Source organism: Cupressus sempervirens, chromosome 4 (assembly GCF_028749045.1).
Source record: "Cupressus sempervirens isolate cs-2001-9-10 chromosome 4, ASM2874904v1, whole genome shotgun sequence".
NCBI classification, from domain to species: Eukaryota; Viridiplantae; Streptophyta; class Pinopsida; order Cupressales; family Cupressaceae; genus Cupressus; species Cupressus sempervirens.
In genome coordinates, this window is record NC_143121.1 from 260,760,055 (window position 1) to 260,832,143 (window position 72,089).

Here is a 72,089-nt window from a genome sequence, read left to right on the forward strand (position 1 = left end):
GTCCCCCCCAAACCCTCTCTCCTTTTTAAATATAGACTATATATTAGGTAGTAGCATTCACAATATTTGTAACACATTGATTAAATTAATTTGATTAAGATTAAAATTTAGTGTTACAATTTATATCATGGTTAGGTTTAGTATTAGGGTTATGTAATTGACCTAGATTTGTTATGATAATACAAGATAAGGATTAGTGTTAAAGTTGGGTTAATAGTCACATTTATGAGTGGAATTAGGGTTAGGTTGTTTGTTTCAATTTTAGAATATGATCATACAATTGTAGTTAGGATATTGGAATTACTATTACGATTAGGATTTGAATTATACTAAGGTTAAAGGTTAAGATTCAAATTTGGTCAAGGTTATTGTTTGGATTAGGGTAAGGGTTAAGGTTAGGATTAAGGTTAATATTAGTATTAAGTTTAGTTTTATGGTTGAGTAAAGGGCTATGATTAACACTAGGGTTATTGTTTATTAGAAGATAGGGTTAGCATTTCACAAGTACAATGTTAGGTAGGGTTCAGGTTTAATGTTAGGGTTAGGGTTATAGTTAGATTTAGGATTCAATTTTAAGGTTTAATGTTAGGGTTATATTTATGGTTAAGGTTACAATTTCTTCTTTTGGTTATTGCTTATGTTTAAGGTTTACATCAAAGTTAAGGTTACAGGTAGTGGAAACATTAGAATTGCAATTATTATTATGATTATGATACAATAATAGTTATCCAATAGGTTAAAAGTTTAAGATTAGGATTAGTGTTAATGCTAGAGTTAAAATAATGAAACCCCCCCCTACCCCAACCCTCTCTCTCACTCACTCCCTCCTCACTCCCTCTACCCTCTCCTAATCCCCCATCTCTCTTTTTTAATAGTTCTATGTAACCCAATCAAGTTAAATTGTAAAAGATCCTATGGACGTTGTAGTCAGGAATCATTAACCCAATCAAGTTATTAAAAAGTGTAAATAAAACATGTCAAAATTTATTATGTTGTTTCATTATGGCCCATGAGATTATACTACTATTTCACATTTATTTCTCCACCAGGTATGCAAGTATCTATTTATTTTTGCTTAGGAATGTTGAATTTGATCTATTTTCTTGTGCCAACATCTTATTTTATGTTTGTATCTTGTGATTGGACATAAAATAATGATGCAAATTTTTTTTAAAATTTTTTTGTTCATGTTATTTTTTATAGGAATTTTTCTTGGAAATGATGAATTTGATCTATTTTCTTGTGTCTGCATGTTATTTTAGGTTCGTATCTTGTGATTGAGTATAAAAGGATGATGCAAATTTGTTTAATATTTTATTTTATTTTGTATTTTGTTCATGTTATTTTTTGTAGGGAAATTTTTATCTACAATCATGGGAAAGAACAAAAGAGGAACAATTGAAAAATGAGAGGCAACAAAGGCACAAGCACGAGAGTGTATGAGGAGATTACATGAAGAGATATGATCAAATGCCTTACTATAAGTGATAAAAATCTACCTATTGATATTGATGTCACAAAAGCACCTAATTTGACAAACAAAAATGTTTAACATACCCCAATTGAAATGATTATGACAAATACACATACATCACCTAATACCCCTAATGCGATATCTCAAGTTGAAATGATGAATGCACATATTTCTAGTAATGAAAATATAGAGCATGCACCTACATCAACATCTCCTAGAATAATTAATAGAAAACCAAAGTTTTAAATTGACACTGATGAAAACATTTTGAAGCCAATGCATGGTAAAATGTCAGAAATAAATTGTAGAAGAATTGTTAAAATGATTCAGAATAACAATTTTGAAAAATTAAATCAAAGTGTAAGATGCCAACTTGTTGTTGAAATTCTTGAAATCTGAAATTTAGAGAGACAATGAGAATTTTGGGATTAAGAACATTTGAAAATAGTAGTGAAAGAAGCATTTTTATAAATCTCTTGATGCATACCAATCCATTGGTTCAAAAGCATGTATTAAATATGCTAATGCAAGTTGACTTGTACTCAAATCAACCATAATGGGAAAGAAAATAGAAAAATATTGTATGATAAGAAGAATATGTAAATCATTACGAATAACTAGAACAATGTTGGTTAAAGTCTTAGAGAGGCGAGAGAAAATTGAGAGTTCTAATGATAATTATTTTTGGTCATTCCAAGGTAGACTCCAACGTAAGGATAAAGTTATTATTGATGCACTAACAACATTAATTGAAAATTTTTGGCATGACAACACAAGGGCTTCACTAAACAAAAAAGATGTCAAAAGACGATTAAGAAAAACAAATCATGAGCCACATGCAATTTTTTTTGGATATGACTCAAACACAATTTTATGAAATATTTCTTCAAATATTTCCTCAAATTAAAATCAGCCAAAGATTTTTTGAGATGACCAAACAATTCTATGTTAAGCTAAATCATGCACACACTACATGTTGTTGTAGGGTTCATGTTGAGTATTCTATGCATTATGATGTTTATTATTCTATATATTTTACTTTGCATACTAATAATATATTGCAGGAATGTAGTCTACAAGTACCTCCTAGGTCACCGAGAGAATTTATTGCAAGTGTACTATGCAAATAAGATCATGAGTGCATTTATTATAAGACTATGTGTTTGAAAGGTTTTTTCCCTCAATGTTGTGGTCTACAAAAGTTGAAGAGATGCCTAAAACTAGATAGAACATATGAAATTGGTAAGACACTACTTTCTCTTGGGTAGTACAAGTCAATTACATATGGTTTTAAAAATGGAAAATAATTAAAGAGGTGTGAATTAGTAAAAAATGATGTATGTGTAGCTAATTTTATGAAATTATTTCAAGAGAAAATAGTTTATGAGTACATATGTCAATACACATAGAGATAGATGGTTAGATGAACAATTCAAGTTGTGTAAGGACACTTTTCTCTTGGTACGTTTGCGTCAGTTGTTGACTTCTTTGAAAATTATACACTAAAACCTAAAAATAAAGTACAACCAATGTATTACAACTGTATACAAGTGTCAACTTTTGTACATATAGCATTTATTCATGCACATGATAACACAGAGGACATAAAGGTTTTAAGAGAGTATCACTTTTATATTAGCGATCATCAAACTCATTCATTAGAGTTTGTACAAGGATTTTTTAGATTTTTCTATGACAGTTTGAGGGAAAGAGATGTAAGATACAATCAACACATTATATGGTCAAATAATTGCACCACATCATTCAAGAATGCAAGGATGTTATATTGGTTGAGTAGGATGCATGTGACAAGTGGAGTGGAACATTTTTGGAATTTCACTAAGGCAAGACATGGAACGGGAGAGCATGTGTGAAAAGAGCCCTTAGTAGAGAGGAATTAAAGTATAAAGGTGACACAATATTAGAAAATATTGAAAAAATTGTACAATGGTGTAATTCTACTTTGGAACCAGGTAATATAGGCATGTCTATTTTTTTCTAGATATTTTTGGTTGATACATGAACCTAACATTGAAAATTTGCAAGATTATTGGACACTTACAGGATCAAGTGAGATGCATTCATGTTGAAGTTCAAATGTAGTGTCACTAGCTATTCATACTAGAAAGCTTACATTCTTTTTCTCTTCTTGTATGCATTATTTATGGGATGAATGCGAGTCAAAAGAGTGGGTTGACCAATGGTCTTATAGACCTTTGCATCCAATTGATTCATATCAACTACCTAAAACAATACAACTCAAATAGGTTGAAACGCTAATAGATTTTGAGCATGTATTTGACCTAGTTGAACCAAGTACTAAGTTATCAAATTAATACTTGGTTAAAATATATTACTTTTGATTTTGGCATTAACTTATCATTCTATATAATGTAGGTCGTGTATATGTAGTTATTGCATATGAGAATAATGATGAAGGAACTGATTACTTTTTATATTGGTGTATTGAGGCTAAAAATAATGTTATAGCTACAATCATTAATGGCTAGGGTATTGAGTACCCAATAGGATCTGTCGTTTTGACAAACACATGGCTTAGAAGGTAGTATATATCTATCCAATGGCATGAAGATCTCTATAAGTCAATTTGTCATGTATAATGCATCAATTTGAATTTAAATTTCCTCTATAATTAAATGAAGGTACCCTATCAAGAACTATATCACATGGTTATTTGAGGATTTTGAGACACACAAACATATTCTTTATTATTCTAACCTTATTTTTGTAATAAATATTCAATTTATACCATATCGTGGTAGACCTATTAACAAAAAGTTGTGGAAAGTACACGAATTTGATCATGAGGCAATAATTGATCTAATAAGGGTTGGATTTGATCCATAAGGTTCCTTTTAATTGATTGTGTTCTATATAGTTGAATCATCCTACATATGGTAGAATAATTTTGTATATATGTTGTGTGAAATGTTGCAACTTTGCAGTGATGTGCATAAGTAGATGCCAAATTGTGTACATATAAAAATGAAAGAAATGTAACAAGTGCATATTTAGATGTCATATTTTGTATAAAAATGTGATAAGAGATATAACATGTGCAATTTGTATATAAAACCAATAAGAGATATAAATTTTGTATATTGTTATATATTGTTATGGTTATAAATTTGGTTCTTGAACTCTATTTCATGAGTTTTACGATAATCTCTCCTTCAAAGAATATTTAAATATCTTCAACTTATATGAGTTTACAAGGGAAATACAAAATTAACCTAATAGGCCTAATGACACCTAGATGAATTTTCTCTTGCATTTTTCTCCCAAATTTCCCAAAACATAAGGAAAATAAATTATAGATTTGGACACCCATTTGTATTCTCTACAATATATGAAAATATTGGATTGGTTTGTTTTGGACCGTGTCCATGTTGTCACACTATGAAACCCCTTTTTAGGCTTATAATAGGCCACTTTTACAAAGAAACTACTCTTTAGCCTTAACACCCGATTCCCCAACTTTGTATAGTACCTCTTGGTCTTGTTTACATTCCCAACCATCAAATCCTCACCACTTGCTTCCAAAAACTAGGGCATTCTATAAATCCACACTCCAATCACTTTAAAAACTAATTCTTTCTATGTACACCTTTAATTCAACATATATAATCAACATCAACTCAAAATCTAACCCCTTGCTAAGGTAGATCTCTTGTTGGTACACCCTTTCATCAACTTTGTACCCTCCAACAATGCTTCCACATAGTGCACACCCCTCAATCCTTCTTTCCTATACCTTATTTAATTATTTTTGTATAAGATATTTTATATTGGGCCTTTACTCATTCATACTACACCACTCAAATGTCCCTTGGACACTATCGACCACACTAAATGGGAGCATCCCTAAGGGCCTCTAAGAACTATTAAGAAACAATCTTTGAACACGCATATGTTTGAGCTCATGTGAGGTATTGAATTACTATCAAGTGATACAAGCTCATGTGTCAAAGCCTACAATAACCTATCTTAGTTTTAAGAGATTTGATTTTGTTTGGATTTGGCATCCCTTTCTCACCTAATGCCAAAAGTTGTAGTGTTGCTCAATTCAAATGAGCAAGGTTGGTTATATTTCAAACCATTCATCCTAGGATAAAATTATCTACTTTGATAGCTCTGATTCACCAAGTTTAGGCTAGAGCCAACCTTGTTTCAGCCACAAAGTCCCTCAAATGCTATCAACTACACCAAACGGAAGCATCCTTAACGATCTTTAAGCACTATTGGACAAAAATCACTTAGCATGCATATCTCTAAGCTCATGTGAGGTATTGACTTACTATCAAGTGCTACAAGATCACATTGTCAAGGCCTACAATAACTTATCTCAGTTTTAAGATTTTTGACTTTGTTTGGATTTGGCATCCCTTTCTCACCTAATAACAAAGGTTGCAGTATTGCTTAGTTCAAATGAGAAAGGTTGTGAATATTTGAAACTGTTCATCCTAGGATCAAATTGTCTACTTTGCTAGCCTTGGTTGGTCATGTTTAGGCTAGGGCCAACCTCATTTTAGACATAGAGTCCATTGGATGCTATTGACCACACTGAGGAGAAACATCCCTGAGGGTCTCTAAGCACTATTGGGCAATGATATTTGAGTGGGCATACCTCTAAGCTCATTCAAGGTATTTATTTATTGTTAGGTGCTATAGGATCATGCTGTCAAGATGTATAATAACATATCCTAGTTTTAAGAGATACACCTTTTTTTGGTATTTGGCATCCCTTTCTCACCTAATGGCCAAAGTTGTAGTGTTGCCTAGTTGAAATGAGAAAGGTTGTTTATATTTCAAACCATTTGTCCTATGACCTAACCATCTACTCCATTATCTCTAGTTGGCTAGGTTTAGGATAGGTCCAGCCTCAATTCAGCCATAGAGTTCCTTGGATAGTATTGACCACACTGAATGGAAGCATCCCTAAGGGTCTTTGAGCACTATTGGGCAATGATATTTGAGTAGGCATATCTCTGAGCTTGTGCAAGGTATTGACTTACTTTTAGGTGTTACATGATTTCCTTATTGATGCTTACAATAACCTATCTCAATTTTAAGATATTTGACTTTTTTGGATTTGGCATCATTTTCTTGCCTAATGCCAAAAGTTGCAGTGTTGCTTAGTTCAAATAAGAAAGGTTGTGTATATTTCAAACTGTTCATCCTAGGATCAATTTTTTTGCTCCATTAGCTTTGGTTGGATGAGTTTAGACTAGGGCCAAACTCATTTCATCCATAGAGTCCATTAGATGCTATCAACCACATTGAAAAAAAGTGTCCCTAAGGGTCTGTAAGCACTATTGGGTATTAATCTTTGAGTAGACATATCTTTGAGCTCGTGCAAGGTATTGAAAAATTATTAGGTGCTATAGGATCACATTTTCAAGGCCTACAATAGTCTATATTAGTTTTAAGAGATTCATTTTTTTGGAGTTTCCATCCCTTTCTCATTGAATGCCAAATGTTGCAGTGTTGCTCAGTTTAAATAAGCAAGGTTGTGTATATTTCAAACCATTTGTCCTAAGATTGAATCATCTACTTTTTTATCTCCAGTTGACCAAGTTTAGGCTAGTGCCAACCTTATTTTAGCCATAGAGTCCCTTAGATTCCACCAACCACACTGAATGGATGCATCCCTAAGGATCTCTAACCACTATTGGGAACCAATAAGGGCTTCCAAATAAATTTCAAAATAAGTGCACAATTTAACAATTTGACACAAATACAAATTATCATGACATATTTTTACTGTTCATGTATTATTATATCAAAATAAGTCACATATGAGTTTGATTACATGTTACAATTAATTCAATAAGCATGTTACATTTTTTGTATAAAGTAATGAGCATTAATGTGTTTGATTAATTGCAAGAAAGTAAGATGAAATACAAATTTGTGTGCACACACTAAACACGTTGGATAGAAATTCAAGTCTAATGTATATCAAAATGAATAGTATAGTGTCATATCAATTATATAGTTACAAAATGATGCTATGTCTCATAAGTACAATACAAAAGTTGAATGTATACAAATGTCGAATGTGTACAAGAGAAATGTTGAACGTGCACAATACAAATCTCAAATATGTACAATACAAAAGTCAAATATATGTCAATGTCATGTAATGACCACAACTACATATGTATATCTCTATTAATATCTATGGCTGTGTTGGATAATCAAAACTAAGCCTCTTTGATGTAATTTGTGGCTCACTAGGTGTATGCACAAGAAAAATTAAAATGTTATATATCTTATCTATAAATAATATGAAAATAACTAAAAATTGGGTTCTAAATTATTGATAGTTGAGTTGTTGATTACTTTATCACTTTGTCCCACACTTGGAATGAATGATAATGGTAATGTGATCCTTCGTGGATGAGCAAGATTCCTAACAAAATGATGAGGTAGAGTGACAATGTGAGACACAACTATTGATGAATTAGTGCTCGTGGGAGAAACAAATTGTGATGAAATGGTGCTAGTATGAGGCATAACCTATACAATAAGTGATAACGTACTAGATTTACAGAAATAGGTGTTAGGAATTTCTAAATAGAGTAAAAAAAAATACTAAAGCCTGAATTGGATCTCCCGTGCTAGTAGGAGGCACAACCATTGGTGAATTAATGTTGGTATGAGACACAACCTATATAGTAAGTGATGAAAGGTTAGAATTGAAGAGTAGACATTAGGGATTTTAAATAGAGTATAAAAAAATACGTAATGCAGCTTGAGTTAGATTTCCTATTCTAGCAGGAGGAACAACCACTAATGAATCAATATTGGTATGAGGTACAACTTGTATGGTAAGCAATAAAATGTTAGAATTGTAGAGTAGGCATTAGGTATTTCTATCATACACACAAGAAATCCAAATTGAGATCACAAGAGGGCTTCAACTAAGAATCTACATGCATACCTCTAACCTCTATCGTGCTTGACCCCATCTTTGATGCCCAGGACTCCTAAATAAATGAAATGAGAAAGGATTTGATGAAGTCTTGAAGGGGGTTGTAATATGTAAAAGATAAATAACACATGTTAATAACCCAAAATTGTTGATAATTACTATAAAACTGAAGAAAAAACGTGTACTCATTTGTAATGCAAGTGTTTAATATGTATATAGAACAAATACATACCATAACCTCAAATGCATGTCTTGTACTCATAGAAAGAAACACCGCTGACGAGGCATCTTCAAAAATTTCTTGGATGAAAAAATATAACACATTATGACATGGTAATAAATTTAATAGAAGGAAAATATGAAATTTTACCTCATCTCGTTCCTAAACATCAACAGTGTTAGGTGCACTCATTGACTCTACAAAACTCAATTGTTTCTAAATATATTCAACAAACAAGTCAGCACATATTCATCAATATTGAGTACATATATATGCATTAATTCATAATAAATTTTAGAATATAAACTTGACTTTTATTTAATACCTTTTTGCATTTGGGTGTTCTTCTTGATTTCTTTCTCAATTCTCTTGAGCTTGAGCTACATGGAGTGCCCTAAAGCAGAAACAAACATAACATAACATGAATCAATAAGATATATCATTAGTTCAACTCAAATTGTGAACTTGGTAGGTGTGCAAGCTATGAAACCACATAGCTATCAAGGCAAAAGTTAATTGCAGAAAGCATGACATCATCAAGTCAAGACATTTTAGCCCCTAACAAGCCCTATAAAATAGTAAAGAGTATTGTTATAAATATGAGATAATTTTGTAAATGGAAAGAAGGGACAAGAACAACAATAATATCATAGGAGGGAAAGAAGACACAAGAAGGAGATGAAGGCCGAGATTGGAAGGATAGTTGAAAGATAGGAAAAATTGGGGATCAAAAAGGCTACAAGGCCTAAATTCAAAACAAAGAGATCAAGAAGGAAAAGAGAGATACATATGAGCTTTTGGCACCTTGTCATGAAATACAAGTGTAGATTCATGATCTCTACACTCTTGCAAGACACCCTAGGTGATATGGAGGTTGATAGGTTCTTCAATGGGGATGGGTATATGGAAGATGAACTCATGAGATTCATTAGATGGGGTTTGGGTAATGCTAGGAGTAGGAGATGTGGATGGGAATTGTATGGATTTGATTAATGAGAGGGTTTCAATGATGGTAGGAGATGGAAGGGGATTTATAAAAGGGGTTTCAATAATGGTAGGAAATGGAGGAGGATCTATAAGTGGGGTGGATGAAAGAGGGATGATAGTTATGGGAGATGGAAGAGGAATGATGGGTGTGGGAGATGTAAAGGTTTTAGAACTAGAAAATTCACATGATGCAATTAGATAATATGACTTGCCAACTTAACTTGGACATTGATATTCTATTGAATTCCTTGTCTAACTCCTTAGAGACTGGATGTTCCTTGTGAAACAATTAAGAAACAACATTTAGGTAATTTTGTTTTATTGGTGTCACATTAATTAAGAAGCAATATTTTAAAGTTGATGTATTATTGTACTTGTAAAAATATTTTAAAAACTTTATCTTGGGTGTTCTTTCTCCTAGCCTCACACCTCAAGTAGAACGAGTACTTTTTGGTGTCCATATACCACTTGTTGCACCCCATGTTGCATATTGTTCACAAATCAATCTAGAGTGTTCTATAGAAAAAAATAAAATTTATACTTTTACAATATTTAGGTAAAAAAATAATAATACATGAAAACTCAAACAAACAAACCTATGTCTCCTCTCCATTGAAGACCATCATCATCAAATAATTTGTGAGTATGGAATTTCCACCTCCATATGTATAACACATCTTCCCAAAATTACACATGGATGAGATGAAACTTAATCCTGAGTCACCTCACTATCCACCCCATCACATATGTGTTGACAACTAAAACAAAAATGTTGATCGAGCCTCAAAGACTTTAATGATAAATGTGATGATGATGTAGGTGGTACAAGAAGCGATGAAATTGGTGGTACAAATGATGATGATAGAGATTCCATACGTTGTGATGACCCTAAAGGCACATCTGATGATGACTAAGGTATCATAGGTGAATTAATACCAGTTAACTATGAGGCAAGTTCAATGATGACATCTGCCAATGATAAAGCTGCATGAAGAGTTTGAAAATCAATAGATTCATTTATGATTTTTGGGAGCACAACATGAGGCATGGTTTTTTGTGATGCATGTCTCCTCTCATGTGTGGTACCACCCTACGAGCCCCAAGTCTATCCTATGTAGAGTGTCTCCCTCTACCTTGGAACTCATAGATGTCAAAGAAATTTGGCTTCTCACCAAGGATGAACTCACAGTATTAATTTATGAAAAAAAAATAGAGGTGACTCATAATTATTACATAGTGGTAGGTAAAATATCATATAATACGTATACCAAAAACATGATCTCATCCTAGCGTGAGTGTACCAATAAATAGGAAAAGTTTTGGTTGTGTCTAATAGGGAGTTGCAAAAAATAGGATCAATGAAAAGAGCACATATACTACCTTTATTTATGTCATTATCTTTCACTTGATGATATGATAATCCATCTACATAAAATGCATGGCACCTATCCCTCCATGAACCCCATTTCATAACCTCCCTAGACACCTCATTCACATTTTGGGTCATTTGATCAAGTGTATTCACTAGGGTTGAGTGGTGAGAAAGAGTAGATGGCCTCAACCTATTGACCGTTTGGGTAATGTGAGCACTACTTTGTGTAAGGTGGTTTATGAGGTCCGCTTGTGCAGTATTTAAATGATGTAATTTTACGCACAAAGGGTTTATAGGTGGTGGTAGTTGTTGAACGGTAACATTGAGTGGAGGGTTTTGTGCCTATGTTGCAATAGGTGGAGGGTTTGTGTTTGTGTCATAATGGGTGAAGTGTTTTGTAGTTGTGTCACTGCAGGTGGAGGGTTTGATTGTGTTGAATGTGTTGGAGGTGGTCTTTTGGAATCACCTTGTTTTCTTGTATTTGTTGATGCCTCTCATATTAATTTTTTTTTAAAAAAATTACATATCTTACAAATTATGAAAATAAATTACAAATTATAAAAAAAAATTGCAAATTATGATGAAAAAAATGCATAAATGAAAAATAAAATGAATGCATACCTTGTTTGTGAGATGCCATGGAGAAAAAAGAAAAGAAAAACATCATTTTCATTATAAACCTAATCGGGTTCCTAGCTTTCATAGTTGCCCACTGCCTGCTACCATGGTTTGGGGGTATAAAAATGTCATCAAACGTGGGTAACAACAACTTTTTATAATTCTTAAAAATTCAATTGGGTTTTATAAAACTGGATTTGGTTTATAAGAATTATAAATTTAAATAGCCCAATCAATTTTTATAAAACCTGATTGGGTAATGGCTAGCCTTGGATACCAAGCCTAGCTGACATTTGACTTTTTGAATAACCTGATCAGGTTATTAGAAGCCCGATTGAGTTATTGAATGATTTTTTTTCATGGGGTGTCTACTAATTTGTACACCAACTTGGTGCACACACCCTTTAAGTACACAAAAATGTGTTGATAATATCTATTATGTATGAAACTAACAACAAAAATGTATTAACAATATTGTATTAGATAACTTCTAAGAATCTCAATTTTCTCTATCTTATTTTCTTCTAGCAACATGGTTTCTCATCTTCATTTTTTTTCATATCTGGCATATGTGATGGGTGACATAATTCTTAATCCTTATAAAAAAATAATGTGTAATACTTCCATGAATTTTATTTTTGTATATGCAACTAATGAGAATTTCAAAGTGTATTAGATGGATATCAATTCATCTTTCTTGAATGTAGAATTAGAGGAAGAGGTATACATTGAGAATCCATATGGATTTTCATTGATAGAACACGATGGCATGATATGAAAACTAAAGAAATCCCTTAATGGATTGAAACAAGCACCAAGATATTGGTGTGTGAGGTTAGATAAAAAAAATTTAATATTATAGTTAGGTTTCAAAAAGGGGAGTGCCGATAGTAATTTGTAACAAAGAGTTAATTCAAATGGAAGAATGATTATTGAATTATTTTTGGATGAGATCAGTTTTAGAGAAAATGATGAGGTGGGTAATGTTTAGCGGTCATTTGGCACATGCTAATGACAAAAAATATCATGAATCTCTCTCTCTTCAAAAGCTAATCAATGACCAACTCCAAGGTTCTAGATGGCTATTTTTCAACCTGCTAGGTACCTCAATCGAAGATAAATGTGAATGTTCACAAGGAGGGCTATGCTAGTATCTACCAATTCTACACAACTTTGATGAAATGTAACTACAAAACCAATGTACTTTTGTATTTTTTTTAATGATGAATGCAAAATATTATCAAACTAACTATGCAAATTTATATTTTAATCATGTATTTTAAAAGAAAATAATGAAGATAGAGTAATGAGAGATTAGAGAGAATTATTGAATAGGGAAATTTCTAACAGACATAAGTCAAAGCAACAACGTGTCTATGAATTAAATTATCAAAAGGACCTAGTTGTTAACTAATAAAATTAGGAGCAATGCTTCCTCAACTCCATTGATGCAATCATCAATGGGAACTTTAATAAAAAATGAACTATGTTTCATAATTCATAAAATTGTGAAACCATGGAAAGTGCACACACACAAGATAAAATACTATGCAATAACAATAGTGATCCTTTCTCCAATTCATCACAACAAAAAAATTTGTTAACATAAGAAAAATACCATAACTAAAAGATCACACAATTATCACAACACGATAAAACTATTAGCTCCATTACTATTCATGAACATGATTTCACAAAAAATAACACACTCTAACAATATTTACTACACATAAAATGAGAGCACAATATCATTTATTATTGCATATAAATATCAGCCTAGAGTACATATTACATCCATGTATTTATAAGAAACCCTCTCCTTATTTTTTGTTAGGAGTGAGAACTAGTAAAATAAAGCTAATTATATACAAACTAACTCTCTAAATGGTGCTAAGTAGGTATCCAACCTTGTTTATATCAATTAATGAGTGCATAAGCATTTACATGACTTTAAAACAATAAGAGAAGAAGAAGATAAGAAGAGAGGATCCCTGAGATGGTCTGGAAGTCACTAGGACTTCTAAAAATGCAATCTCAACCTTCCCTAGGAATGTTTGTGAGTTGAACTACCATCAAAACATATTTTTGGTGCATGGAATGCTAAAAAAATAAAAGTTGTCACTACCACTGTTACTAATAAAAATTATCAATGCACCTTGTGTTTGGAATACCTAGATAAAATGTGCACCTTTGAATTTTGTGTACCTTATGAAAAGTGCAACTTTGGATGACAAGACCAAAATTGGCAAAATTTTCTAAGTGTCAAAATCTTAATTTTCAACATCTAGGTTTCATGATCCTTGTACCAAAATGATGTCTAGATGCACTACTTTAAATTTTTGGATAATGATAGTTATCTCTTGAGTCTCTGATAAATCCAAGGACTTATATTTAACTCACACTACCTACTTGTAATTACCATTCTTTGCAAAATTGTTTATTTTGGAGTCCAACTAGTCAATGCCTCTTATGTTTTGAATATTCTTCTAACATCACCTTAAAAGGACACTATCTTGAACAATACTCTAAGTTGTTGTACCACTATTTCAATTGAGCATAACTTTTTCCTTGAGTTGTCCTCAAAAATTTGCCTCTTGAAATTGTTCTTGAGCCTTATTCTTCATATCTTGGATCTATTCATATGATCCCATCATAAATTTCTTTCCTTTTGACACCTTCTCAATCCACTAATAAATTTTATCTATCTCATCTATCATACATACACCTACAAGGATCTGATAACTTTGACCCTTGATGGTTTTTAGTGCTTCCAGGTTATTGGTCCAAGTACTCACTTCATCCATCAATGTAAAATATTGGTCTACCATTGTGACTATATGTGAGAATTTTTTCATAGGGCTCTTAACTAGTCATCAATTGCCTATATTTGGGTACAAGGTAATCCATTAGATTTCTTCCCAAAGCTAATATGTTTCCTCTTGATCCTTCCTCAAAGAATTTATTTGTGTGAAGTAGGCTAGCGATTATGTTGTGCTAACTCCATTTGATTACATCTCTTTTCTTTTATACCAATATTTTGAACCTTTTGTGTGACACCATTTTGATTTTCTTTTCTTTTTTCTTTCCCTTTACCATGATTAGATTGTGTAGCCAAGGTACTGGTGTTCTCTTTTGAATCTATTCTTGTCTGACAACTCCTACATTCCTCTTTTAATGAACTTTTGGAAACTCACATGCCAAACAGTAATTTTGACAGGTCCTTGGAGAAATATTTTGTTTGAACTGGTAAGTTTTGAATTGTATTTGCTACTATCCACTTGAATTGAAGGAAATATAGATGGTCAATTATTTAAATTTGTAAAGTGATGAGAGAGATCAATCTAGAATCTAATTTTAAGGCTAAAAGTCCCATTTTTACTACAAATAACATTCTTATTTAGTTCATACAAGAGACAAAGTTATCCAAATGTTTTGATGAAGAAATACCTCTTCCAAAAATCGAGACCAACTGTGATAATTCACCTACCAAGAGTAATCCTAATTACACACTAACCCTCAACTCAAAATAAAATAACTAAAACACACAACTCAAAGAAAATGATTGAATAATTTATTTTTTTTTGAATAGCATTTTCTCTTTGAGGCTTAAAAATAATGTTTCATAAACTGGCCATTGATTGGTAACAAAACCAATTCTCTTTGTAAAGTACTTAGCTTGAAAATATTTTCTCCCAAAACCTCCACAATCTGATAAGGACCAATCGACTAGCATTGAAACTTGGTATGACTACCTAGTTTTTCTTTTTCCTTTTCCCAAATGAGAACAAGGTCTAAGATTCTAAAAGATTTTATTGTGGCTCTATTGTCAAACCAATGTTTGATGATAAATTAATGTTTTGAAATGTTTTGTAATGTCTTTGTACTTTTTTTGTCCAATTCCAAAAGGTTCATCAATTTGATCTTGACTTTATCTATATCTTTAGTATATCCCCTCATGAATTTCAACACTAGAATCTTGATGTTGAGGGGAAATACGGGTTCTTGGCCATAGACTAGAAAATAAGTGGATATTCCCAAAGCATTCTTTATTCTAAACCTATTAGTCCATAAGGCATATTTTAATTGTGTGTGCCAATCCCTTGGATTATCTATGAGCAAGCGCTTTGTGACTGTTATTAGGTTCTTGTTGGTAGACTTAGCCATACCATTCCCTTACAAATAATAGCTAGATGAGAATTTTATTATGACCTAATTCTCTAATGCCCACTAGGTAAGGAAAAATAATGCAAAACATGACCCATTATCACAAACAAAAAATAATGGCATCCCAAAACTAGTCACTATATGTTCTTCTAGGAAATTAGTGACCACTTTTGCAGTACAATTCCTAAAAGTTTCAGCTTCAATCCATCATGTACAATAGTCTATAGCCATAAAAAAAAAAATCTTGTAGATGATGGTGGGTTTAGAGGCTCGATGAAATCTAGCCCCCACTTGGTGAAAGGAAGGACCTCAAAAATTGGTTGCAATGGCATAGTCAGGTTCCTTTCTTTATTGGCACTTGTTTGTCAAATGTGGTAAGAACACACGTGTTTGTATTTTTCATAAAAAATAGTAGGCAAGAAGCATCATGATCTTATAATTTTATGGGTCATGGCCTCTATTGATCCATGCCCAATACCGTACTTGTCATGATATTTCTCTAGTATTTTTCTTGCTTCTTCATGAAGCAAACATTTCAGGCAAATCCCTTCATATGTTTTCTTGTAGAGCTTTCTATCTTGAAGCATATAGGACTCACATTTCATCTTCAAACTTATACGTTGGGAACTTTTCATCCATTGAGGGTACTAATTTTGCACGAAGTAAAATATAAATCTTGATACTAGACATTTGTTATTATCCCTTCATTAGTGTCTACCTGAGACACCATGCTTCGTTCTTCATTGTCCACTATCATCTTAGTTAACCCTTTCCCTCTTACTAGCTTCATTGGTTGAATTTATAAGTAAAATTCCTACAAGATGGCCATCCATTTTCCTCTTCTCTCCCCTATCTCATTATGTATTAGTAATGATTTGACTACAGGGTTAGGTACAATGGCATATACCTTACTCCATAGTATGTATTGGAAAAAATTCTTGATTTCTTTTACTAGGGTGAATGAGTGTTTATCCAGAGTCAGATAATTTAACTCAGCATTATTTAGGGGGGAATTCATAAATGTGATGGGTCTTTTTATCCTCTTTAACTTTATTTTGCGTGAGGATACTTGCACATGATTGTTCTAAAGTGAAAGAATAGACTTTGAATGGTTGTTGATAATCAAGACTCATAAGTACTGGTGTAATATAAATAGCCACTTTGTTATCGTCAAAATATTTCTTAACTTTAGGAACCCATACAATATTTTCTTCTTTCTTTAGTAAATCATTGAGAGTGTGAACTATCTCAATAAACCCACTAATGATTTTTTGTATAAATTTTATCTTACTAAAGAAATACTTAAGCTCTTTGCAACTATGGGGGAGGCAATAATTTCATAATTGATTCTATTCTTGCTAAATCAATTAAAATACTAACTTTAGAGATGATGTGTCCCAGGAGTTTCCCTTTTGTAACTCCAAATGAACATTTCTTCAGGTTAAGAGATATGTCATATTTTCTACACCAGTTGAAAACTTGCTTCAGGTCAGCAATATGAGTTCTTCTCTCTTTTAAAAAAATTGTGAGGTTATCCATGTAATTGACTATTCATTTGTATATTAATCCCTTAAATGCTTCATCCTTTTCTCTTTGAAATGTATCTCTTGCATTAATTAAGCTAAAGGGCATCCTTTTGTATGCAAATATTGCCCACTTAATGGTGAATATTGTCTTCAATCTGTCCTCTTTGTCTACCATCACTTGGTTGTATCTTTAGTATTCATCTAAGAAAGACATCATCTTAGATCCATTTACAATTTTTAATGCTTCGTCAAGAAAATGCAATGGGTAATTATCTTTTTGAGATGTTTGGTTTGAATTTTGGAAGTCCATGAAAAGGTGAATCTCTTTGGTCTTTTTCCATATAGGTACTAATTTGGCGACCTAGGTAGAGTGTCAAATCAGAAAAATGATCTTGGCGTCGAGAAACTTTTGGACTTCTCTCATTATTAAGGGTTAAATAATAGGGTTTATCAGCCTCTATCTCTAGTGAAATGGCTTGGAGTCAAGATTTAGGGAAATATCTTGGGTAATAATGTTGGGATCATATTCCTTGATCTCCTCATAAATCCAAGAGATGAAATCTTTGTATTCTACAAGTAGCTGCAACATGTCTGCTCTTTCCTGAGACTTATAGGCTTTTCTAATTTTTAACATCTTAGGGTCATCTTTAGTGCCCAAGTTGTAAGAGTCACATTTGTCAATTCCCTTCTCTTGAAAGGTTATCCTATGGTGTGCTGATTTATCTTGATTAAATATGTGTTCCAACTCCACCATCCCTTCAGGAATAGTATTAGTTTTTAGATTTATGATCCCATCTTCATCTTCTAGTTCATCCCCTTCAAGTACATCACTAGTTGTGTTGTCAATTTATTGTCCTTCAAACAAACTATTACACATGATGAGCTATAGGATGCATTGGTCATCTTAAAAAACATGGAAGTTATTAATATTATCTAGAATGGATGGGGTAGCCATGAGTTATACTAAGAAACTCTTCAATTTTTCCTTTACACGAGCTATAGTGCACTAGCAGAGATTCTGAGTGCATCTACTACTTCATTCCTTATTCTCTAAATATATTGATATTTATTGCTTCAAAATTCTCTATCAAGTCCCAAACTCTTTTATGAAAAGCCATCAACCTTTTTTTATTGAAGGAATAAATTGATTTGACTTGTTGAATCACAAGTTGGGAGTCTTCTTCAACTATGAGAACTTTAACATTCTTTTCTAGAGTGAAAAGGAGTCCCTGTATCAAGGCTTAGTATTCTGCCACATTTTTAGTACATATGAATTATAAATAATATATAGTGTAAAAAGACTTACCTTTGGGATTAACTAGCTCAATTCCAACTCTGGCTCCTAGTTTGCATTTGGAACCATCAAAGTGTCTAGATTGGTTCTTCTTTTAGTTTCCTTGACTTGTGTTTATTTGTTCAAACCTCTTCCTTCATTTCTTCTTTGAAAGACTATTTCTTGGGGACCCATTTCATCTTTCCCCAGACTAGGATTGATGGACCACTAGTAGTTGCAATTGAGATGAGGATTTCTTATTCTTTTTGGTTATCCTTGATCTCTTCAATCAACTTTATTATTTTAAAAGTTTGAGTTTTAGGATGGATGACAACTGAGGTCCAACCTTGACCTCTCACAAAGAGTCTCCTTCTGTGAACTTTGATCATTCCTATGGGAAGGGATGATAAAGCTCCCCCATGTGAGGATGTATCACTATACAAAGCATTTAAACCTTCTTAAATTTCCTCCTTGAAGAGATCATTCATGACGTTGGACTCACCTAGGTGAACTAAATTGTCTTTGGTTATGTCACTCACAACTTTTCTAGTTGTAGAGTGTGTTATTTGAGTCAAACATTTGGAAATTGTGTCTTGACAATTTAAGCATTCAAACTCTGAGTGAATTGTACTGTGAAACCTAAAAAATGTTGGAAGGAGTAATAATTTTGGATCTATGTCTTCTCCTAAATATTGCAAGTTTGTAACCATGTCATCTATGAATTGAGTAATGATTTCTTCCCATGGGGAGGGCTCTTGTGATCTTGTAATAGCCTTGTTATTGGATGTTTCAATCTAGGATATATCAATTTCCATCACTCTATAGGAGCCCATGTCTGATTGAAGGAGCATTGTATTCCATGACTATTGTCTTTAATTTTGGCTCAACATCTATTTTTATCTGGCTATTCAATTCCTTCCAAGGTAGCCATATTTGAGTGAAACTCGTTGAGAACCATCCTCTCAAAATCCTATTCTATTCTCTTCTTAGAAGAAGGTTGTATGTTTTAGGGATGTCCACCACATGAATTTTGATGATATCCTAGATACTGGGATTTGTAGTCAACTGTATGCAAACATCCTTTAACACTCCTATGACATTTACTTTTGTTTTCTCCAGTTCGATTATAATATGATTTGTAGGTGACCCTTAACCTTTGAGATATCAAAACTAGCATGACATTACATGAAGCACCTAAATTGATGAGGAATCACTTGTGCTCCTACAGGGTATGGTAGTACCATTATACTAGCATTAGTTGGAATCATCATGCCTCCTCCATTAGGGTTAGCCTATTTGATAAAGGTGATTTCTTCTTCAAAAACCTTTTCTAGAGTATCAACATGTGTAGTAGGTAGTCTCCTTAGGAAGATAGTGGTAAGGTGATCCATAGAGTTCAAATAGATTTTAATTGCATCCCCCACTTGTATAGTGTAAGGAGTTTCCAACTTGCGGTATGCCATGTGAAAATGATGATTGAAGTGGGAGATAATCTCTGTTGGATCTCTTTTGATAGATATCAACTGTTGATGTAAAACAATTGGATTGATGAATATTTTTAATTGATCTAAGAACAACTTCTCAAAATGTATCTAGTTTTGAATAGATCTTGGTGACAAGTTTGTGTACCATTTGAATCCATCCTCTCCCAAGGTGTATGGGGAATAGACAAAGGACCACATTTTCTTCTTGAATTTATTTCTGATCATATATTTCTTTCAAAACCTTGATGTGATCTTCTACTATCTGTGTCTCTCTATAAATGAACCTTGGGAAAATTTTATCAGGGTTGTTGGGAAGATCATTAAGTGAACTGTGTAGGTTGATTGGGGAATTTATTGCATTTGCAGGGGAATTTATTGCATTTGCAAAAAAATTCATGGGTGGAAGATTCAATGGAATGATAGGTGGGGGTAAAGTAGAATGTGGAATAGATGAAGATTATCCCTTTGTTGCTACAATGCTTATGAAAATGAGTAAGTTCTATGTCTTCCAAGTGAAGACCTTAATGCTTGTTAAAAGGGAGACAGTGGGTCAAGGTCTTTCAGTTTGCGCACCTTGACCAAAAGGGTTCCTTCTAAAAAGTGCACCTTCGTAAAAGGTGCAATTTGTGAAAAGCACACCTTGTAAAAAGTGCACCTTTTGAAATGTGTACGTTGTGATTATGGAGAAACTTAGGAAAAATAGAATTGCAAAATTTATAGAGCTATCAAACAACAACTTAGTCTTTTGGGTAGAACAGTCTTCAAGCCCTCCTTATTTAAGAAGTCATTTGGCATGATGCTATGACAGAAATTATCATGAATCTCTCTTGAAAAGTTAATTAGTAACAAAATTCAAGGTTTTAGATGGTTTTTTTTCAACTTGTTGTGTGGCTCAATCAAAGATAAATGTGAATGTTCACAAGGAGGCCTTTTCTAGTATCTACTAATTTTGCACAACTTTGATGAATCATAACCAAAAAACCAATGTATTTTTGTATTTTTTTCTAATGATGAATACACTTTCTTATCAATGAAACTCTATGAATTTCTATTTCAACCACATCTTTGAATAAAAAATAGAAAAGATAAAGTAATGAGAGATTAAAGAAAATCACTAAAAAGGGAAATTCCAAACAGACATAAGCCAAAGCAACAACACATCTACAAATTAAATTATCAAAAGGACCTGGTAGGAAAATAATGAAATTTGGAGAAGTGCTTCCTCCTCCATTAATGCAATCATCAATGGGAACATTAATGAAAATCAAAAGATATTTCATGATTTATCAATTCGTGTAGCCACAAAAAGTGCACACCTATGAGACAAAACATTATGCAAGAATAATAGTAATCCTTTCTCAAATTCATCACAATAGTTTAATTTGTTAACATAAGGCAAACACCAGAACTAAAATATCACATAGTTATCAAAACCCAATAAAACCATTAGCTCTATTACTATTCATGAATTCGAATTCATAAAAAATACACACTCTGGCAAGATTTACTAGACTCATAATAATAACACCAATAACATTTATTATTGTATTAAAATATCATCCTGGAGTACATATTACATCCATGTATTTATATGAAACCTTCTCATTTTTTTGTTTTAGGAGTGAGAGATCTTCTAATGAAAACACAATGCTATAACTAATAAAATAAAGATAATTATATACAAACTGACTCTTTAAATTGTGCTAAGCAGGTCTCCACCCTTGTTTTTTTTTCAATTCATGGGTACATAAGCCTTTACATGACTCTAAACCAATAAGAGAAGAAGAACATAAGAAGAGAGAAAATATGAGATGATCTAAGAGTCAATAGGACTTCTAAAAATGCAAGCTCGACCTTCTCTAGGCATTTCTAGGAGTTGAATTGCCATCAAAATGTGTTTCTAGTGCACAAAATGCAACTAGTAGTTAACTATTGGCGCCACCATTATTGATCAAAATTGTTGGTGCAACTTGTGTTTTGTGCACCTTGATGAAATGCCCCACCTTTTTGTTTTGTGCCCTTTTTGTTTTGTGCACCTTATGAAAAGTGCACCTTAGTGTTATGCGCACCTTTGCACTAGCGCACCTTTGGATGATAGGACCAAAATTGGAAGAATTTTTAAGTGTCTAAAACTTAATTTCTAGCATCTCAATTTTATGACCCTTCTACCAAAATGATGTATGGATGTGCCGCTTAGAATTTTTGGATAATGGTAGTTATCTCTTGAGTATTTGGTAAATCCAAGGACTCATATTTAGTGCACACTACCTATTGGTAATTAATGATCTCTATTCTTGTCTCCATAAAATATTCTATCTTGGAGTCCCACTCAGTCAACACATATTCCATTTTGAATATGCTTCTAACATCATCTTTAGAGTATGCTATATCGAATAATGCTTTTAATTTTTGGTAATTTCTTATGGATTAAATTGTGTTGAAATTTTTACCATCAACATTTTGAATCACACTACATGATTCATCATCAGGATGAGAGAGCAATACTTTTTTTTGCAACTCTTGCCCTCTCATCCTGATCATGAGTCACATAGTGTGATTCAAAATTTTGATGGTAAAAATTTCAACACAATCTAATCTAGAAGAAATTTTTGACAATTTTAATTGATTGTGGAAATCTAATCTCTCTGAATGCTTTGAATTGTTGTACTACTATTTCAATTGAGCATAAATGTATCCTTGAGTTTTCTTCAAAACTCTCCAAGCCATCTACCTCTTGAAAATGTTCTTGAGGCTTATTCTTCATATCCTAGATCTCCTCATATAATGTCATCATAACTTTATTTCTTTTCAATGCCTTTTTTATCCAATCATCAATTTTATATAGCTCATATGTTGTATATACACATGTAATGATCCTATACCTTTGACCCTTGATGGTTTTTAGTCTTTTTAGGTTATTGGTCCAAGAAATCACTTCATCCATCAACCCAAAATCTTGGTCTACCTTTGTGATCAACCTGTCTACATTCTTGTGGATTCTATGCAAAAGGTTTAAATTATCTTCAATTATTTGTACAACTATATCCTCAAAACTATGATGCCACCTTTGAGATGCATCCAAAAATAAACTTGTGGGTACCAAGGCTAGAGCTCATTTATAAAAGGCACTCAACAAGGTAACCTTAGGATAGTCAAGTTCTAATGGACTAACTACCTCCTTTACATATTCCCAAAGAGGATCATTCTTATTTCTCAACTTCAAAATATTGGCCTCATCTTCATCTATGTGTTGAAATACCTATTTAAGGCACATCATTATCAAAAATTTGGTTGTGTCATGAGTGGCCTTCTTGAGAACTATCTCTTACATTTGGTAGTCCTTAGGGAAGATGTCTTCAATGTGCACATGTGGAGGAGGAATAACTATATATCCTATTAGATCATTTATTTGATTCCTCATGACAAAGGCAAGCTATTTTGGATAATCTAGAATAGGTTCTAGTGTCTGTATTGCCTTTATCAATACCTAAAAACCCATAGCCTCTATATATTCTACATATCTTCTCTAGTGAGTTAACACTTCTCTCTTCATATATGTCAAAGTAGTGCTCATAAGAGGTATATACTAGCCTAAAGATGAGGTCATCTCAAAAGCTTGCCTCTTAGCCCCATTACACCTTTCTAGAGTCTTTTGTGTCCTAAACAATTCAACTAATGGTTTCATCATTATAGTCCTTGGAGGAGAGGATTTACATCCATCTACCAGTGGTATCTTTTCTTTAACAATATTTCCTTACTCTGAAACCTCATCGATATGCAACTATTGAAAGTCATCCTCGCGAGACCCTTGACTATCTAATTGAGTGAATGGTGGGGACATAGAGATAACTTCTTTCTCTGGTAGAGGAGGAGGAGGTTAAGTTGGCTTCCTTGGTTGAAGAGGTGGTAATTGCACTAGTCCTTGTGGAAGTGGAGGAAATTGATTCCAGTCCACACCTAGGGATTCTTGTTGAGGTGTGTCCCTTATTACTCTAGCTTTGAAATGTGTCCCAATGGGCATAAAGTCAAACTCTGAGAGGTCAAAGTCATCAAAGCTGCCTCCTTCTATGGACTTTGTCCATCCCTTTTGGTCTATAGACTCCTCAAGTTGGATTGGTTTTTTTGGAATGGAAGGAGGCATCTAAGTTTCTCTCCCCCATATTTCCTCTTCTTCCTCCCTAGCTAATCAGATCCTCTTGTTGAGTGGGAGATGTTCAATCTTGTCTCCTTACTCTTCATATTATACTATTAGTATAATTTCTAGAATTAGAGGAGATGAGGCACTCTTCATCTTCTTTGGCTTCCTCCTTTTCTCCCTCACTATCATTATCTTGGTCCTATCCCTCTTATGCACTGATAGAGAGGCTTCTATGTGGGTTGAGGTTTCCATTAGTGGATCTTAAGATTACTCTCCTTGAATCAATTCTTCCTCATTGGGAGCCTCTTCCTACTATGCTTCTTCTTGTAGTGTTTTCTTCTTTATTTTCTTCCCCTTACCCTTGTCACTATGGAAGTAGACCACTTCCACTCATGTTTCTAGACTATCTCTAGTTATACTACAAAATTTTCTTGGTATGTTAGGGTAGTGACATTGGTCTCTTTACATTTCTTGGGCTTGACCTCTTCCTATAGCATCAATGCATTTGGAATACGCTTTAAGTGAAAAGGATTCCTTACCTAATCTCAGGTTAAGTGAATGGCATGCTTGGCCCTATTTTATATGTCATCATTCTTCTCTTGACTAATCTTGACATTCATTATTGGCTTGTCAAATATTTTATCCATATTATATAATGGGTCCAACACATCTTCAGTATCCTTGTTCCATATCTTTAGAGGGATGTTCAAATTGAGGGCTTTTTCCACTAGCTATAGACTCATTCTACAATAGTTCCTAATCCAGACATCATATTCATCTACACAATTCATCCAATGATCTGTGATTGAGGCAACAGGTATGAATTACTTCTCCAGAAGGTGTTGCACCATCTTGATGTTGTCAAAGTATGGGTAGGCTATTAGGTAGTCATCCAAGGGATATTGATCCCACTCTAGCTCATATTTCCTAATTTCCTTCTTTTTTTAAACCTTGAAAGCTTCGATAGTAATGGGTCATAAATCATGTCTTCTTATGATGCTTTCTGACCCTATCATAGGTTAAGGCCAATCACCTAGCTATTTCAAGTAGTATCAACATGTTGTACAGATAGTGGGGAAGCTTCTTTGAGCATGGGAGGTCTCCAGCCAGCTAGATGTATGTGAACATATTGAACTGAGTATAGTAAGCACCCACTTGTGCTACTCAAGTGGAAGCTTATAAAAACAATCTCATTGCATAATCACCTTTAGTGAACCAGATTATGGTGAAGATGAAACCATAATTCACCAACCTATATTCTAGACTCTTGAAGGGGAGCTTCTTTCATACCAACTATGGTTACACTATGTATAGCCATACATTAGCATCTTTCATGGTCCCTCTCTTTTCCAACCATGGGTAATTTTTGGCCTAGCTACTTCGAGATACATGACATAGGAGGTCATGTAGAAATGAGCGTCATTCTTCATCAAAATGAGTTTCTCATCTAAATTATAGATGATGATGGTCACCTAATTGATTGGAAACCCCCTCCTCTTGATGGTTTCAATAAAATGAACCATCAATTGGAAACTCCCTTTTGGATCTTTTGTTAGTAGGGGGTTGGGTAATATGATCTTTCTCCCACACTATGTCTTTTGCCTCTTGTTCATGCTTCTTGTACCATATGTCTTCTATGTCATATGTGATCTATATAAACTAGTTCATGAGTGGTAGGTGGAAATTTTTTTTTTTATGTTATCAAGGTATATGTCTAGAACCATCTCCCCTATAACACTACTTACAACCTTCTCCTCTAGCACTTAATGGTGGATCACTGCTATGCTCAATTTAGAGGATTGGATGGATATAGGATGTGAGGTTTCATTCACCAACCCACTCAAAATTAGTGATGAGATAATCTTCAATCTCTCCCTTGACTTGTTACATAGAACCATGAATGTGTTCTAGTCGATGTGACCCATCTCTGTGTCTTAGACCTACAAGTGCTTGTCCACAAACCATGATTTCTTTGGCATGCCTTGGAACTTGAAAATAACTATTTTGGATGATATCTTTTCCACCATTAATGATGAGCATGATTCCATTTTAAGTTGTACAAAAGACACATGTCAATACATTGATGTCAAATCTTGAAGGACACTAATTAGTACAACCTAGCTAGTGAAAACTGACACAAAACTAGTGATAGAACTACAAAAGCCAACAAATTTGGTCAATAAGGCCTAAAAATCCCACATGTACACCTTGAACACTAGGCACACCTATGCATGTGTAAAAGGTGTTCATGGTGTAGACCTTTTCCTTATTCTAGGCTTATCATGGGTATGTGAATGTTGCTCATATAGCATACATGCGCTTGTGTGCAATGTGCACTAGTTACACCTTGTGCTAGGGGTTTTATAACACTCATTCACATGAAATTCATAACATACACAATTCACACCCTTATGGAGTGAAAACTTGTGCTTTAGGCTCTACCCTTGAATCTAGAAGCTGAGTGTTAGCTAATAACTATGAAGGATTGATGGTGCGTAGATGTAGCTCCAGGATCTTTGAAAAATGTAAGTGAGAAGAAGTTAGAGGGAACCCTAATATTTATGAGTGGGGGGAGGGGGAATTAGGGCACAAAAAACACACCTATGAGTGTACACACATGCATAGGTGTGCATGTATGCCATTTTGGAGTAAGGTGTTGCATGTGCATATTGCGTACCCCTAATGGGTGCACATGTACACACATTTTTTTTCCTTCAAAATTTTTGAGCTCCCAACCTGTCAACTTTGTTTTGGACCAAACAAATGGACATCTAAGATTGAATTAAACCTAGAGGGAGAAAAAAATCACCAAGGCACCTAAATAGGTGCCCTATTATGAAGAATTTGATCTCTCTCCCTAAAAGCAAAGAGGGGGTCCCCATTTTTAATTCCAAAATGGGGCGTGTGTTGTCAAGCGATAACAAGTAATAATTTTTCTAGTGAAATGAAAGGATAATTTGAGATGTACAAGATATGTGAGATGAAGTACTATTTTGTATTCCAAATTATTCAAACTAAACATGGTATATTTATATTACAAACTAAATACCTTAAAGAGTTGTTAGTAAGATTTAGAATGGAAAATTGTAAACTAGTTGGAACAACTATGGTTATAGATGTTTAGGGGGGAAAGGGAGACACTTTAAATAGGGTTGTAGACCTCCCAAATCTTAACTCCACTAAGCCATTCAAATATGTATGAAAGGGAAAGATGGGAATTTCCAAATATGATTCCACTTATGATCCAAATTATACTAGCTAGAACCCAAAGGAAGAAGGGCACCAATACTAAATCTACATTGTAAAGAGGAATGCAATACAAGGAAATGTGCACTTTAGCCCTTGATACAATAGTACAAATGTGAAATTTATCTAATTTCTTAATTAATGTAAATCTAGATGGTATGTGTAAATAGCTCAATCAAGATATAGATCTAGGGTAAAGATATAAAAGGAAATAAAATATGAAAGACTCACCTTGAAATGGGTAGAGGAATACATATTTTGGCTCCAAAACTCATAGATCTGAATTATTTCTAAACTTTTGATTGTCAATCTCAAAATAAAATGATGAAAGGTATAAAACCTAAAAATCTCCCTGAAAATGGAGACTAGAGCACTAGGTTGTTTTGAGCTGTCATTTTACACGATGCTAAATGGTGAGAATTCTTGTGAACTCCTCTCTTGAAAACCAGATTTTGTGAATTGACTCCAAGGTTCCAAGGGATCTTGCAACCTACCAGAATTTTCTCAGTTGAAGATAAATGTGAATGTTGATGAGGAGGCCTTTGCTGGTTCATTTTGATCTTGGATGAGATTGAAGAATCTGCACACTATTTCAAAAATAACACAAAAAAGAACTATGTTTTGTATTTTTTATGTTTTTTATGAAAGCAATCTAACAATGCAACTAATATGAATTCCTATTCTAACAAGAGGTTTAATAAAGAAAATAACAAGAACTTTAAAACAAATAACATGAAATTCAAAGTAAATAACGTGAAATTGAAATCTTAATGGACATAAGCTACTGAAAACAACACGCCTGCGAGTTAAGCTTTCAAAGAAATTGGTAGGTAACCAATGAAAGTAGGAGCAACGCTTCTTCAATTCCACTGATACAATCGTCGGTGAGATTTTTTAATGATCGTATGATATTTTCACTCTTCATCAAATTGTAGGGCCACAAAAAGTGCACTCATGCGAGATGAAAAGTTATGTAGGTACAATTTGATGATTTCTTCTCAAGCTTGTTACGTCAGTGGAATTTGTTAAACCATAGAAAAAACCAAAACTAAAAGATCACACAACCAAAAACAAAGCAATAAACCTTTAACTCAATCAAAATTCCATGAACAAAATTCACAAAAATATGACACATTTAGGCAAGAATTACTATGCTCCAAATGTGAGCACCAAAAGTATTATTTTATTGCAAAATAATGGCAGCCCTGATTACATATTACAATGGGGTATTTATAAGAAACCATCTCCTCAATTTGTGTTGAGAGTGAGAGATATCTTCATGTAACAAAATTCTTGTAAACAATAAAACAAACTAATTCTATACAAACTAACAAATCTAATTGATGCTTAATAGGATTCCATCCATTTTATATTCATTAATTGGATGCATGAGCCTTTACATGTCAAAAACAAAGAAATTAGGAGAGACGAAAGAATGAGAAAGCTTCGAGTCGAAGTGGAAGTGTCTAGAAGTTCCAAAAATGGAAGTTAATCCTTCATAGGGAATTTGTGGGAGTTAAACCACTATCAAAATGCATTTCTGATGCATGGAAAACTCTATTGTAGTTAACTGTCAGCAATATTTTTCAAAAAAAGAACACCTACGGAGCTACGTACATGCGCACAATCAGAGCTGCATACCTCAAACTAGTTCAAAATCTCAAAATTTTACTGAGTGTCAAAATTGAAATTCTAGCATCTAAGTTTTGTTCGTCTTCATTCCAAAGCTATGTTTGAATGCTTGCCCTTAAATTTCTCTATAACCTCAGTAATTTTAGCCGCACCTGGTAAATCTAAAGCCTCATATTTTTCCTTGACCTTTTGTCTATAATTGTCTACCTCAATTTAGGTGTTAGAAAAATCCCTAAGTTTGGTATCCAATTCTAACAAAGCTTCTTAAGTCCTGAAGGCTTGTCGGATGTCTTCATCATCAACAACTTCCATAAAAATCTTCCTAAAATTCTCTACCACTATCTCTATAGGTAACAACTTTTCTCATTCCTCATCTTCAAAAATATCCAAGCAAGCATCATTGTAGTGTCTCTCGACTTCCAAAATTTTCTCTTGGGCTTGGTCCTTGAGCCGATGAATCTCCTCATGTAATGTTTCCATTACTTTATTGCTATCTGCTATTTTCTCTATCCAATCATCAATTGTATCTAACTCTTCTCCTATATATACATCAATCAAAATCTAGTACCTTTTCCCCTTTATGGCTTGCAAAGTTTGTAAATCCTTACTCCAGGCCCTTACTTCATCCATAATACTAAAGTCTTGCGTCAAAATCTCTATGATTTTATTTATGTTCCCTTGCATAGCATGTAGTAACTTCAAATTTCCAATGATAATTAGAATACCTTTCTCCTCAAAACTTTCCTACCAGTGCTAACAAGGTTTGAAAAATGGATTCATATGCATAGCCCCCTCCTCTAAGAATGATATTCAATGTGTCCTTGGGGTTCTCAGGATCAAGAGGACTAACCACTTCAGCCAAATATCCCTTTAGGATCTCAATCTACCTTCGAAGTGTTTGGTGTTCAACCTCATCCTGTTCCATGCTCTTTAAGACTTCTTTGATTCCCATGGTCACCATCAATCGAGTTGTATCCCATGTGGGTCTTCCCAACATAACCTCTTTCAATTGATAATCTTTGGGACCAAGGCTTTCTACATCCATGTCTTCAGGAGGAATGACCACTTGTGCAAATAATTCCTGGTCTTGTGTATTGGTGACAAATGCCAACAGTCTTGCCTTGCGTGATGAGGACTCAGGTTTATTCAAAGTCTCAACAATCTCATAAATGTCTTCCTCAATAGCATGAAATTGAGGTTTGATACTTCTCATTATTTCTTTTTGAATCCATCTTGGTATGTGCTTAGCTAAGGACCTTCTTCTCGAGGATGAAAGGGTGTGTTCTACTAATGCCTTCCCCTTGTCACTCCTCCTCAGAGTTGTTTCCCTCTATGAGTGCTCTTCTTTTTTGGCCACTATCTTAGTGGATCCTATAGCTTGCACCTCAGTATCTTGGGAAGGTGATTGAGAAAACTCTACTATTTGTCCATCCTTTGATACTTCATTAGTCGCCATTTATTCTAGTTCTTCCCCTTGTGATGGTTCCTTCTAAACCTCTTCTTCTTCTGAATTTTGGGATGGAGGAGTAAATGAACACTTATCTACCACCGTGACTTGTAGTGGAGATGGGGTAGTAAGATTAGGACCCTGCAAATTTGGCGGCATCTACTTCTAGTCTTCTTGTTGAGGTTTACCTGTACGGGTATCCCTGATCTTATCCCCAACTAGTTCTGTACCAATGGGCACAAAATCAAAATTGACATTTTGAAAACATCATCACCTTCTTCACTTTGCTCATCCACCCATGGTTGTACTTCATCTTTTGAAGAAGAGACTTCCAAGGGTCCTACTGGGGTGGATGGCAATATGCACACGGTACCTCTTCTCCTTTCTTTCTCAATTGCTTTGGCTAGCCGGGTTCTTTTCTGCAAGGGGAGCTACTTTTCTTCATCTATCTCCTCTTCTCCTTCTAGAATGGTCTTGGGAATAGATGAAAAAGGCTCCATTCTCCTAGTGACCCTTTTCCTTTTTTTCATTCAAATCTTGATCCTCTTTTGTTTTATGGAGGCAGAAGGTGATGTTGGCTCTTCTTGCAAAGGAAGAATAGAAAATTATTGACCCTCTCCCTCTTCTAATTAGCTTGGCACAAAGGGAGGCAATGGAGGGTCATCTTGGACTTGGGAAGCTCCAGTATCCTCAAACCCTTATACACTCTCTTTCTATTGTTGGGGAGGTACTTTTGCTTCACCTTGTTCCATTTGAATCCTCTAATGGGAGGTCCTCTTCCTTTTGTTCTTTCACTTCCTCTCTAGAGGATGATAGTATCCAACTAGGCGATCAAGTTGGTATACTATTTCTAGCCTAATGGGAGACTAGGCCACAAAGGTAGGAATTATGACTTTCCTCCCTCTACCTTTCTCAGGGCGAGCTTGAGCATGAAAGATAATCATGTTAGGTATTGGATCAAGTTGAAAAGGCTTCTTGATCCAATCCTTTTTCATTTTGACTACATGCCTTGCTCGATGATTAATATCATCACCCTCTTCCCTGTCAACCTTGGCATTCATGATGGGTCTCTCTCCTATTTTGTTTGAGTTGAGCAGGGGGTGCAATAGCTCCCATGAATCCTATTACCTTATTTCCTCTGGGATGTCAAGCTTGAGAGCCTTCTCTACTAGATACAAAGTCATCCTATAATAGTCCCTTATGTAGACATCATAGTCATTTGTGACATTCATCCAATGATCTTCAATAGCATCTTCATGGTGGAACTCCTTGTCGGCCAAATTCTTCGCTTTCCTGATATTATCAAACTAGAGCCTAGGGGAATTATATTCTTTGAGGGGATAATTCTCCCATTCCCATTCAAAGGATAGAATATCTTGCTTCTGTTTCACTTGATATGGTCCTATGACCAAGGACCATGCCTAGCAAGGTCTTCATTATCTGTTCACCCTCTCATATGCAGATTTAATCTGCCGAAAAATCTCCAATAACACCAATTTGTCACTTGGATATCTGGGGAGCTTCTTAGGGCTGATAGTGGTACAAGCTACCCATAGATATATGAATGTCTTGAATTGGATGAAGTAGGCCTGAGAGCTATTATCTATGCTTTTGCCTCATTAGATAACCTCTTTGCATAATCTCCCTCTATAAATCAGATGACTATGAAAATGAATGTGTCATTCATGATTATGTATTCTTTTCTTTGCGCCAAGAGCTTCTTCCTCACCAGCTAAGGGTAAACAATATAGGGCTAAGCATTAGGATCCTACATACTGCCTCTCTTGTACAAACCTGGGTAGTTTTTCACTCTTATTGCAAGAAGATAAAACATGTAAGGAGTCATATAGAACTTCTTCTTGTCCTTAACTACCCCTACTTGCTCACACAAGTTCTCACTTAATGTAGTGGCCTATTCTAGTGGCATCCATGCTATCCTAATTGTCTCGATGATGTTGACCATGAAAGCACTGAGATGGCCAGCTTCTGGTAAACCCATGACTCTGCTCAAAAGGATGATGGAATAACCAATATCTTCCTTCATGTATCCCCTAGTCATCTCCACCTTTCATATGATCCTACCCCAAGGAGGTGTCTAAATGAGGTAAGATGATTGGATAATTTTGGTCACCTCTATGTGGTGCTCCCTATACCACCTGTTTGTTGCTTCATAGGAGAATCTTATAAACTGATCACCCTCGAGAGATGGAAGACCCTCTCAATGTTGTCAAGTCAAAGGTCAAGGACCACTTCTCTTGCCATGATCTTAACCACTCTCTCCTCTGGGACAAAGTGATGTGCCAGTTTCATAATCAATTACATTGATTGCAATGATATGGGGTGTGAAGCTACGCTCAACAAATTGGAACAGATCAAGGTGGATATCAGTGCTAATCTCTCAGTGAGTTTATTGTAGATTCTAAGGAACTCTCCCAGGTCTGTATGCCCCAAATAAGTATCTTTGGTTTTGGCATGATCATCATGAAATTTTGATTTTGATGGTACACCTTGGAACTTGAATACAATGGGCTTGGGTGCCATTTTCTCTCCAAATGAGGATGCCATAATATTTGCACAACACAAGAATTTTTTTTTATTAGTTCAAAATAATAAAAATCCAAAAGCATTAAATTTTTTCTCCAATTAATTGTTAATGAAAAATAAAAAAATTGAAACTAAGTTGTGACTTTTTATTTATTTTATATTTTATATTTTATATTTTTTATATTTTATATTTATTTTTTATTTTATATTTAAAAAAAAAATTATTGTTTTTTACTAAGAGGTAGACATGTGGCACACATGGTGCAATGCGAAGTGCATGCATGGTGCAGGCATGAGTAGAGCGATGGAATGGGTACGCACTTAGGCATGTGGCTAGGGTTTCAAATTGGGCACACACATGGGTGCAGCAAAGAGGTGGGCACATGTGTAGGTGTAGTGTGCTTGGGCACAGAACGAAAGTGTGAATGGTGATGCGATGGAGAGAGGCACATAGTCATAGACGTAGAAGAGCACATGTGTGGGTGTGTGTGTTTGTGAATGACATAATGGAGTTTGGGCATGTAGGAGTGGCACTCAGGTGCTACACATGCATGGGTGCATAGGCGTGTGTGACGTACAATCATGTGGGAGCATCACGTGTGCATGGACGCTAGCACTGTGAACAAAAAATGTGTGGAGAACTTTTTACCCTGGGGCGAAGGTTGTGCGAAAAATGATAATGGAATATGATATGAGTTTGAGGCAGTGGGGGGGGGGGGGGGGGGGGGGGGTGGGGTTTTATAACTCCACCCACCTGTGGGGTGCGGGATGTGCCCCTATGCAAGTGTGCATTATTATTATTATTATATTTTTTTATTTTTATAATTTTTAATATTTTTTCAAATTATATATATATATATGTATATTTTATGACTTCGATTTTTACATTTTTATTTTTTAAATTATTTTTTGACTTTTATATTTATTTTTTTCGACCTTGTAACATTTCTTTGGATCCCCATTCCTAGTTCGAGAATGGGGTGTGTGTTGTGGGACCACAACAAATAGCCAAAAAAAAAGGAAGAAATGACAAAGGCATTACTTCATCAGCAAATATCCTTGGAACATGTGTCAAACACCAACTAAACTTTGAACACTTTGAGTGTATCTCAGATGAATTTGCAATCAAAATTTGTAGAGTTCAAAAAACCTTCAAGCTTAGTGTGTGATTTGTGTATTCATTCCCTTCAACATCTGGAGATGCAATCTGTCAAAGTTTTTGGACAACTTGGAAAATATCTTTGACTCCTCTTGGCTCATCTATTTAGGATCTTCATGAAGGTTGTTTATCAATCACTGCTTGACTAGATGAGAGAATCAGTTCAAGGGCTCTTAGCCAGATGTCACCTTCTTTTGCACTTTTAGGAAAATTTTGAATAATTCTTCCATATAGTTCACAATGTTGCTCTTTGATGAAGCAATATTTTGGATATAAGATACTTTGTTTTGAAAACATATCTTTTACCATTTTAGATCTTTAGAATCCTTTAGTCTTAACATCGTCCTTTTCTTTTCTTTTTTGTATCTTGACTATGCTTAGATTGTGTAGCCAAGACATCAGTGTCATTTCTTAGATTCAATCTTTTGTGAACATCCCCTAGGTTCCTCTTTTAGAACTTTTAGAAACTCTCACACCAAACAATGATCTTAGAAACCCTTTGAGAAGACCCCTCCTATTAGGACCAATTGGAGTTTGAATCATCCCTTGCTAACAAAATGATGAGAGCTTGTTGGTTTAGAACCTTACACTTAGGACTGAAAGTCCTCCTATTTTTGTAAGCAACATCCATTGTTCAGTTGATATAAAAAATATAGTTGTCCAGATATTTTGACAAAGAAATACCTCTCCCTAAAATCAAAACCAAAGAGTGGTTAATGAAATATCTCAAGATAAAATCTCAAGTGCACCTAACCCCCTGGGACTGGCACAAATCTAAAAGAAAACACGTGATAGGAAGCAAACACACAACTGAAAATAAACACACTTGCAAAAAATAAAGCCTAACTAAGTTCGGAAATAAAACCTAACTAATTACAAAAATAAAACCTAATTAATTTTTTTGTTCCTTCTAAGCTTCAAAATAATGTTTTAGGAATTGCCCATTTACAAGCAAGGGAAGAAATTCCCCATATAAGGAACTGAGCCAAAAAGTGTTTTCTTTGAGGATTTCTGCAATCTGATAGGGAACCATCCACAAGGATTGCAACTTGGTATAATTGCTTGGCTTTTCTTTTGCCTTGTCCCATAGTAGAACAAGGTCATAAATCCTGAATGATTTTATCATGGCTCTCTTGTTAAACTATCTCTTCATGATAGCTTGATGTTTAGCCATGTGCTCCAATGTAGCTGTGCATTTTTCATCCATCTCTAAAAGATTCATCAATGTGATTTTTACTTTGTCAACATCTTTGGCGTACCTACTCATGAATTTTAAAATAGGAATCCTGAGGTTAAGTGGGAACATTGGTTCTTGTCTCTAAACATGCAAGTATGGAGAAGCCCCCAAAGCATTTTTGACTCTCACTCGATTTTTCCATAGGGCATATTTGAGTTATGTATGCCAATCCCTAGGATTCTCCTTCAATAATTATCTTATTACTATGACCAGGTTCTTGTTTGTGGATTCTACTACCCCATTTCCTTGCAGGTAGTAATTTCAAGAGAACTTGATAATGACTTGATTTTTGAATGCCTATTGGGTCAAGAATGCTGATGCAAAAGTAGAATCGTTATCACACACAAGGGTGAATGGCATCCCAAACCTAGTAACAATGTGTTCTTCCAAGAAGTATGTTACCACCTTAGTAGTGCAATTTCTGAATGTTTCTGCTTCTGTCCACTATGTACGGTAGTTCATAGCTATGAGGATAAATGTGTGTCCAGTTGATAATGGTGGATTGACTAGACCAATGAAATCCAATCCCCACTTTGTGAGGGGGCACACCTCATACATTGGGTGTAATGGCATCATTGGATTCCTTTCTCTATTGGCACTGGTTTGACAAATATGGAAAGAGCGTACATGCTCAAAAGTGTCTTTGAATATTGAGGGCCAAAAATAACCCAATCTTAGAATCATGTGAGCCATTGCTTCTGCTAAATCATGTCCTATACCATACTTATCATGGAAATTTTCTAAGACTTCCTTTTATTCTTCATGTCCTAAGAATTTAAGATAAATCCCTTCATAGTTCCTTTTATATAACTTGTTTTCATGTAGCATGTAGGATTCACACTTCATTTTGAGTCCCCTACATTGTGAACTATTCATCCAACTGGGACATTGATCTTGTAGAAGATAATAAACAATGTCTTGATACCAAATGTCTGTCACCACACCTTGGCCAATATCAACTTGAGATACAACCATTTTATTCGGATCATTCTCATTTTTTTCACTATCAAACTTGAATTCCTTTTCATTCCTATCCTGTTTATTAGCTATCATTCTTGACAACCCTTGACCTTTGACTAATCTCATAGGTTCAATTTCTAGATCAAATTCTTGAAGTATGGCCATCCATTTACCTCTCCTTTCATTGAGTTCATTCTACATCAAAAGCATCTTTACTACTAGATCAGGTACAATTGCATACACCTTACTTCTTAATATGTAATGATGGAACTTCTTCCTAGACTTGATTAATGCAAAAGACTGCTTATCAAGGTTTGAGTAATTTTATTCGGCATTCTTCAGAGGGTAACTCATAAAAGCAATTGGTCTTTCATCTTTGTTTTCCTTCTTTTGCATCGAGATCCTGGCACACAAGTGTTCTGAAGCAAAGGAATATATCTTAAAAGGTAACTCAAAATCAGGACTTACTAAGACCAGAGCCATAGGAATGGCCACTTTAATGTCTTTGAATGATTTCTTGATCTCTGGAACCCATTCTATCTTGGTTCCCTTTTTGAGTAAATCATTAAGGGGATGAACTATTTCTACATATCTGCTTATGAATTTCCACACAAAATTTGTCTTCCCAAAGAAAGACTTGAGTTCTTTTTGACTATGAGGAGACAACTTTAGAATAGCTTTGATTCTATCAGGATCGATAGACATCCTAGCTTCAATTGTCTACCTCAATTTAGGTGTCAGAAAAATCCTCGAGTTTGGTATCCAATTCTAAAAAGGCTTCTTCAGTCATGAAGGCTTGTTGGATGTCTTCATCATCAACAACTTCCACAAAAATATTCCATAAATTCTCTACCATTTTCTCTATAGGTAACAACTTTTCTTGTTCCTCATCTTCAAAAATATCTAGGCAAGCATCGTTGTAGTGACTCTCATCTTCTAAAATTCACTCTTGGGGTTGGTCCTTGAGCCGATGAATCTCCTCATATAATTTTCCCATTACTTTATTGCTATTTTCTATTTTCTCTATCTAATCATCAATCATATCTAACTCTTCTCCTGTATATACATCAATCAAAATCTAGTACCTTTGCCCCTTTATGGCTTGCAGATTTTGTAAATCCTTACTCCAGGCCCTTACTTCATCCATAATATTGAATTCCTACTTCAAAATCACTACGATTTTATTTACATTCTCCTATGTAGCATGTAGTAACTCCAAATTTATCATGATAATTAGAATACCTTTCTCCTCAAAACTTTCCTGCCACTACTGACAAGCTATCAAAAATAGATCCATATGCATAGCTCCATCTTCTCTAAGAATGGTATTCAATGTGTCCTCGGGGTACTCACAATCAATAGGACCAACTACTTCAACCAAATATCCCTTTAGGATCTCGATCTACCTTCGAAGTGTTTGGAGTTTGACCTCATCCTGCTCCATGCTCTTTTAGACTTCTTTGATTCCCATGGTCACCATCAATAGGGTTGTATCTTGTGTGGGTCTTCCCAAAATAACTACTTTCAATTGATAATCTTTGTGATCAAGGCTTTCTACATCCATGTCTTTAGGAGGAATGACTACTTGTGTAAACAATTCCTAGTCCTGTGTAGTGGTGACAAATGCCAACAGTCTTGTCTCACATGATGGGGACTCAGGTTTATTCAAAATCTCAGCAACCTCATAAATGTCTTCCTCAGTAGCACAGAATTGAGGTTTAGTACTTCTCATTATTTCTTTTTGAAGCCATCTTGGGATGTGCTGAGCTGAAGACCTTCTTCTTGAGGATGAAGGGTTGTGTTCTACTACCTCTTTCATTTATTACTACTCTTTAGAGTTGTTTCCCTATGTGAGGGCTCTTCTTCCGCAACCTCTATCTTAGTGGACCCTACAGCTTGCACCTTAGTATCTTGGGAAGGTGATTGAGAAAACTCTACTATTTTTCCCTCCTTTAATACTTCATCGATCGCCATTTGTTCTAGTTCCTCCCCTTGTGACGGTTCCTTCTAAACCTATTCTTCTTCTGTACTTTGGGGCGGAGGAGTAACTAAGCACTTATCTATCACTATGACTTGTGGTGGAGATGGGGGGGTAAAGTTAGGACCTTATGAATCTAGTAGCATCTATGTCCAGCCTTCTTGTTGAAGTTCACCTATAGGGGTATCCTTGATCTTATCCCCAACTAGTTTTGTACCAACAGGCATAAAATCAAAATCAACATTTTGAAAATGTCATCACCTTCTTCACTTTTCTCATCCACCCACTATTTTACTTCATCTTTCAAAGAAGAGACTTCCAAGGGTCCTACTAGGGTGGATAGCAATACACCCATGGTACCTCTTCTCCTTTCTTGATCAGTGGCTCTAGCTAGCCAAGTTCTTTTCTACAAGGGTAGTTTCTCTTCTTCATCTATCTCCACTTCTTCCTCCTCTTCTCCTTTTAGAATGGTCTCAAGAATAGACAAAATAGGCACCATTCTCTTAGTGACCCTTTGCCTTTTCTTCATTTAGATCTTGATCCTCTTTTTTTTATGGAGGCAGAAGGGGATGCTAGTTCTTCTTGCAAAGGAGGAATGGAAACTTGTTGACCCTCTCCCTCTTCCATCTAGTTGGGCACAAAGGGAGGAAATTGAGGGTCATCTTGGACTGGGGAAGCTCCAGTATCCTTGGACCCTTGTACGCTCTCTTCCTATTTTTGGAGAGGTACTTGTGCTTCAACTTGTTCTATTTGAATCCTCTGAGGGGAGGTCCTCTTACTTTTTTTCTTTCCCTTCCTCTCTAGTGGATGATAGTATCCAAAAGAGAAATCAAGTTGGTATACTGTCTCTGGCCTGATGTGAGACTGGGCTACAAAGGTAAGAGTTGTGACTTTCCTCCCTCTACCTTTCTCAAGGCGAGCTTGAGTGTGAAAGATAACCATGTTAGGTATTGGATCAAGTTGAAAAGGCTTCTTGATCCAATCCTTTGTCATTTTGACTACATGCCTTGCCCAATGATTAATATCTTCACCCTCTTCCCTGTCAACCTCAGCATTCATGATGGGTCTCTCTCCTATTTTTTTAAAGTTGAACAAGGGGTTCATTAGCTCCCATGAATCATTTTGATTTATTTCCTTCAGGATGTCCAACTTGAGAGCCTTCTCTGCTAGATACAAAGTCATCCTACAATAATCCCTTATACAAACATCATAGTTATTTGTGGTGTTCATCTAATGATCTTCAATAGCATCTTCATGGTGGAACTCCTTGTTGGCCAAAATTTCAACTCTCCTGATATTATCAAAATACAGCCTAGGGGAATTGTATTCTTTGAGGGGATAATTCTTACATTCCCATTCAAAGGATGGAATATCTTGCTTCTATTTCACTTAATATGGTCCTATGACCAAGGGCCATGCCCAAAAAGGTCTCCATTATCTCTTCACCCTCTCATATGCATATTCAATCTACTGAGAAATCTCCAATAACACTAGTTTTTCACTTGGATGTCTGGCAAGCTTCTTGGGGTTGATAGTAGCATTAGCTAGTCGTAGATATGTGAATGTCTTAAATTGGATGAAGTAGGCCCCGAGAGCTGTTATCTGTGCTATTTCCTCATCAGATAACCTCTTTGAATAATCTCCTTCTATCAATTGGATGACCACAAAAATGATATGTCATTAATGATTCTATATTCTTTGCTTTGCACCAAGATTTTCTTCCTCACCAGCTGAGGGTAAATGATATAGGGCTAGGCATTAGGATCCTACATGCTGCCTCTCTTGTAGAAACCAGAGTAGTCTATCATCCTTGCTGCAAGAAGATAAACCATGTAAGAAGTCATATATAACTTCTTCTTTTCCTTCACTGCCCCTATTGCTCGCACATGTTCTCACTTAGTTTAGTGACCTAGTTTAGCGACATCCTTGCTATCCTGACTGTCTTGATAAAGTTGACCATGAAAGCGTTGAGGTGCCTAGCTACTGGTAAACCCATGACTCTACTCAAAAGGATGATGGAATAACCAATATCTTTCTTCTTGTATCCCCTAGTCATCTCCACCTTTCTTGTAATCATGCCTCGAGGAGGCATCTCAATGAGGTAAGATGATTAGATGATTTTAGTTACCTCTTTCTGGTGATCCTTGTACCACCTCTTTGTTGCTTCATAGGAGAGTCTTATAAACTAATTGCCCTCGAGAGATGGAAGATGCTCTCGATGTTGTTGGGTGAGAGGTCAAGGACCACTTCTCCTATCATGCTTTTAACCACTCTCTCCTTTAGGACAAAGTGTTGTACTAGTGTCATAATTTATTTTTCTGATTACATTGATATGAGATGCGAAGTTGTGCTCACCAAACTAGAATGAATCATGGTGCATATCAGAGCTTATCTCTCAGTGGGTTTATTGTAGATTTTAAGGAACTCTCCCATGTCTGTATTCCCCAAATCAACATCTTTGATTTCTATATGATCATCATGGAATTTCAATTTTGATGGTATTCCTTGGAACTTGAATACAATGAGCTTGGGTGCCATTTTGTCTCCAGATGTGGATGCCATAATATTTGCACAACATGTAAAAAAAAATTAATTAGTTTGAAATAATAAAAACACAAAAGCATTAATTTTTTTCTCCAATTAATTGTTAATGAAAATTTTAAAAAATTGAAACTAAGTTGTGCCTTTCTATTTATTTATTATTTATTATTATTTTAAAAAATTTATTTTATATTTTTATATTTCTTATTTACTTTATATTTTTCTATTTAAAAAAAATTTAGAGTTTTTTACTAAGAAGTAGACACATGGCGTGTGCGGTGTGGGTGTGAGCGGAGTGATGGAGTGGGCATGTGTGCCATGCGAGCACCAGTGGAGCAATGGAATGGGTGTGCAGTTAAGGTTTCAAAATGGGCACGCCTATAGGCATAGTGTGCTTGGGCACAGGGTGAAAGCGCATGCGGCGAGGCAATGGGGAGAGGCATGTGGGCGCGAAAGTAGAAAAGTGCACGTGCAAGCACACACATGCAAGCACAATATGATGCTAAGTGTGCATGTGCAAATGGCATAATGGAGTTTGGGTGCACTAGTGTGTGGGCATGTGTGGTGCATGAGCATGTGCATGCAGATACTGGTGCTATGAACAAAAAATGCATGGAGGGCTTTTTACCTTGGTATAGAGGCTACATAAAAAATGATAATGGAAAATTATATGAGTTTGAGGAGGCAGGGGAGGGGGGGTTGCATGAGTGTGCATTATTATTATTATTTTAGGCAAAAGTGGCAAGCCACTATATTATTTAATTATTTAATAAATTCTGATTCAACGAGGTCAACTGGGAAATAATCAAAGAAGAAAACCCAACATCGTCCCTAATATATACAAAAGTATAGATAGTTTAAACAAATAAATACAAGAGGTGTTTCAACTACCACCCATCGCAAAACAGAAATTGTCATGGCATTTTGGCAGTCTCCAATCACTATCTACATGACAATGACCAAGCAAAAAATATAAATCTTACAAATCTATCCAATCAGATCCAAAACCACCTTCAAGTGACCCTAGCTCACCAGGAAGAGGGCCCAAGCTAGTACAAAACTCTGAGGAGGTTTGCTTCCAATCCAAATCCAAGTAAACCTGATCAATTAATTCCCAAAAATTATGTTCAATCGGCAGCTCTGAAGCTACATTCATTCCCCTGGAAACTGAAATAGTAGAATCCATCTATAAGTCAAACAAAGCCTGACCTACTAACTTAATACACTCCACCAATTGAACATCCATTAAATTTGGTGTAGAGGACAAAGCATATTTAAAATAATTAAAGCTATAAGTGTCTACAGCTTTCTTAATTGCTTAAAAAATATCAAAAAACTCATGTTTATGCAGAAGTTGATAATGTGAGAACAAACCACCAACTAGTGTCACTCCATTCCATAAGTTGTACTTTTGCATAGCCAAAATTAGTTTATTATCCACTAGATAATGTGGATGGATTACCTTATGGGCCAATGTTTGAAGCAAATCAGGAGACTGTATTAAATCCATTACATTAGAAAGGAAAATTGAAATAAAATGAGATGGATATAGAAACATTAGTGTCGAAGAGTAGAAGAACTCTTCACCAATAATATGTTGAATAGCTCTTCGAATTGTGGTTGAGTAAATTAAAAACATTTGATCCATCACTTCATCTGTAATAATGTTTAGTAACACCTTTTCCTCCAAAGATGAAGATAGGCAAATACAAAAATTCTTTGGCATGGTGGCATGGTGCTATTTGTGACACATATCACAAGCCTGAGTGATATCCCACCCATAATTCATCTTGTAACTAGATGAAAAAATTGAATTCTTGCAAAAAATTAACTAAAGGCTGAGGTAAATAAATATTTCAATCCTCATATAATAAATTATACAGTGCAACATGCTAAAAGCCATCTATATTCATAGAAGAAAACATCCTTACAAGAGCTGAAAAAAGTACTAGCACCAATGTATTTTAATGACTCGAATTTAGCCACATGAGAAAATCAAATCCCATTATCAAAAAATTCAATGTCATCAGGGAATAATCAGAATTGAAGCACTTGAAATATACTGTGCAAGTCATATCCTCTTAAATTTTTCTGAGTAAATCATGCGACATTTATTAATGTGTACTCTGTTACTAGGGAAACTCAACACTTATTCAGCAACTAAAAGCCTTAAACTTAGCACTAAAACTTAGCATGTAAAAATTTTCACTCGAAAAAAAACATACATCTCTATATCACTCGACACCTAATAAAATTTTGAACAACTCGACACCTAATACCAATTTGGACAACTCAACACCGAATACAAATATTGTCAAACAAGAACTTCACCAAGAAACTAACATACAACTCTGCATCACTCGGCACCCCTAACTAACCAGCTCAACATCTGATACAATTTTGAACAACTCAAACTAGCACTACACCAAATAATTGACTAGTATGGCACCTAAAGAAAATCTGAACAACTTGACTCTTGATACAATCCTGGACAACTCAGCACTTGATATTACTCTAGACAACTCGGCACCTAATGCAAATCGAGATTACTCAGCATCCAAAAATAATTTTGGATAGCTTAGCACTTGATAAAACTCTAGACAATTTTGCACTTAATGAAAATTTGAGTTACTTAGCACCTAAACAACATACTCAACACCTGATAAAGCTTGGTCTGCTCGACACTAAGGGACATCCGATTTTAGTTCACAAAACTCGGAAGCCATGGCATCTACTTGGCACCTAAAATATGAACTTTAGATGTTGAGTGGGTAGATGTAGATGCATCCAAGTCTTCTTGAATAAGATTTTGAAGGACCTTGTATTTCTCAATAAAAGGAAAAGGGTGAAGAGTAGAAGTAGTAATCTGCACACAACCCAAATTTGATAAAAAATCTGCAACTTTATTCCCTTCTCGATAAATATGCAAAATGCTAATATCAAAACATTCATCAAGAAGTCTCCAAATCTGATTAAAAAAAAAATTTAGTTTCCAAGAAATGATGCACCTATGGATACAAGCATCAATAATAACTGATGAATCCCCTTCTATATGTAGCCTATGGAAACAACCTTGTTTAGCTAGAATAAGTCCATCCAATAGTGCATGAGCCTGTGCAATATTATTAGTGTCAATAGGCAAAGGAGAAACTATAATAGCCACAACCTGGCCAGAGGGATTTCTAATACATGCTCCAAAACCTGATGGGCCAAGATTTCCTTTTGAAGCTCCATCAAAGTTCAACTTCCAAAAATCATAAGTTGGAGGTCTCCAAAAATTCTTTCTAGGTAAGAGAGAAGATGGGGAGTAGTTAATTTTCCAACTATATGGTATGAAAAAATGTTTCCATTTTTGGACAATTTGAGAATCCCATTAGCTCACAATCGAGTTGATTTTAACCACTTTTAGGCTAGAATTAGTCACTTCGGAGATTGATTTTTCAATACCATTCAAAAAAATGTCCAAAGGGAGTGATTCCTTTCTGAAAATAAACTTGTTGTGTTCCCACCGAATAGCCCAAATAACCAATGCTGGTATGTGTTGTCACTTAGGTTTACAACCTTGTCCAAAGCCTATGCATGAGGACAACCTAGTGCAACATGGAAACAACCTCAAAGCTATGGGACTTGAACTATGAGGTTGAGTCTCCAGAGAAGGCCGGCTTCCTCTTACTATCAGGATGCACCTAACTACTCTTGGAGAGGAAAAGGGAGAAGGAGAGCATGAAAGAAAATCTACCTAATCTAATCTAAAGAGGTGATGGACCAAAATAGAGTGTTCGGACCAAAACTCTGCCCATATATGCACTATTGAACCAGAATGAAACTAAGGATATACACATCTAGACTTGCTTTAATCTAATAATCACATGCAGATTAGAAGACCAAGATGAGTGACACAAGGAAAGAGAGATTCACTTGTATTATCATTCATAGGCCAAGGAGATATAGTCATGCAGATCATAGATCTCTACAAAAAACCAGTAAGAGGCAAAGAGTTCTTGCACTTTCATACCAATGGCTGAAAGAGATAATACAGAAAATCATGTAGTTCAGAGGCATAGGGGAATTTACACTGAAAATCTACAGAGTAGTAATAGAGAAATAGAGAAGGTTTGACCTTTTCAAAATTCACAAAAATTGCCTTTATAGCTCAGGCATGAGTAGGATGTCCTCTCCCTGCAATTACTCCACAACTACTACATTGAAGTCCTACAAAGAACAATTATGAAGAAAATCTGATTTGGATATGGATCCAGATGCAATGATATTTGATCTTCTATGTCAAATAATGCCTTGAGAGGATAGAAATAGTTCCATAACTATGCTCTGACCAAGTAGATAGGTTGGATCGAGGGGTAGAGTGTTTCTCTTTGTTTCGAATTTACTCTGGGTTGGTTGGAAATGATCATAAGATCAGATTTGCATAAAAATTCTCAACTCTCTTCATTCCCAAGCGCCTAAATCAGCAGGATCAGCAAGTCAACTAAACTCTGTATCCAATATGGGCTACATGGACTAATAATCTCTCTCCTTTCTACCACCTCACAAGACCTTCCCGAGTTGACCACCTCTTTCATTACTAACCGCACCATCCTCTCAAACTCCAACTGTGATGGTCATATTAACTATCAGCCACCTCTAACTGTTACTACCTTCATCGAGTGCACTGGGACACATATTACTAAGGTGCTATGTCACTATGCATAACATCTAGGCACTTTCCCATAGTGAGATAACACCCACCGTTGATCTCGACAGATCTGACGATCGTGAAGACTCGCCATCTTATTGTGCCATCTCCATAAAACTTTTGGGCCCATGCAACACTTGGCAACCACATGGCACATCTTGGCATCACCTAGAATTGCTCATCCATGTGTCATTGAGGTGCTATGTCGCTATGGGTAACATCCTCCCAACTTCCCATAGCAAGATAGAGCCTACCATCGATCTAGATTGATCTGACAATGAGTAAGAAAATTGTACAACTACACACTGAGTTGGCTGAATGGACCAATGAAAGAACACCATTATACTGTGACCCACCTAACAATTTCCACTGAGGACGAGCCATAACATTATTTGTAGTAGGGTGAGCCCATTGACGTCATCTATGCCATGTGTCGCCAAGGTGCTATGTCACTATGGGTAACATCCAAGCACTTTCCCATAGCAAGATAGCGCTCGCCATTGATTCAGACTGATCTAGCAAGAAGCAAAATGGATTTTTCCTACTAGTACACCACCCAATAAGAACTAGCCACATGCCAACCTATTTGAAAAATCCTCGTTAGTGGCTCACCAAGTGAAATAGGACCCACACTCCACACAGTCATATCTTGACCAATGAAAAGACTGATCAACTACCAACGTGTCTAACTTTCACCTCTTATATTCAATGGGGCATACTTGGGACCCACCTTCCTTCTGATGTCACCACAGTATCACTTTTCTTCTAGGTTCTATGTCGCTAATGGTGAGGAACACAAATTTTTTGATAGCACCATAGCGCCCATCGTGGATCTAGCAAAACCCAGCACCAAAGAAACAACAAGGAAAAGGAGGACCCACCTGACACATGGCCGAAAGATGCTATATCGCTATGGAAAAACAACGTGCAACTTTTCATAGCGACATAGCGCCAATTGTTGATTGATCTTGATCCAACAATGGGGACTTGCGAGCTTGCCAAAAGACATTAAAATGCATAGGGAAGAATATTTTAGGGTTATCAATTATTTTTTTTGATATTCAAGGATGTTTAAAATAACGTTAAATCAGGGAGTGATAGTTGGGCGGGCAGCATTTAAAATTCAAATATTTGGTGGGGGGGTAAAATATGTAGTAGTATGCATTTCCAAAGATTTGCAAACAAAGATTTTTGATAAAGAACTGGCCAAGCTTGGAAGAGATCCCAGAGATTGTTTGGAAAAGGAGTATAATGATTGAGTTTACTCAAAATAAAGCACCACATTGAGAAGCAAAGGAACATGTAACAAAAAGGTGATCCACAAATTCTTCATGCTCCTCACAAAGAACACATTTAAAAGGAGGAGCAATATTTAATCTAGTCAATCAGTCACTAGTTATAATCCTTTTTTTAAGAGCTAACCATGCGAAACAACCTGCTTTAGGAAGAACAACTAGATTCCAACAAAATGGGAAAGCTCTTGAAATAGGATTTTGCAGACCATTCTATTGTAGAATTTTGTACCCCTCTTTCACTAAATAATTTCCATCCTTAGCTGGAGCCCAAAAAATCCGATCTTGAGTTTCGGAGAAAAAAACTTTGTCTAGAAGATAAAATATGTTGAAATTGACTGATATCCTAAGGTGATAGAAGTAACTTCATGGGATCCTTCCAAACTATTTTCTTAGAAAATTCACAGACATTATCCACATAATGAAAAAATTGAGACTCCAAGTGAAGCTCAAAAACTTGGATAACATTCCCTAAGATTCCACTCTTAGAGAGTGGAATTTGACCATTCCAAGAATCATTGCAAAAGTTAATACTAAGACCATTATTTACTTCCCAAGAGATGAAGTTAACTATGATTTTGTGCGAAGCTATCATAAAGTCCCAAATAACTGAGCCTTTTGGAGGATTTGAGAAAGTGAGGATTCTAGAGGAATCATTATTATCAAGATATTTTTGCTGTATAATTTTACACCACTTGGACTAAGATTTACAATACATGTGCCAAATCAATTTCCCACCAAAAGCTTCATTTCTAAAGGATAAATCATGAATACCTACCCCTCCAGCACTAGGAATCTGTGACATATCTCACAAAGAAATGAGTGGGATCTTACAAGATTCATTCAAATTACCCAACCAAAGAAAACCCTTAATCAATTTTTGAATTGTTAGTAACACTTTGGAAGGGATCTTGAGAATAGCAATGAAGTAATTAGGAATTGCAACTAGAACTGACTTGATTAGCAATATTTTTCCTACCAATGACAACCATCTAACTTTCCAAGAAGCAATTCTACTCTGAATATGCTGAATAACTGAAGACCAATATGAAGATCTATTTGGACCCATGAAGAAAGGAATACCCAAGTATACTGAGGGAAGAAAATATTCTGAGAAACCCAGGATCCATTTAACTTTATCTGAAACCAACTTCTTAGTATTGAAAAAGTAAATCTTGGATTTTTGAGCATTAATAACTTGGCTAGACACAACTAAGTAGATATCAAAGGTATAAAGAATTTGGCAAGCTTCCTAGACATCTGATAATCCAAACAATAGAGTATCATCCACAAAAAGAGAATGTGTGATAGATATGTTTGTTTATGAAATAAGAGCTCCTTTCCATTTATGTAATACATGTTGGTGTGAGATTGCCCTACTAAATGCTTCAGCCATAATAATAAAAAGGATTGGGGATAAAGGATCCCCCTATCTAATCCCTTGCATAAAGGGAAAAAAACCCACAGGCTTACCATTAATGATCAATGAAAACCAAGCTCCTGAAATGCATGCCTTAATCCATTTACACTAGTTTTTGGAAAAACCCATTTTATCAAGTACTTGAAGTAAAAATTTCCATCAAAATCTATCATAAGCTTTCATCATATCCAATTTAATAATAAAATTTGAAGAATTACTTGAAATAATAGAGTGGAGAACTTCATGAGCCACAAGAGCCCCTTCCATGGTTTCCCTTCTTGGGACAAAACCACCTTTTTCTGGAGAGATGATACGTGGAATAAGATGTTGAATCCTTAGATATATGGCTTTAGTGATAATCTTATAAGATAAATTACACAAAGAGATTGGGCAAAAATTGCAAAGGTTTGGGCATCCTTAATCTTTGGAATAATGGAAATATTTGTAGTGTTAAAATATTTGAGCATATTTTTAGATAGTCGAGATTCTTCAATAGCTGCCAATAAATCCCACCCAATAATATTCCAGCAACTTTGGTAGAATAATGCAGAAAAGCCATCTGGACCTGGTGCTTTGTCAGGCAGAAAGGAAAATACAACCTTTCAAATTTCTTGAATGGTGAAAGGAGCCATCAAAATATCATTATCTTGATTTGAAATCAGTTTTGGAATAGATTCAAGAAGTTCTTCAACTTGTGACATAGAAGGATTAGGTAAAACATCAAGTGCAAGAAGGCTTTAAAAAAATTTTAACACCTTCTTTTCTAATAAGCTCTTCATTGGTCAGAAGATCACCAAGTGAAGCATCTTTGATATGAAAGATTGTGCTATTAATTCTCTTTTTCTTAGCTGAATTGTGGAAAAAATTTGTATTTCTATCCCCATCCTGGAGCCATAATTCTCGAGATTTTTGTCTCTAATACATCTCTTCTCTAGCACACAGATCCTCCCATTGCAATTACAGATTATTTTGAGAAGAGAAAGTTTCTTCATTCATTCCTTGTTGGATGATTTGATTATATACTTCTTCTAACTATGCCTTGACTTTTGCCTTTTGATTAAACACATTTTTGAACACTTGTTGATTCTAGATTTTAATTTGAGATTTGACATATTTAAGCTTCATGGAAAACTGGTGCATTTTAAGATCTTCCCTTGGGAGTGTGCATTATTATTATTTTAATTTTCTTATTATTTTATTATTATTATTATTTTATCTTTATAATTATTTTTTGATTTTTATAATTATTTTTTTCATATTATATATATATATATATATATAATGACTTTGATTTTTCCATTTTTTATTATTTTTGATTTTTTGACTTTTATATTTATATTTATATTTTTTTTGACCTTGTAACATTTCTTCAGATCCCCGATTTGTGAGTTCGGGGACTCGAAAAGAGTAGGGGGTCCCCATTCCTAGTTTGAGAATGGGGTGTGTGTTGTGGGACCACAATACGTTGACATGTGAAGACATCCTACAACTAGGTTGACATAATTTGACAACTTGAAACTAACTTCTTTAGAAAACTCCCAAAAAGTAGGTTCTAGGTCTGCAAAGCTTTTGATGATATCCTGCAAATCAACATAGAAAAGAGGGGTTTTGGGGTTGGGGTTTGATGAGTCATTTCCTTAGTCAAGACCTAGGTTAAGGAATTAACTATAAATGAGAAATGTAAGTTTAAATTACTGAAAGATAAGATAAATGTTAGGATCCACCTAGCTTGAAACCCTTTTTAGTAAGGATTTTGTATGTAAATGTATTGTAGATTAGCACAAGTGAAATTGGAATATGATAGACTGATTAAGAGATATGGTCAAAAGGGTATCAAAGCAACACCTAGAAGATCATGTTATAAATTGAGAGATGAAAAAGAAGAATTAAATGGAAGGGGAAAGGATAAAAAGATACACTGATCATAGGTCCATCCATGGTCCAAGAAAGGAATTATGAAAAGGGTGCTAAAAAGGTCTTAAAATGCAATTGCATCAATTTTAAGATAGTACATTTAGCCCCCACTTTAGTGGGAGTATGAGTTTCCTCAAACTCATGGTAAATTATATCAAAAGAAAAAGATGATCTTATCACAACTTAGGAGACAAAGAAATCATCAAGCTAGGAAAAATACATAGATTTGAAGATAACCCAGAAATCATACTAAGCCATACTTAGAATCCATTTTTGACACTAAGAAAATAGAGTCTTTACCAAATCCCAAAATCACAATAAGAGAGATGGCATTGAAAATAAAGAATGAGTGAGAAGAGGGTGTGATCAACTTGCCCAATAAGGCTTTTGTTTCTTATTGTGAATCATACAAAAGGGCATAGGATTGAATAGTCTAGCAAGCTTGTGTGCTCGATAGTCAATCTCGTTAAAAATAAAAGGAGGTAAGCTCAGATGGTCTAAGGAGTTTTGTGTTCAAGATAGTCAATCCCAAAAAGAAAATAAAGGAGGATTGAATGGTCTGCCAGGTTTGTATTCCTAATATTCAATCTTACAAATTTACACCTTGCAACAGATTTACACTTTGATGATCTAGTGGTCCTATATTATGATAATGGTTTATGCATGCATAAGGATTGGTCAAATGGTCTAGAAAGGATGTGTGGCATGGTGGTCAACCAATCCAAGACATGTATAAAAGGAGAGAGTAGCTGGCCCTAGCAAGTTGTGTCATGCTAGTGTACACGATAAGGTGAGCTTGAAAAATAAAAAAATAAAAAAAAGGATAAGGGCCCTATCCTTATCTCCTAGCTCTTTCTAGCTTGTTCTACAAGCTTCCTAGAGGCCTTTATATTCAAGCACTCCTATTGTAATTTCATATCTTTTCACATCATATTGTATAGCAATACATTTTTCATTGTTGCAATATCTTCTCTCTTATTCCATTTAGTTTCTCCAAACTCCACCCTTCCTTCTTTGATTTCTCTTTAGTAGGTTATTTGCATGCAGGTGATTTTGGTGAGTTGTGATATATATATATATATATATATATATATAACCAATTCAAGACATGTATAATAAGATAGAATAGATGGACCTAGCAAGTTTTGTCATACTAGTGTACTCCATATAACATGCTTGTAAAAAAATAAAAATAAAAAAAATCTATATATATATATATGATAAAGGGAACATGTCTGCCCCCCTCCCTTAAGATGGGAAAAATAATTTCTTATTTTGGCATCTTAAGGAAGTGAGGAAGATGGATAAAGTAATTTAAATATCAAGATAGTATACATAAGAAACACCTAGTCCAAACCAAAGAGGTCATACCTCCTATGAGCTCATGGAAGGGTAAAATGTAGAGACACTATGCAATAAGTAAAAAAGGAAATCCATGGAAAAGAAGATACACTATTATGAGGCTCCTAGGTTTTTGATCTAGCCACCATGAAAATGCAATTGTGAATAGTGCATGATCGGATGTGACATGATAACTAAATAATGCACAACTAAAGAAAATAGAGGATCAATGAGAAAGTGAGAAAGAAGGACATGAATCCCTTGCCTGCCAAGTAAATGAACAAGAGAAGAGGTAAGAAACATATTATGCTACTCACGTAGAAAACCATGTATGACAATGAGCCCCCAAAAAGAAGGCCAACAACGTTACATGGCATGGAGGAACATAATAGGGACTTAAATGTTATTCAAAGAAATTAGAAGTAAAAGAGATCTCATTATAAGGAGATTTGTGATTAACCTCATTATTAATGATTTGTTGAATCTTATAATGTAAAGCTTGACAACCATTAGTAGAGTTATCAAGATAATTGTGATACATGTAAAATATAATATTTGTGACTTTTTTACTATGTTTCTTTCTATGCTAAGGCCTAGTAATCACCTTAGCATGAAGAATTTTAGGCAAAATAAGTTCTTGATTAGTAAGAGAAGAAACGTGAGAGGATATGGATAAAGACTAAGATTAAATACTTTGTCACATACATCTTAAATTATGATCTACAATGGTTTTAAAAGAGTTCATATTCCCCTTATTTTCTAAGGTCATATTATTTTTATCACTAGATTCTTCATGAGTGGAAGTAGAAACAAAGTAGGCAAAGTGAGGAGTTGCACAATTTCTCACGAACAAAAATTCCTTAACTCCATATTCCCTAATAAAGGTTGGTGTGAAATCTAAGGATCCTCAATCATCACCTAAAGGGCACTTGTAGAAGGAGGATCATCATTAGATTCTTTATTTTGTTGTTCCTCAGCATTTAGACAACTATTTGGCTTAGTATCTGCATGAAAACTATACATGACATTATTATAGATAAACTAGATTTTAATGAAAAGTTGAAGAAACAACATGCATAGCATATAACTAAGTTCTAACTATAAAAATATTGTAATTTAGAGGTCTAGGCATAACATGAATATGAGTATTTAGGACAAGTGGACCTCATTTTATAGGTAAAGTGTTTGTGCCTAAATCTTGCTAGAAACATTATCAAAGCCACATATATAATTACTATTAGGTTTTATATGTGAAAGATCAACATTAGCTTATTCGATCATATCCATGCTATAAATATTAAGCCTAGATCCATTATTAACATTACAATGCATAAAACACACGTTTGAGGGTACATACATGCATAGGTGCACATGTGTACGTACCTTTTTGGAGTTAGTTTTTGTATGTGCATTTTGCACATCCCTAATGGGTACACATGTACAGACATTTTTGTTTCCTTCAAAAATTTTGACCTCCCAACCTACCAACATTGTTCTCGACCAAGTGACTGGACATCTTAGACTAACCTAGAGCTAGAGGGAGACCCAATTCACCAAGGCATTCTCTTCTAGAGAATGAGCTCTTTCTCCCTAAAAGCAAAGTGGGGGTCCCCATTTTGAATAAAAAAATGTGGCATGTGTTTTGAAGCCACAACAAGTAATAAAATTTCTAATGAAATGAAAGGATAATTTGAGATGTCCAAGATAGGTGAGATAAAGTAATATTTTGTATTACAAATAAATCAAACTAAAAATGGTATATTTATATTACAAACTAAATACCTTAAATATTTTTTAGTAATATTTGAAATGGAAAATTAAAAACTAGTTGGAATAGCTATGGTTATAGGTTTTTTAGGGGGGGAAGGGAGACACTTTAAATAGTGTTGTAGATCTCCCAATTCTAAGGTCCACTAAGCCATTCAAATATGTATGAAAGGGAAAGAGGGAAATTTTCAAATATGATTCCACATATGATCCAAATTAGACTAGATAGAACCCAAAAGAAGAAGGGCACCAATACTCAATTTACATTGTAAAGGGGAATGCAATAAAAGGAAATGTACTCTTTAACCCTTGATATTATAGTGCAAATGTGAAATTGAACTAATTACTTAAATAATGTTAATCTAAATTCTATGTGTTTATAATTAGCTCAATCAAGATATAAATCTATAGTAAAGATATGAAAAGAAATAAAATATGAAAGACTCACCTTGAAATGCATAGAGGAATATGAATTTTTGACTCCAAAACTCATTGAATTGAACTATTTCTAAACTTCTAATTGTGGATCTTAGAATAAAATGATGAACGGATCAAAATCAAAAAATCTCCCTGAAAATGGAGATTGAAGGACTGGGTTGACATGGGAAGACATCCTACAACCAGGTTAGCATAGTCTGATGAGCTAAAATTTACTTCTTTAGAAAGCTCCCAAAAAGTAGGTTCTAGGTCCGCAAAGTTTTTGATGATATGCTACAAATCAACATAGATAAGAAGGGTTTTTGGCTTGGGTTTTGATGAGCACTCTCCTTGATCAAGCCCTAGGTTAAGGAATTAACTATAAGTGAGAAATTTAAATATAAATGGTTGAAAGAAAAGATAAATGTTAGGATCCATCTTGATTGAAACCCTTTTAGTAAGGATTTTGTATGTAAATGTATTGTAGATCTTGAACTAGGAATATAGGGTATCTCCACACTTCCCAATGGGTCTACCATAGTCTAACCATGGTGTCATGGATATAAAAGTGCATGAATGAAGAAGATGGTGAATGCTTCAATGCAATCTCTTCCTTGATAGCCAATCATAAGCTAGATCTTGAAGAGGAAATGCTAAAAAATGATCCTTCAATGCTTGATAAAAATCTCCTTTCTTAAATGCTTAAAAATATTGAATACTTGAACTCATTGAATGAAAAATGCATAAATCTAGACTTGAGAGCAAGAGCTTAGAATCTTGGAATTGAATTATAAAATGCGATATGAAAAGGGAACCCCAAAGCCTCCTTTTATACTAGTTTTTAGGTGGGAAAAAAATATAGGCCAATAGGGGAGTACAATTAATTACTTGGAAAACTTGAGGACTTTTGGGCCCTAAACCCCACAACCATTGGGGACTAGGTCAACCTGGGTTAACCTATTCTAAGTGGACAAGTTAGAAAGGTCACAAAAATCTCTATAAGACAGTACATGTGAAATTGGAATATGATAGACTAATTAAGGGATATGATCAAAAGGGTATCAAAGTGACACCTATAAGAGCATGTCAGAAGGAGAGAGATGAAAAAGAAGAATTAAATGAAAGGGGAACAAAGAAAAAGAGACATTGATCCTAGTTTCATCCATGGTCCAAGAAAGGAATTATGAAAAGGGTGCTAAAAGGTCTTAAAATGCAAGTGCATCCATTTTAAGATAGTACAATTAGCCCCCACTTAAGTGGGGGTATAATTTTCCTCAAAAAAATGGTAAAGTAAATCAAAAGAAAAAGATGATCTTATCACAACTTAGGAGACAAAGAAATCATCATGCTAGTAAACATGCATAGTTTTGAAAATAACCCATAAATCATACTAAATCAAAAAGGATAAAGTACTCTAAGCCATACTTGACCCTAAAAAACTTGAGTCTCTATCAAATCCATAAATCACAATAAGGGAGATGTCACTAAAAAAGAAAAAAAAGAGAGAAGAGGGTGTGATCAACTTTCCCAATAAGGTTTTTATTCCTTATTGTGAATCACACAAAAGGGCATAGGATTGAATAGCCTAACAAGCTTGTATGCCTGAGAGTTAATCCCATGAAAAAAGGAGGTACAATCAAATGGTCTAATAGTTTTTTTTTGCTCTTGATAGTCAATCCCACAAAGAAAAGAATGAAGGATTGAATGGTCTACCAGGTTTGTATTCCTGATATTCAATCCTACAAATCTACACCTTGTGGAGGCTTTACACTCCCATGATATAACACTCCTATATTATGATAATGGTTTATGTATGTTTGAGGATAGGTCAAATGGTCTAGAAAGGATGTGTGGCATTGTGGTCAACCAATCCAAGACATGTATAAAAGGAGAGAGTAGCTGGCCCTAGCAAATTGTGTCATGGTAGTGTACACGATAAGGTGAGCTTGAAAAAAAAAGAAAAAAAAAGCATAAGGGCCCTATCCTTATCTCCTAGCTCTTTCTAGCTTGTTCTACAAGCTTCCTAGAGGCCTTTATATTCAAGCACTCCTATTGTAATTTCATATCTTTTCACATCATATTGTATAGCAATGCATTTTTCATTGTTGCAATATCTTCTCTCTCAGTCCATTTAGTTTCTCCAAGCTCCACCCTTCCTTCTTTGGTTTCTCTTTAGTAGGTTATTTGCATGCAAGTGATTTTGTTGAGCTGTGAAGTTAGCTTTCATAAAATTCTACATGGTATTAGGGCCTCCTTGTTGCTTCTTGGTTGGAGGATTTTTGAAGCCACGATTTAGAGACACAAACCCTAGTTTGTTTGTGATTTTTTTCTTCAATCAGGGGGAAGAGCATTTTTTAGAGAACTTGGGGCCTAAACAAACATTTCCATTGAGTTTAGAAGGCCCATTATAGTTAGGATCAATATAAAATTTGTCCATTTTGGTGACAGTTTCTCTAGGAGGAAAAATTTTCTTTACTTGGGAGGATTGTATAGATGAAAAAAAATTGTAGGGCCACTTGGCAACCACCATCACACCATTGTGGCACTACCACCATGCAATTGAGGCACTTCCGTAGTAGGTTGTTCCATCACAAAGACATTGTATCAATACTAGGGCCTGACTGCTACTAGTGGGCCACCAATCAGCGACCGTCGCTAGTGATAACTGCCCTTGCAATCACCGTCGCCAGTGGTGCCCACCCTGCAGTTGCTCACTTGTGGCCCTACTACCACTTGTACTACTACAACATTGTTGATGAGTTTTGTGAGTGCTACATTGCACAAGTGCCACATTGGCACCTACCACGTGGCCTGTGCCACATCATCAGCTCTGTCATACTACCACATGGCACTGTCATGTGGCAGTCTTTTTTACCACGATAGCTATAAAGCCATCAAATTTAAGCATGTTAAATGTTAGCATCAGCATGATGCCAGCATTGGATCAATGCCTTTCTGCCTCTCCTTCAAGTCTCTTTTTGACCTACTTGTGATCTTTTGGCCATAACTTGAGCATATAGAGGTATTTTTTCGATCCAAAAGAAGCACCAAAAGGCTAGTTCTAAGACAAAGACATTGGTGTAGGTACTTTTAAGTTTTGATGCTCTTTTATTTTCCATTTTTTTAGTCAAATTTTGAAGTTCTATTTTTTACTCCAACAAGCTTTTCTTGTGCATCCCATCTCCATTTTTTGAAAACATTATATTTTTCAAAAGATGGTTTTATCATCTTTTCAAAAATGTTGTCATTTCCTTTAGATTTTGCCCCATGCTCTTTCTACCATGTTTTTTGGCATTTTTCTCTATAGTGGATATCTAGGTGTTCTAGGTCAGAGGATCATTTTCATGGCATGGGATCTTTTGTTTTGGGTTGTACTATCTTTGTATTAGATTTTTCCCCTTTTTGATAATTTTTGATATCATTTGTAAGAATTTTTATGCAAACACACTGAGATAAAGTACCACTCTTGCATTTCAGGTTCATGAACATTGTTTTGAGACAATTGTACTCACACTATTTTATAAAGCACCATGGGGGGGTTAGTTGTTTCAATTTTTGTGTCCTCTTCCTTTGTCAAGTGAGTGTCTCTTCCATGAAATTAGCCCCATGATGTGTTAGTGACATATGCCTTTATAGTTGTTTGTACCTCTTCCTCTTTCTCGTTGTTCTTGGTTCCTTTTACAGAGGATTTTGGTCCACTTTCTTAGTTGCCTGTCACATCACCCCGTCTGCATTAAGGTGAGGGAGTTATTCTGTTGTTCTAATGCTTCCTTGGTTCAATAGTTTTATAGTGTGAGCTATGTATTCAATATTTGATCCTATATACTAGGTGATTGTAGTGGCTGGCTACCTATACATTTTAGTGAGATGGATCGTCTACCATATAGACAATCTTGGTTTGTAGCCTTCTATTTTTGTGGAGGTTCTTCAGATCGAAAATTTCTTTCTGATAGATTTTGCGGCTTCTTCATGCTTCAATGATTTTCTTCATGATCTTCTCTTATTCCTATTTTCTAGGAAATTCCTCTAGTTGGAGGCTTCTTCAGTCCTTCACTAGGTTTTCTACTATCTCTTTTTGGAGAGGAGTTTTTCCCACTGGGTTTTCTCCTTTTTCACCTATTTATAGAGATTGCATTGCATTTCTTTAAATTTTTACATAGGTACCTTAAATGGCCTTTTTTTTGGGACCCATTCTATATTTCATCTTAGCTTTTGCAAGCTTAAGTGCATTCCCCTAAGTTGCACTTAGGGGGGGTGTTAGAGTAAATAATTATTATTTACCCTTTTTCTTAAGTTCACTTAGATAAATGCATTTATTTATTAGTTTTCATCTAGGAGTTGTTGACAACACGAGAGTTTTCTCCTACTTAGTCATACTTATCTTCTCACCTACATGGAGGATAACCCACCTTTTGTGGACATATGCTTAGTTGTCAACCTTATCTCCTAGCTCTTTTTAGCTTGTTCTACAAGCTTCGTAGAGGCCTTTATATTCAGGCTCTCCTATTGTAATTTCATATCTTTTCACATCATATTGTATAGCAATACATTTTTCATTGTTACAATATCTTCTCTCTTAGTCCATTTAGTTTCCCCAAGCTCCACGCTTCCTTCTTTGGTTTCTCTTTAGTAGGTTATTTGCATGCAGATGATCTTGGTGAGTTGTAAAGTTGGCTTTCATCAACTTCTACAATTTCAAGGCTTCATGATATGTAGGAGATCTATTTGAAGAAGTTCCCAAAGAGAAATATTGGCAGGGATATTACATATCTATGATACCAAATCATGGACCAATATAAGATTTTGAGAAAGATGAGATGGAGGGGGAAGAATGGGTTGAGAATATAGAAGAGAGTTAGTAGGTTGAGGATTATTCCTTGTACAATAGGTCTAAGACACCATATGATAATCCTTTGAATCACTATGTTCCCCTTATATAGTTATGGGAGGAGAACCCTTAAGGGTGATAAGAGGTTTATTTTATGACTTTGGACTCACCATATGATAATCCTTAGCATCACTATATTCCTCTTCAATTTCCTCCTTAAAGACATCATTCATCACTTTAGACTCACCTAGGTGAATCAAATTATCTTTGGGTATGTCACTCAATAAATTTTCTAGTTACAAAGTGCATTATCTGAGTCAAAAATTGAGTAATCATGTCTTGACAGTTTAAGCATTCAAAATATGAGTGAATTGTAAGGTGCAACCTACAAAATCTTGGAAGGAGTAAGATATTTGGATCTGCATCTTCTCCTAAACATTACAAGTTTTTAGCCATACCATCTATGAATTGAGTAATGATTTCTTCTCATGGGGAGGGCTCTTGTGATCCTATAGTAGCCTTGTTTTTGGATGTTTCAATGTGAGATATATCAAATTCTATCACCCTACAAGAGCCTAGGTTTGATTGAAGAAATGACACTTCATTAGGAGCATTGTACTTCATGACCATTGTCTATAATTTTGGCTCAATGTCTATTTTGATCTTGTTATTCAATTCTTTCCAACATAGCCATATTTGAGTGAAATTAGTTGAGAACCATCCTCTCAAACTCCTAGTCCATTCTCTTCTTAGAAGAAGGTTATATGTTTCTAGGAAGTCCACCACATGAATTCTAATAATATTTTGGACCCTGGGATCTGTAGTCAACTTTATGCGAACATCCTTCAACACTCCTATAACTTTTACTTTTGTTTTCTTGAGTTGGATTACAATATGCTTTGTAGGTGACCCCTAACCTTTGAGATATCGAAAGTGGCATGATATTACATGAAGGGCCTAAATTGACGAGGCAATTATGAAGATGTTTTCCAAAAATTCTAAAACTTAGTAGAAAAAGGGGAAGTCTACTTTGTCTTTATAAATGGTGGGCATAGCCTCAACAGTGTTAATTTGTGGAGTATCTATCTTTTGAGTTCTAGTGTTGGTCATTATGTTTGTATGATCAAGGGTCTTCACAATGCTTCTCTTTGGATAGGACAACTTTCTAGCATATCATACATTAAGATATTGGCCTTAGCCCTTTTTATTTATTTAATTGCACTATACTTATATGTTGACCAAGAAATACTCTTCAGTATAGTGGGTATGTTCCATTGTCTCTAAGTTTGTTGTCTTAAGAAGGGTGCTCTTGCAGGTGTTAGATTATTACTAACCCTTGGATTAGGTGATGTTGAGTGTAATCCTAGAGGAATTCCATTAGTCATGGGTTCCCTTTGGTTACATAAGTTGCAAGTGTTTTGATTATCATTCAAGAAAGAGAATATTTTAGTTGGCTTAGAATATGATTCTTGATTGAATGGAAACACAAATTCTTCATTGCCTGGGCCTCCCATTTTAGTATTCTATGGATAATCATAAGATTCTAACAACATGGCATTGAACCGAATAGGGCACCTATTGCTGAAATTGTGTGAATTTTTTTTTGTCTCTTGATTTTCATTGAAGAACATTCCACCATCATTTGGTACATTCTAGTTTGTATCAATTTGATTGATATTGACAAACTAGGAATTATTGCTTGTGTCTGTGGGGATGCTCCCATTTTTTGGAAGAGTATTCCATTTTTTATTCTACATTTGAAAACCATTTCTTGAGTATGGTGTGTTGAAATTGTTTCCCAAAACATTATTTTTACTAAAGTTCTTGTTGTAAGTTTGACCATAACCATTATTTTTTGGGGCTAAATTAGCTATTTGGAAATTGTTATTTTAACCTTGTTATGGCCAAAGGTGGGTTAGCTCAATAGTTATCTAACACATCATATTTTTTAATTTGTTTAACCTTGGTTGTAATATTTCTCTTTGCCTCAGTGGATGATGTGACCTTTTTCTCAAAGAAAACAACTTTTGGAGGTTTCTACCCTAGATGTGTTATAGCTAGGGCCAAGGTGACCGATGCCTAATGTATCTAGACTAGATCCAACATAATGAATTGATTAGGCATCACTCTTTCTCCTAGGGGGTATGATAGTACCATCATACTCACATTAGCTAGACTCATCATGCCTCCTCCATTAGGGTTAGCTATTTGGTGAAGATGATTGCTTCTTCAAAAACTTTTTCTAGAGTATCAATGTTTGCACAAAGAAGTCTCCTTAGGAAGATAGTGGTGAGGTGATCTATAGAGTTAAAATAGATTTTAATTTCATCCCCCACTAGTATAGTGTAAGGGTTTCCAACTTGTGATATGCCATGTGAAAATGATAATTGAAGTGGCAGATAGTCTCAATTGGAACTCTTTTGATAGATATCAAGTGGTGATGTAAAACAACTAGATTGATGAATGTTTTGAATTGATCTAAGAAAAAATTCTCAAAAGATATCTAGTTTGGAATAGATCTTGGCAACAATTTCATGTATTAGTTGAATGCAACCTCTCCCAAGGTGTATGGGAAATGATGAAGGACCACAGTTTCTTCTTGAATATTTTTCCAATTGCATATTTAGAAAAAAAAAAATTGATGTGATTTTCTATTGTCCATGTCTCTCTATAGATGAAACTTGGGAAAATTTTCTCAAGGTTTTTGGGAAGATCATTGAGTGGACTGTGTAGATTGATTGGTGAATTTACTGCATTTGCAAAGAAATCCATAGGTGGAAGATTCAGTGGAATGATAGGTTGTGGTAAAATAGAATGTGGAGTAAATGAAGATGAAATAATTTCTAATGTTAATTGCTAGAGCTTGGGCATCCCTTTGTCTCTATGAGGCTTGTAAAAGTGACTAAATTCTAAGAACTCATGTAAGCCAAGTAAAGACCTTAATGCTTGCAAAAAGGGAGATGGTGGGTCAAGATCTTCTAGTTTGCGTTCCTTGACAAAAATGACACATTATAAAAAGTGTACCTTTATGAAAAGAAGACCTTCTCAAAAGTTCACCTTTGTGAAGAGTGCCTTTGTGAAAAGTGCACCTTGTGACTATGAACAAACTTAGAAAAAATAGAACTACAAAATTTGTAGAACTATCAAACACCAACTTAGTTTTTTGAGTAGAATAGTTTTCAAGTTCTTCTAGCATCACTTATGTTAAGTGGTCATTTGGAAAGATGCTAAAAAAAGAAATTATCATGAATCTCTCTCTTGAAAAGTTAATCAATGACCAACTCTAAGGTTCCAAATGGTTGTTTTTCAACTTGCTGGATAGCTCAATCAAAGACAAATGTAAATTTTTACAAGGAGGCATTTGCTAGTATCTACCAATTCTACACAACTTTGATGAAATATAACCACATTACTAATGTATTTTTGTATTTTTATTTTATGAAGAATGTAATTTATTATCAATGCAACTATATGAATTTCTATTTTAACCATCTCTTTGAATAGTAAATAGGAAAGATAAAGTAAGGAGAGATTAAAGAAAACTATTGAAAAGGGAAATTCCTAACATACATAAGCGAAAGAAACATGTATGTGAATTAATTTATCTAAAGGACCTGGTAGGAAACTAATGAAATTAGTCTAAGTGCTTCCTCAACTCTATTAATGCAATAGTTAGTGTGAACCTTATTGAAAACTGCAAGATATTTCATGATTCATCAAATTGTGCAACGACGAAAAGGGAACAAATACAACACAAAACACTATGCAAGAATAATAGTGATCCTTTCTCCAATTTGTCACAATAGTGTAATTTTTTAACATAAGGAAAACACCAAAATTAAAATATCACATTATTATCACAACACAATAAAACCATCAGCTCTATTACTATTTAGGAACGTGAATTCATTAAAAATAACACACTCTAGCAAGATTTACTCCAATAGCATTTATTATTGTATCAAAATATCAGCCTAGAGTACATATTACATCTATGTATATTTATAAGAAACCTTCTTCTTATTTTGTGTTAGGAGTTAGAACTCTTCTAATGAAAACAATAAGCTAAAACTAATAAAATAAAGCTAATTATATATAAGCTGACTCTTTAAATTATTCTCTAAGTAGGTCTCCACCCTTGTTTATATCAATTAATGGGTGCTTGATCCTTTACATGAACTTAAAACTAAAAGAGAAGAAGAGGATAAGAAGAGAGAAAAAATGAGATGATCTAGGAGTCACTTAAACTTCTAAAACTACAAGCCCAACCTTCTCTAGGAATTTCTAGGAATTGAACTACTGCCAAAACGCATTTCCAATGCATTGAATGTTCAAAAATAATAGCTAGTAGTTAACTGTAAGTGCCACCATTACTAATTAAAAAAATTAGTGTACCTTGTGTTTGGTGCACATTGTTGAAATGCCCCACCTTTGTGGTTTATGCACCTTATGAAAAGTGCACCTTAGTGTTTTGTGCACCTTTGCACTAGCGTACCTTTGGATGACAAGACCAACATTGACAAAAAAAATTTAAGTTTCTAAATATTAATTTCTACCATTTCTAAATACCCTTGTACCAAAATGGCATCTAAATGTCCCACTTAGAATTTTTGGTTAATGGTATTTATCTCTTGAGTCTTTGGTAAATCGAAGGACTCATATTTAGTATGCACTATCTACTTGTAATTACTGATCTCTATTCCAGTCTTTGCAAAATTTTCTAGCTTGGAGTCCAACTTAGTCAATGCCTTTTCTATTTTGAATATTCTTCTAACATCATCTTCAGAGGATTTTATATTGAAAAATGCTCTAAATTTTTGTATCACTATTTCAATTGAGCATAACTGTATTCTTGAGGTTTCTTCAAAACTCTCCAAGCTAGTGGCACTATATTACTTATCTACCTCCTAAAATTGTTCTAGAGCCTTGTTTTTCATATCCTAGATCTCTTCATATAATCCCATCATAACTTTGTTTCCTTTATATGCCTTTTTGATCCAATCATCAATTTTATCTGGCTCATATGTCATATATACACATGTGAGGATCAAATACCTTTGACCCTTGATGGTCTTCAATGCTTCCAAGTCATTGGTCCAAGTACTCACTTTATCCATCAACCCAAAATCTTGATCTACCACTATCATCAACATACCTATGTTCTTCTGGATGCTCTGTAGAAGGTTAAAATTACCTTCAATTATTTGTATAACTCCATCCTCAAAATTTTGATGTCACCTTTGACATGCATCCAAAAATGAACTTGTGGGTATCAAGGCTAGTGCTCATTTGTCAAATGTAATCGCTAGGGTAAAATTAGGATGGTTAGGGTCTAAAGCACTGACTACCTCCTTTATATATTCCTCAAGAAGATAATTCTTTTTTCTCAACTTAAAAATCTCAACCTCATCTTCATCCAAGTGTTGAAACACCTATTTAAGGCATGTTTTTATAAAAAAAAATAGTCATGTCACAAGTGGCCTCCCTGAGTACTATCTCTTGCATTTGGTATTCCTTAGTAGATATGTCTTCAATGTGTACATGTAGAAGAGGAATAACTATATATGCTATTAGATAATTTCTCTGATTACTCATGACAAAGGAAAGTTGTTTTGGATCATCTAGAATAGGTTCTAGTGTCTATACTTCCTTTATCAATACCTACAACCCCACATCCTCTGTGTATTCTACATGTCTTCTTTGACAAGTTAACAATTCTCTCATCATCCATGCCAAAGTATTGCCTATATGAGACATATACTAGCCTCGAGATGAGGTCATCTCATAAAATTTCCTCTTGCCCCTATCACTCCTTTCTAGAGTCCCTTTTGTCATGAACAACTCAGCTAATGGGGTGGTCATTATAGTCCTTGGAGGAGAGGTATAATTATGTAATTTGAGGAGATGAGGAACTCTTCTTCTTCTTTAGCTTCCTCCTTTTCTCCCTCACTATCACTATCTCAATCCTAGCCCTCTTATGCACAGAAAAAGAGGCTTCTAGCAAGGTCAAAGTTTTCATCAGTGGGTCTGAGCTTCCTCCCCTTGAACTGGTGCTTTCTCATCGAAAGCCTCTTTCAATTGTGCTTCTCCTTCTAGTGTTCCTTTCTTTCTTTTCTTCCCCTTATCCTTCTTACTATGAAAGTAGACCATGTCCTGCTCATGTTTCTAGATCATCTCTAATTGTACTAGGGACTTCTCTTAGTATGTTGGGATAATGACTTTGGTCCCTTTACCTTTCTTGGGCCTGGCTTCTTCTTATAACATCACTTCATTTGGAACTAACTCCAATTGAAAAGGCTTCCTTACCCAATCTTGGGTTAACTAAATCACATGCATGTCCCTATGTTGTCTGTCATCATTCTCATCTCATCCAATTCTTAACATTCATTACTGGCATCTCAAAGATTCTATCACTAATATACAATGGGTTCAACATATCTTCAATATCCTTGCTCCATATCTTTAGAGGGATGTTCAAATTGAAGGTTTTTTCTACTAGTTGTAGACTCATCTTACAATAGTTCCTAATCCAAACATTGTAGTCATCTAAACAACTCCTCCAATGATCCTTGATTAAGGCATTAGGTATGAATTTCTTCCCCATAAGATGTTACACCCTCCCAATGTTATCAAAGTATGCATGGGAAATTGGGTAGTCATCGAAGGGATACTGATCCCACTCCAGCTCATATGTAGAAATATCCTACTTTTATTTTTCTTTGAAAGCTTTGATAGTAATGGTTCATAACCCATGTCTTTTTATGATTCTTTCTAACCCTATCATAGGTCAAGGCCAATTTTCTAGCTATCTCTAATAGTATCAACTTGTCATATGGATATCGGGGAAGCTTCTTTGGACATAGGAGGGTTCCTTCTACCCAAATGTATGGTGAACATATTGAACTAAATATATTAAGCACCCGCTTGTGCTACTTTGGTGGTAGCTTCTAAAGACAATCTCTTTGCATAATCACCTTCAATGAATTGGATTATGGTGAAGATGAAACTATTATTCACCAAACTATATTCTAGGCTCTTTAAGCAAAGCTTCTTTCTTTCTAACTATGAGTATACTATGTATAACTAGACATAAGCATCTTGCATGCTTCCTCTCTTTTCCAACGGTGGGTAATTTTTTGGCCTAACTACTTGGAGATACACAACATAGGAGGTCATGTAGAAACAAGGGTTAGTCTTCACCAAAATAAGTTTCTCATCCAATTTATTTATGATGATTGTGGCCCAGTCGATTGGAAACCCCCTCCACTTGATGGCTTCAATAAAATGAACTATTCATGTTTCAAGATGGTTGATCATTGAGAGTCCAATGAATCTATTCAAGAGAACTACATTGTAGTTGATGTCAACTATCATTTATCCCCTAGTCACATTGACCCTTCTAGATCTTCTATTACTAGGGATTAGGTAATGAGGTCTTTCTCCTGCACTATGTTGTTTGCCTCTTTTTCATGCTCCCCATACCATCTATCTACTATGTCATATGTGATATTCTGGAACTATTCCATGGGTAGAAGGTGGAAAACATTTTTCATGTTATCAAGACATATGTCTAGAACCATCTCCCTTGTAATGCTACTTACAACCTTCTCTAGTGTCATGTAATGGTGGGCTAGTGCCATGATAAAGTTTGAGGATTGGATAATACAGGATGTAAGGCTACATTCACTAGCCCACTTAAAATTAATGACAAGATCATCTTCAATCTCTCCCTTGGCTTTTTACACAGAGCCATGAATGTATTTGAGTTTATCTAACCCATCTTTGTGTCTCAGACCTTTGATCTTGTTCACAAACTATGATTTCTTTGGCATGCATTGGAACTTGAAAGTGATTAATTTGGATACTATCTTTTTTACCATTGATGATGAGGATGATGCCATTTTAAGCTGCATAGAAGACACATGTCAATACATTGATGTCAAGTCTTGAATGACACTAACTGGAACAACTCGACTAATGCAAATTGACACAAAACTAGTGATAGAGCTACAAAAACTAACAAATTTGGTCAGTAAGGCCTAACAAGCACACATTCACACCTATAAATGTGCACAAGGTGCATATGGTGCATACCTTTTCCTTGTTCTAGGCTTATCATGGGTATGTGCGTGTTGTGCACATTGCACACATAGTGCACATGTGCATGTGTGCAAGGTGTTATAGTCACTCTTTGTGTTAGGGGTTTTATTAGACTCATTCACATGCATCACATAATGCACACATTTCACACCCTTATGGAGTAAACATGTGTGTTTCAAGGTCTACCTTGGAATTCAGCAGCTGAGTGTGAGCTAACAACTATGGAGGTCTAATGGTGTGTAGGTGTGACTACAAGATCTTAGAAAAAGGTAAGTGAGTTGTAGCCAAGGGGCACCCTAATATTTATAGGTAGGTGGGGCATTAGGGTGCAAATAATGCACCTCAGAGGGTATGCACATGCAAAGGTGCATATGTGTTCCTTTTTGGAGTTATGTGTTTCACACACATATTGTGCACCCCTAAGGGTGCACATGTATAGACATGTTTCATTCCTTCAAACATTTTGACATCCTAACTTGCTAACTTTGTTCTAGACCAATTGATTAGACATCTTAGATTGACCTATACCTAGAGGGAGACCCAATTCACCAAGGTGTTAGACTAGGTGTCATGTTCTAGTGAAAGGGATCTCTCTCCCTAAAAGAAAAGAGGGGGTCCCCATTTTGAATTCCAAAATGGGGCACATGTTGTTAAGCCACAACAAGTAATAAAATTTCTAATGAAATGAAAGGACAATTTGAGATGTCCAAGATAGGTGAGATGAAGTACTATTTTGAATTGCAAGTAAATCAACCTAAATATGGTATATTTATATTTAATCTAAATACCTTAAAGAGTTGTTAGTAAGATTTGGAATGAAAAATTGTAAACCAGTTGGAACACCTATGGTTATAGGTGTTTAGGGGGAAAAGGGAGACACTTTAAATTTAAATAAGGTTGTAGATCTCCCAATTTTGAGGTCCACTAAGCCATTCAAATATGTATGAAAGGGAGAGAGGGGAATTTCCTAATATGATTCCATGTGTGATCCAAATTAGACTAGCCAAAACCAAAAGTAAGAAAGGTTCCAATACTAAATTTATATTGTAAAGAGGAATGCAATACAAGGAGATGTACTCTTTGGCTCTTGATAACATAGTGCAAATTTGAAATTCAACTAATTTATTAAATAATGTTAATCTAGATGCTATGTGTATATAATTATCCAAATTAAGATTTAGATCTAGGTAAGGATATGAAATGAAATAAAAAATGAAAGAATGACCTTGAAATGCATAGAGGAATATGCATTTTAGCTCCAAAAATAATAGATCTAAACTATTTCTAAACTTCAAATTATGGATATCAGAATAAATTGATGAAAGGAACAAAACCCAGAAATCTTCTAAAAAATGGAGACTAAAGGACTAGGTTTACATGGGACAACATTGTACAACCAGGTTGACATAGTCTGATGACCTAAAACTGAATTCTCTATAAAGATCCTATAAAGTAGGTTCTAGGTCCATAAAGATTTCTATGATATCCTACAAATCAACACATATAAGAAAGGTTTTGGGGTTGGGGTTTCATGAGCGCTTTCCTTGGTCAAGCATAAGGTTAAGGATTTAACTATAAATGAGAAATGTAAATGTAAATGACTGAATGACAAGATAAATGTTACGATCCACCTTTATTGAAACCCTTTTTAGTAAAGGTTTTGTATGTAAATGTATTCAAGATCTTGAAATAGGAATGTAGGGCATCTCCACACTTTCCAATGGATCTACCATAATCTCATCATGGTGCCATAGATATAAAGGAGATGCTCACAAAGGATCCTTCAATGCTTGATAGAAATCTCCTTGCTTAAATGCTTGAAAATATTGAATACTTGAACTCCTTTAATGAAAAAGGTATAAATCTAGACTTGAGAGAAAGAGCTCAGAATTGTGGAATTGAATTATGAAATGTGATGTGAAAATGAAGCCCCCAAGCCCCCTTTTATACTAGTTTTTGAGTGGGAAAACAACTCAAACCAATGGGGGAGAGCAATTTATTATTAGAAAACTTGAGTAATTTTGGGCATTGAACATCACAACCATCAGGGATTAGGTTGACCTAGGCTAACCTAGTCCTGGTGGTTAGGTCAAAAAGGCCACATAAAGCTCAAGAAGGTGGTATAGGTGAAATTGGAATATGAACTGATTAAGAGATATGGTCAAAAGGATATCAAAGAGAGACCTAGAAGACCATGTCAAAAAGTGAGAGATGAAAAAGAAGCATTAAATGGAAGGGGAAAGGAGAAAAAGATACATTGATCATAGGTCCATCCCTTGTCCAAGAAAGGAATTATGAAAAGAGTGCTAAAAGATTTTAAAATACAAGTGCATCCATTTTAAGAGAGTACACTTAGCCCTCACTTTAGTGGGAGTATGAGTTTAATAAAACTCATGGTAAATTAGATCAAAAGAAAATGGTGATATTATCACAACTTAGGAGACAAATAAATCATCAAGCTAGGAACAATGCATATATTTGAAGATAACCCATAGATCATACTAAGCCATAACGGCTAAAGTACTCTAAGCCATACTCATAATCTATTCTTGACCCTAAGAAACTTGTATCTTTATCAAACCCCAATATCAAAATAAGATAGATGTCACTGAAAAGAAAGAAAGAGAGTAAAGAGGGTGTGATCATTTTTCCCAATAAGGTTTTTGTTCCTTATTGTGAATCACACATAAGGGCACAAGATTGAATAGTCTAGCAATATTGTGTGCCTGATAGTCAACCCCATGAAAAATAAAAGGATATAGGATCAAATTTTCTAGTTGGTTTTTTATTCCTAATCATTAACCTCACAAAGAAAATAAAGGGGGATTGAATGGTCTACCAGGTTTGTATTCTTGATATTCAATGCTACAAATTTGCACCTTACAGAGGATTCATAGTCCCATAATATAGTACTCATATATTATGATAATGGTTTATTTACACACAAGGATAGGTCAAATGTTCTAGCAAGTGTGTGTGGCATGTTGGTCAACCAATCCAAGACATGTATAAATGGAGAAAGTAGCTAGCTCTGACAAGTTGTGTCGTGCTAGTGTACTTTGTAAGGTGTGCTTGAAAAAATAGAAAAATAGAAAAAGGATAATGGGACCATGTATGTGTCCCCTTTGAGATGGAAAAATAATCTTATTTTGGCATCTTAAGGAAGTGATGAAGAAGGATAAAGTAATTTTAGTATCAAGATAGTATCCATAAGAAACACCTAGTCCAAACCAAGGAGGTCATAGATCCTATGACATCATGGAGGGTAGAATGCAGAGACATCATGCAATAAGTGAAAAAGGAAATCCTTGAAAATGAATATACACTATTATAAGGCTCCTAGATTTATGATCTAGACACCATGAAGATCCAATTATGAATAGTGCAAGATTGGATGTGATGTGATAACTAAATAAAATACAACCAAAGAAAATTGTGGATCAATGATAAGGTGAGAAAGAAGGACATGAATCCCTTACCCCCAAGTATAGGAACAAGAGAAGAGGAAAGAAACATATTATGCTACTCACAAAGAAAACTATGTATGATAAAAAGCCCCAAGAAATAATGCCAACAATGTTAGATGGTGTGGAGAAACATGTAATAGGAACTTAAATATTATTCAAAGAAATCAGAAATAAAAGAGAGCTCATTATAAAGAGACATGTGAATAACCTCATTATTAATGAGTTGTTGAATCTTTTAATGTAAATCTTGGAAATGATTAGTAGAGTGATCATGATAGTGGTGATACATGAAAATGGAAGATTCATGAGTTTTTTTACTATATTTCTTTCTATGTTTAGTCCTATTAATAACCTTAGTAGGAAGAAGTTTAGGAAAAATAAGTTCTTGATTAGTAGGAGAAGATATGTGAGAGGATGTTGATAAAGATTGAGATTAAATATTTTTTCACACACATCTGAAATTATGATCAACAATGGTGTCAAAGGAGTTAATATTCCCCCCATTTCCTAAGGGCGTATGATTTTTATCACTAGATTATTCATGAGTGGAAATAGAAATAAATTTGGTAAAGAGAGGAGTTACACAATTTATCATGAATGACAAGTCCTTAACTCTATATTCCCCAATAAATGTTGCTGTGGAATATAAGGATCCTCGATCATCACCTAGAAGGTTACTTGTAGAAGGAGGATCATCATTAGATTCTTGATTTTATTGTTCCTCAACATTTAGACAACTCCTTGGTTTAGTATCTACATCAAGAGTGTACATGACATTATTATAGATAAACTAGATGTTTGGATGAAGAGTTGAAGAAACAACATGCATAGCATTAACCAAGGTCTAACTAGAAAAATATTGTAATTGAAAGGTCCAAGTAGAACATGAATATGAGTATTTAGGACAATTGGACCTACATTGATAGGTAAAGTGATTGTGCCTAAAGTTTACTTAGAAACATTATTAAAGACACAAATATAATTTCTATTGGGTTTGATATGTGAAAATTCAACATTAATTTGTTTGATCATATACATGCTATAAATATTAATCCCATATCCATTATCAACTAGAGTTCAATGAATAAGGTTACCATTGAGTAGAAAATCTACCATAAGAGAGTCATAGAAATCTTGAATCTCTTTCGAAGGTAATTCATCATGAGTAAACATAATTTTTAATGGGACGAATGTTGTATTCATGCATTATAAAAGGCATTGATGTTATCTTGATTAGGAGACAAAATTAGAAGAGTGGATAAAGATTGTTTCAAGGCTTCATGATATGTAGGAGATATGTTTGAAGAAGTTCCCAATGACAAACTTGGTAGGGGTATTACATAACTGTGATACCAAATCATGAACCAATCCAATATTTTTAGAAAGATAAGGTGGATGGGGAAGAATGGGTTGAGAATATTGATGAGAGGTAGTATTTTTAGGATTTTTCCTTGTACGATAGGTGTGAGACACCATATGATAATCATTAGGATCAGTATGTTCCCCTTTAATAGTCATGGGAGGACAACCCTTAAGGGTGATAAGAGGTTTATTTGATGAAGGGAGACCCTTGAGAGTGAGAATAGGTTGAGAATTATTAAATTGATTAAGATCTTGCTTCTTGATAGCTTAATCACTAAAATAGAGAGCATTAAGTAGATAACCATTATCATCTTCTTCTAAGGAATCTTCAGAATAGGGATTATGGATGTCCATTAATGAATCATCTTTTGTAGGAGAATCAAATTATGTCAAGGTCACATTGATGAAAGTATCTATAATTTCTTCCTCTTGCTCTAAAATATCACTAAGAAAAATGATATATATTAGGAAAACAAGAAACATGAATCTTTTTGTGTTGAAAGGAAAAGGTATCAATCATGTTAACTCTT